The following is a 71,787-nucleotide window of genomic DNA, read 5'->3' on the forward strand; positions in this document are numbered from 1 at the left end:
GTGAATTTCATTAAGTAACATTTCTCAAAGTGACAGTGTTCAAAAAGTTTACTCTTCACTTTACATCTTGATATGCAGACACTTGATTCGTTTCAGATGAACACAGACTAAAGCACACTGACAGGACTGCGCTCACACACACACACACACACACACACACACACACACACACACACACACACACACACACACACACACACACACACAACATCATCATCCATTCCATAAAGACAGATGCACAATCTTAAAACCTTGACCATCTCTCTCACACACACACACACACACAGAGAGACAGAGGTCTTACTGTGCAGGGCCGCTGGCCCGCGTCACTCTGTGTTAGCATAAGAACAGCTTATTAAAGACCGAGAACATCACCATGGGCCAAGCCTGAAGATGAAGGGAAGTGAGTGAAGAAGACAGCGAGAGAGAGAGAGATAACTCACAACTGCCATATCCGTCTGTGTCCGTCTGATGTACATTTAAATTACTCATGTTTGCACTGCGAGAGGAACATATACGCTCTTACAGATGTATCCGCATCAACAAAACCTGTTGCTTAAGAGATGACACAAAAAAGACTAACATCCAAATTAACTGATTTTATCACTGAATCAACATAAATACACTAATTTATTTCAATAAAACTATTTTCTATAGGATAAATCAGGTAAAAATACACTATATTGCCAAAAGTGTTGGGACGTCTGCTTTTACATGCACATGAACTTCAATGCCATCCCATTCTTAATATGGAGACCCTTTACAGCTCTAACAGCTTCAACTCTTCTGGGAAGGCTTTCCACAGGTTTTGGAGTGTGTTTATGGGAATTTTTGAGCATTCTTCTAGAAGCGAGTTTGTGAGGTCAGGCACTGATGTTGGACGAGAAGGCCTGGCTCTCAGTCTCCGCTCTAATTCATCCCAAAGGTGTTCTATCGGGTTGAGGTCAGGACTCTGTGCAGGCCAGTCAAGTTCCTCCACACCAAACTCGCTCATCCATGTCTTTATGGAGCAACGCTTTGTGGAAGGGGCATCCCCAAACTATTCCCACAAAGTTGGGAACATGAAATTGTCCAAAATGTCTTGGTATGCTGAAGCATTAAGAGTTCCTTTCACTGGAACTAAGGGGACAAGTGCAAACCATGAAAAACAACCCCCCCACACCATAATCCCCCCTCCACCAAACTTTACACTTGGTACAATGCAGTCAGGCGAGTATAGTTTTCCTGGCAACCGCCAAACCCAGACTCGTCCATCGGATTGCCAGACAGAGAAGCGTGATTGGTCACTCCAGAGAACACGTCTCCACTGCTCTAGAGTCCAGTGGCGGCGTGCTTTACCCCACTGCATCCCACGCTTTGCATTGCACTTGGTGATGTAAGGCTTGCATGAGCTGCTCAACCATTCCATGAAGCTCGACACACTGTTCTTGAGCTCATCTGAAGGTCACGTGAAGTTTGGAGGTCTGTAGCAATTGACTCTGCAGAAAGTTGGGGACTTCTGTGCACTGTGACCCTTAGCATGCGCTGACCCCGCTCTGTGATATTTTGTGGCCTACCACTTCGTGCCTGAGTTGCTGTTGTTCCCAATTGCTTCCCATTTGTTATAATACCACTAACAGTTGACCGTGGAATATTTAGTAGTGAGGAAATTGTATTGCACAGGTGGCAACCTATTGAGTTCATGGAGCTCCTGAGAGCGACCCATTCTTTCACAAATGTTTGTTGAAGCGTCTGCATGCCGAGGTGCTTGATTTTATACACCTGTGGCCATGGAAGAGATTGGAACACATGAATTCAATGATTTGGAGGGGTGTCCCAATACTTTTGGCAATATAGTGGATCTCTTTAAAGTAACTGCAGGTTACCACATCCAAAACGTGCATACATTTCAATAAATATACAGAACAACACTAAGACTTTTGCTTATGTCAAAGTGTGATTCTCCTGTTGTTGCTTATATATTTACCTGTTTTACAAATGCAGATCACTGCACGGGTCATTTAGCATCACAAAGAGCACAGCAGATGATGATGTGGCAGTTCATTTAATTCAGATATAGAACAAAATAATATATGACGCTCACAAAGAGCAGCAAAAAATACTGATACATTCGGTTTATTTAGTGTATGCGTGAATTCATAATTAACAAATAAACGTGTGATGAGGTAAAAAAAAAAGTAGCATTGTTGTCACAGTTCTATTTTATAAAATATGTTACATTTAAGATTAATCACAACTATTGTTTTGATAATTACGCAGCCTGTGCTTTTGCTCTACTGTGCTATGATAGCGCTTATATCACAGGATGCTGGAGGTACAGTACAAACCACAGACATCAGATAATACAGATAATACACAGTTGTGTCTGTCAAATAACCGTCAATATGGAGATTTCACAGATGTAGCTCAGGCTGCAAATTAGCTGTCGGTGGTGAGGTCAGAATATCGAAAACAAGTGAGGTTAGCATCAAATAAAAAATTCTGTCATCATTTACTCATCACCATGTCATTCCAAAACTGTATGACTTGGGCCTGGTTTCACACACAGGGCTTAGATTAATCTTAGGTTTAATTAGGACATTTAAGTAGCTTTTATTAATTACTGGTGTGCATCTGTAAGATATGTGGAAGTTGCTTTCAATTAAAACAGCTCAAACGTGCATTTTAGTCTGGGACTAGCTTAAGCCTTGTCTGTGAATCCGGGGGTTAATTTCTTCTGTGCGACATAAACATGTTTTTTTTCCATACAGTGAAAGTTGTTTGGACCCCCGAGTTCTTCAAAACATCTTCCATAAAAGCAAGAAACGCATCCAGTGTGTAAATGATGACAGAATTTTCATTTTTGGGTGAACTTTCCCTTTAAGACGTTTTGCCATGGAGTTTTGTACGTTTGCTAAGAGACGAGCAGTCGGACTGTATACAAGAACAGACCGCCGAGCCCGGCGAAGGCTGCCACGGCGACCGCCCTGACAACCAGAAACTCCATGGAGTCCTCCAGCTTGGTGTGCAGCCGCAGCACCTGTCTGTGAGTGTCCTCGCGGGAGCCCGAGTTCTCGATCACGTGGCTGGCGAGTCCACGCTTCTCTTTGAGGGGCATCTGAGCGCCGATTCTCTGCTCCGCCTCCTCCTGACTCAAACCATCCCTCTGCATGAGTCGGGACAGCTGGGTCGCCGGATCACTGCCAATATACAGACTCGTCAGGTGGAGATCTCAGTGTTGTTACTGTTAAAGGGATAGTTCACCCAAAAATGAAAATTTGACATTTTTCTGCTTACCCCCAAGGCATCCAAGGTGTCTTTGTTTCTTCAGTAGAATACAAATGAAGAGTTTTAACTCCAAGCGTTCCCGTCTGTCAGCTGTATAATGCATGTCAATGGGGTCTAATTCTATTAAGAGTAAAAAAAACATGCACAGACAACTTCAAATTAAACCCTGCGGCTCGTGACGACACATTAAAGGTCCTGTTCTTCGTGATCCCATTTTTCAAACTTTAGTTAGCGTGTAATGTTGCTGTTAGAGCATAAATAATACCTGTAAAATTATAAAGCTCAAAGTTCAATGCCAAGCGAGATATTTTATTTAACAGAAGTTCCCTTTCAAAGCCTACAGCGAACGGCCGGTTTGGACTACATCCTGGTACTTCCTGCTTTAATGACGTCAGTAGAACAGTTTGTTGACTAACCTCCGCCCACAAGAATATGCAAAAAAGGGGGCGTGGTCTTGTTGCTCTCCCACGTGGAGAAGAGGAAGTGCTGCGTTTGTAGAGTGTGTTTGTCGCCATGTCGTCGAGACGCTGTTATTTTCATCCCGGAGTCAAATCACCTTTGATTGGCCTTCAGGGGCAGTAGTTTGAGCGCGTTCATCTCCCCGTTATGGTAAGAGGCGTGACCTTTCTGGGCAACGTGCGTTAAGCTGATGTCGAATCACAACACGGGAACCGCTGGCACAACCAGAACTCGTTACGTATTTCTGAAGGAGGGACTTCATAGAATAAGGAAATCATCAAGCCGTTTTTAGGACAGTGAAAACAGCGGTATACAGATAAGTAAATTGTGTGAAAAATACTGTTTCTTTACACGCGAAACATGAACACATGTTATATTGCACACTGTAAACACAATCAAAGCTTCAAAAAAAACAGGAAAAACGGGACCTTTAATGTCTTAAGACACGAAACGATCGGTGTCTGCGAGAAACCGAACTGTATTTATGCTATTATTTCACCTCATATCAGACGATTAGACCCCATTCACATGCATTATACAGCTGACAGATGGCAACGGTTGGAGTTAAAAATCTTCATTTGTGTTCTACTGAAGAAACAAAGACACCTTCATCTTGGATGCCTTTGGGGTAAGCAGAAAAACATAAAATTTTCATTTTTGGGTGAACTATCCCTTTAACTTTGTAGTTCAGTTCGCTTGGTTAGTTTGGTCCAGACCAAAAAAACCCAACCATTTAGTCCTGGTCCGCTTAGTGTTCAGATTGGCATTTGAACACCGAACCTAAAGGCATAGGGATACGTTCACGACCTGATTGTTCGGCTTTTATATATATATTTTGCGACAGAACTTACAGAACGTCCGAAACAATGCTGTGGGATAAATGCTCTTGTTGTGTGTGTGTAGCTACATATGATGGTATTTTGACCAGTTGAGACCTCGTGAAGAGCTTATAAAATGTGCAAAGGAGTCGAAACAGCGGCAGGAATCCCTCCGTCACACACAAACGAAGATCTGCTGAGGAGATGCGGTTCTGATGCCTGTACTGAACTGAGATGGGCAACATCGTGACTATGGCGAGAAAAAACAGGTATACATGAGCATTCTGTCCTTTTAGGGTCGCATCTTGAGACATCATGTCCTGTTTTCGGTCCATTTACATGTGTTGGGTCAGTGTTGCGTTCATATTTCATTCAAACCGCACCAGAGTTCGTTTGGAAGTGGACAGAGTCCCATCTTTTCAGCGGTCCCGTGCGCACCAGGATTCGAATGGCAGCGTTCACACTTATTCAAATGAACCGCACTAACAGAGCAATTACGCCAGTGTTCGTTTTAATCTAACCAAACCAAGTGTGAACACACCCTAAAGTGTGAACGCTGCCATCTCAACCCTGGTGCACCAAACAAGTGGACAGGACCGCTGAAAAGATGGGACTCTGTCCACTTCCAAACAAACTCTGGTGAGGTTCGAAAGAAATATGAACGCAACGCAACATAGACCAAAGACATGTAAACGAACCAAAAACAGGACATGATGTCTCAAGATGTGACCCTAAAAGGACTTTTTCTTATCATAGTCGCGAGTTTGCCCATCACAGTCCGGTACAAGCAGTTCGGTTTGTGTGTGTGACACAGAGATTAATGCCGCAGTTTTGACTCCTTTACACATTTTATAAGCTCGTCACAAGTTCTCATCAGGTCAAAATGCCATCATATGTAGCTACACACACACACAACAAGAGCATTTATCCCAGCACATAACATTGTTTTGGATATTCGGTAAGTTCCATGGCGAAATATACATAATAAAAGCTGACCAATAAGGTGAACATATTCCTATTCCTCTAGGTTCTGTATCTTAAGGTTCGGCGTTAAAATGCCAATATGAACGCCAAGCGGACCAGGACTGGACCAAACGAACCAAGCAAACCGCACTACAAGTGTGAACACGCCCTAAAACTATTAAAAAATTATTTTCATTAACTTAAGTAAAGCTGGAATAGTAATATAAATATTAGATAAAAAACATAAACCTACATGAAAATTAGAAAATCTGCCTCGGCAACTGAAAAAAGTTTGTTGAAGTAGCCTACTAAAATGACTAGAACTAAAACAAATATTACATCAATATTATAGCTAAATAAATATAAAGCTAAAAAACTAAAGGCACATTGAACTACTAAAATGAAACCTGAAAATATAAAAATACAAGCTAATTCCAAATATTAATAAATATTATATCGGTATATAAATAATACTAAAATAACATTTTTTTCTGCTTTAAAGTAACCAACCCAATCTGATTTTATCCGCTACAACGATTCACGAGAAACAGAGAAAACAAAAGAGATAAAAATGTAGATGTATATCATACCAGTATACGACAACAGTGTGGGTTAGGAACCGAGTGAGACGTCGTGTTTCGAAAAGCAGCGGCACATCCAAAATCACATACCTGTAGCCTAAAGAACAACACACACATTCATTCACGAGACTCATGCATACTCATAATCTGCTCTGTTTTATGCATGTGTGAGTGTACCTTTGAGGAAGTACAGCAGGATTTGTTTGAACATTTCTTTATGTATTTCTGGGTGTGTGATGGAGTTCAGAAGTCTTCGCTTCTGTGGGTTGGAGAAGATTATCTGCCCCAGTTTCTGTCTGTCAATCTCGCCATTGTCTAACAAAATTTCGTGTCCAAAGTGCCGCAAAATCAGTCTGTACGCTGGGCTCTGGGGCTTCACCACTGATGCACAGAGAAAAATCACACAAATAAAGCACATATTAAATAAATATAATAAATAAATAAGTATAAATTAATTAATTATATATATATTAGTACCGGTCAGAACTTTGAAAACATTACTATTTTTAATGTTTTTGAAAGATGTCTCTTCTGCTCACCAAGTCTGCATTTATTTGATCAAAAATACTGAAAAAACAATAATATTGTGAAATATTATTACAATTATACAATTACAATTAAAAATAATGGTTTTCTATTTTATTTTATTATACTTTAAAATATAATTTATATCTGTAATGCAAATCTGAATTTTCAGCATCATTACTCCAGTCTTCAGTGTCACATGATCCTTCAGAAATCATTCTAATGTGATGATTTATTATCAATGTTGGAAACAGTTGTGCTGCTCTATATATATACATATATATATATATATATATATATATATATATATACATATATACATATATATATATATATATATATATATACATATATACATATATATATATATATACATATATACATATATACATATATATATATATATATATATATATACATATATATATATATATATATATATATATATATATATATATATATATATATATATATTTTTTTTTTTTTTTTTTTTTTATAACCTGTGATAATTTCTTCAGGATTCTAGGATGAATAGAGCAGCAGTTATTTTAAATATAAATATTTTGTAACAATATCTGTTGAAAAGTTTGGGGTCAGTCATTTATTTTCTTTCTTTTTTTTGAAAGAGATTAATACTTTTATTCAACAAGGATGTGTTAAATTGATAAAAAAATAAAATTTAAATAAAAACTTTTTATTTATCAATGATTCCTGAAAAAAGTATCACAGGTTCCTAAATATATATAACATCTATATAAGTTAGTAAAATATATATCATATTTTTTACTGAAATAAATTTTATTGAAATATTTTCTTTAAATATTTCACCAATTTTTTTTATTAATTTTCGTGAATAAAAAATTCTATTAATAATAATATTATTCGTTTTAAATTGCCTATTTTTTTTTACATTTTACTAAATGAAATAAAATATGCATGCATTTGCTGAATTAATTTAATTAAATGGAAATAATTCAGTAATTGTGTGTATATTTTTTATATTTAATTTATGAAAAATATATCTACATATACAATATATAAATGTTATATATAATATACATTTTCATGATCTTAACTATCTGACTAACTGTTTTATGTTTTTATGCTTCAAATTAGTTTTGTAGATGATATAAATTGTGCCTCCATTTGAATTTCTTTACAATTTTTTTTTTATAATTGTAATAAAGACAAAAGTACAAAAGAAAAACACCTTTCCGGGCCACCACATCTGCATCGATGACGGGACAGCCCAGTTCTTTCAGTTGAGAAGACACTGTGCTTTTCCCTGAGGAGATCCCTCCGGTTAACCCCACCAGAAACATGCTGAAACACACACAAAGCATCGTTTATCATATCATTTACAGTATGTGGATTAACAATATTGATCATTGGCGCTTTCTAGCGGCCTCCACTGGAATTTCAATGAAAAATTGGGCTCATTAATATGCATTCATACGAGCAGTAGGAAACAACACAGACTCAAACGACATTTCTAATAATACTAACTAACATTATTATTGTTGACTTGTTTATATCTGGACATTGAGTGGTAAAACATAAATCAGTTGACAAACTTTGCTTGGGTTGAAACCGCTCAAACCACAACAGTGAGATTATAAATGTTAATAAACACTACTGACATTTTTAAAATGTTAAAAATATACAGAAAACGCAGTTACCCAACAGCAATGACCTACTTCATGCTGTAAACAGATTATAAAAGCGTTTCTGCTATATATATTTACACGAAATGAAGACGAACCTCAAAGAACCCCCAAAACACAACTCTCGCGCTTAATGGAAGGTATCTAAAGGGTTTGACGACTCTTTAATGATACTAGAAAAATATAATCCCATTATTTGTGTACATAACATTGACCTGTGCGCTTGAAAGCAATGTTTTTCTCTTCCTCCTCTTGGCAAATGAATTCAACACAGCACACCAGCGCCTCCGCGCGGCCTGGAGCGCAACGACAAGTCCGAGAATGTGAAGTATACAGAGCTAAAGTCTCAGCAAAGCTTCTGCGATCTCTGATTATTTTTTAAGGGAAAGGTCTGCTATTCATAATGGCTGCTTAATCAGTGCCTGAACCAACAAACTGGTTTAACGTTGGCTGTGGTATTTATGCAATGACTGGCAGTTATAGTATATTGAATCAGTATACATAGATTTCGAAGAGGCTTTATTGAACAAGTTTGCACTATTTTGACATTAGTCGTGTTCTTATCGCACTGCTGTAAGCTTAATAGATGCTTGATTAATCCTCTTTCAATCGACAACCCATTGTTGTCTTGCCCATATTTTTGACCACATAGTTGCACTCGCACCCTTGAACCTTTTAACCCTAACTGGATCTACTAGTTAGTCCTGTTCAAACACACCTGCCTCTATTTTTCAACTGAGCATGTAGACTTTGATTAGAAGGTCTGACCATATTTAATTAGAGCTAGAAATTATGAGAAAATTATTTTGTTTTCAGACCGGGGACACTTTGGTGGCCAGAGAGATAGATCAGGTTATTGCATTTTTAAGCCTGCCCTATGATAGAATGGAAATATTTTCTGACTTTTCTTTTTCATTGAAGAAATGTTATTTTTGTTTTACAATATACACCAATCAGGCATAACATTATGACACAATATTGTGTTGGTTCCCATTTTGCTGCCAAAACAGCCCTGACCCGTCGAGGCATGGCCTCCACTAGACCCCTGAAGGTGTGCTGTGGTATCTGGCACCAAGATGTTAGCAGCAGATCCTTTAAGTCCTGTGAGTTGCGAGGTGGGGCCTCCATGGATCGGACTTGTTTGTTCAGCACATCCCAATGATGCTCAATTGGATTGAGATCTGGAGAATTTGTATGCCAAGTCAACACCTCAAACTCGTGCTCCTCAAACCATTCTTGAACCATTTTTGCTTTGTGTCAGGAGCATTATCTGCTGAAAGAGCCACAGTCACCAGGGAATACCGCTTCCATGAAAGGCTGTACATGGTCTGCAACAGCTTAGGGAGGTGGTACGTGTCAAAGTAACATCCACATGGATGGCAGGACCCAAGGTTTCCCAGCAGAACATTGCCCAAAGCATCACTGCCTCCGCCGGCTTGCCTTCTTCCCATAGTGCACCTGGTGCCATGTGTTCTCCAGGTAAGCGACGCACACACACCCGGCCATCCACGTGATGTAAAAGAAAACGATATTCATCAGACCAGGCCACCTTCTTCCATTGCTCCGTGGTCCAGTTCTGATGCTCACGTGCCACTGTTGGCGCTTTCGGCGGTGGACAGGGGTCAGCATGGGCACCCTGACTGATCTGCGGCTCTGCAGCCCCATACACAACAAACTGTGATGCACTGTCTATTCTGACACCTTTCTATCAGAACCAGCATTAACTTCTTGAGTAATTTGAGCTCCAGTAGCTCGTCTGTTTGATCGGACCACACGGGCCAGCCTTCGCTCCACACGTGCATCAATGAGCCTTGTCCACCCATGACCCTGTGGCCGGTTCTCCACTGTTCCTTCCTTGGAGCACTTTTGATAGAGACTGACCACTGCAGACCGGGAACAGCCCACAAGAGCTGCAGTTTTGGAGATGCTCTGACCCAGTCGTCTAGCCATCACAATTTGTCCCTTGTCAAACTCGCTCAAATCCTTACGCTTGCCCATTTTTCCTGCTTCTGACACCGTGATGAAGAGATAATCAGTGTTATTCACTTCACCTGGTCATAATGTTATGACTGATCGGTGTGTATACTGTGTAAATAAAATGTATTTCTATCAGTATAGTCTCACAGGTCATTAATGTGAAATCACTCTATTAACAAGTTTATTTTCATTTGGAAAAAAAAATCTTTTTTTTAGAAAATATTTACATCAATGTAATTTCTACATTTTTGTAATGATCCATTACATTTCCTGTTAATATATGCGGGCAGTAAAAGTTAAAATTAAACGTCTATACTCAAAAGATAATCTGACAGGATCTGCTCTTTAGACCATCCTAAACTCTTTAACACTTACCAACCAAAAAATTGAAAAAGAAGCACAATTCCTGTATTTTCAGTTTCATATTTAATAAAAACAGAAATGACGGGAAAAACCCACAAGAAATGGAATTTCTTTATTTTATAGCACATGACTCTCGGACACGTCAGAAGTGAAACAGTCCATTTCACATGTGATTTTTCTAGGATATTATGAACAAATTATAAAATTGCAAAAGTTCAATCTGACATGATTTGAGAACAATTAAGCAAAGCTGTTGTGCACAATGGAAACAACATCATAATATCATCATAGTCTATTCATATTCAGTCAGAGAGAGAAATATTTACACAGTACAGAGGGAAAATGTGTTTTAGAGCACCACGTGTACATTGACAAAGGCATATCGAGATTTCCTGCGTAAAGGTTGTGAACAAAATCAGAACAGACGGAGGAAGTGAATGGCTTTTGATTTCAGCTCTTATAGGTTTGAGTGATACTCGTGCTAAAAAGAGTGTGCAAATATAAACTGGCTGAGTTTTTATACATTTTGAGACTATGTAAGGATTAGGGGTTTCAGCATTTAGCATATAATCCTCTGTTGAATTCCACAACCACAGCTCACGCTATAGATTTTAAGCTTCACTCTTAAACGCCAACTATGCGATGGATAATCCGGTACTTAATTCCAGTCAAATTTGTGTAATATTATTATAAGGAAGTAAGGAAGAGTTGCAAAACAAATGAAACACATATGAGACATGTTGCAACAGTGCTGTCCTTTTTTGTACATTGACAGTCATTGCGAGAGACAGCATTAATCACTGGTCTACATGTGATAGGCACCAGATCAGCATGAGCAGAGCTATTTTGGTAAAAGTCTCTTTGTATCATGTTTGATAGTCATCAAATAGCTCTCGAGTGTCTCAGCCGTCATGCTCCATTCGGTACCCTGTAAATCTGCCTTGAAAATGTTGCTTTAAAATGACACAAGTCTTGTGCTTAACACGAGTCAAATAATAATCAATTCTTTAAAAAAATGATGTAAATAGAAAAGTAACAAATTAACACTTTTAAAATCATCAACGTCAAACTTTTTCACAGTTACAGACAGCGTGAATACTAACAGCGCTGGAAAAGTTAGGGCCTGTAAACTGGTATATAATATTTCAAATTGGCATTTGAACTTTTGGCAAATTTCTTCCCATTAGACATCAATATTGGATGCATCTAGTATCCACCTTCATGCTTGAATAGTGTCTATTTTAATTTGTAGGCATAAAAAATCTGTTGTCCTATACTAGTTTTCTCATGCACATATAGGCTATCATACATATACACAAAATGCTAATGGCTCTCTTTTAAACAAACGAAAGGCCGACTGAAAATGCTAATCGTGGGGAATATACATTCATTTCTACTGTATTACAGTCAATGCTTTTTCATTGTTAGTGAGAACAGGGTCCCATTGAAAAACCTAATTTGGAATCAGCTTTTCCTATACAAATTTTGCACTTTAACACAACAAGTGCTGGGTTTAGGCATATCGCATCCTCAAAAACTAGGTGCAGAAGGAAAGAATTTCTTCATATTGCAATGAATCTAAATGCATTGTGTAATGACTATAACATCACATCACATTAATGACAACATAAAGCCTAGGACTAACGGTAAAAAATCTGGAATGTTTGGAATCTGAACTGTAAACTTCAGATGGAAGATTGAATGAGGAATTGACATCAAAATTATGAGTATTGAAGGTAGAAGAACCAGCGAGTTGGGAAGGGATACCAAGAAATATACTGCATTAGAACATAAGGAAACAGGTTTAACATGAAGTTCTGGGGACATCAAGTTCTTGATCCGACATATTAAAGACTCAAAATCCATCTATTCAAAAAGTTATTTATCACCAAATCGTTGAGCGTGAACTTGGGTACTTTTGGACGCAATAGTTTGTAAGAGTCTGATTGGTTTGGATATGACCGTAGACTGTAAGACAATAAGTCTTCTTCTTTGTGTGTTGATGTGTTGTGCTTTATTTGAATGCACTCGCCCTTCTTCTCTTTTGGAAACGTCTATCAAATGATCAAGACACAAATAGTCAGTCTGTGTGTGAAACTTTTTGGGTGACATTTGTCAATGTATCAATTTGAGCACATCTCTAGTTAGTCTAATTGGTCAAGGCAGCTGCTGGGATTGATTTTTCTCACTTTACTTCTTGGGATGAAACACCATAAGGGGGCGCTCTTCAATACGCTGCCAGGGACTTTTCTTGTTCTCGTCCTTGTCATCCAGGTCGTTGTCATCTTCTGGGCTGGTGACAGAGTCACGTTGCGTTTCGCTGTTGCTACTACGTGAGCTGTTACCTCTGCTTCGACCTCTTCTCGGAATTGAAGACCCCCTTGGTTCCTCGGGACCGTCATCCAAAAGAGGGGTCAAAGGGTTTTCCAGGGGCGAACTGGCCCCCATGCGGCTCACTCCTCCACTCAGGTCCAGAGGGTCGCGGTAGGTAGGTTTGGAGTAGTGCTTCCCGCCACCTGTACCGCTGGAGCTGCTTCCTCCGTGGCCCTTGCGCCCGCTTCCGTGGTGCTCCTCTTTGGTCTTGCGACCGGATGCGGATTTGCGCTCATGTTGGGTGAGACTTGTATCTCCATTTCGGTCCTTACTGCTCCCGGCTGGGGCGCTCAACGTGCTTTGTGCGCTGTGGTTGCCGCTGTGCGTTCCATTGTGGCCGAGATCAGCACCTACATCTATGTATGAGTGGCGTACGTGAGCGTTGGCACGGCCGTCGAGTGATATGAACCAGGCACGAGGGTGCTGCTTCACCCCCAGTTCCAGAAGCTTCTTCTCTGTGAGTGCTTGTAGCTCCCCGTTCATCTGGGAAATGGTGGAGTCATTGAACAAGACAGGGATGTGGACCGGACCTGGTGTTCCACCAGAGGGCCAAACACTCTCATCTGAGCCGGCTGGAGATGCACCTTGTTGGGCTTCTGAATGGCCTGAACCAGGGGTCTGGCCTTGGTGGCTTTGGCCTTGGATCCCGCTGCTGGTGCCCTGTGAATTCTGTCCGTCTCTGTCTGCCTGGTTCGCTCCATCCTTTCCCTGATCGTTGGCACCAAACTCTGATGAGAGCCTCATGTAGTGGGCCGGGATCACAAGAGTTGGTACCATAGAACGGTACATATTCTCCTTCATCTGATCCAATGAGCTGCAGAATATAATCTGACCTGGTTGCGTGTTGAGTGACGTTGGACGAGCAAGGTGATCTGGCCCCTGCAAAACCTGCGAGTACTCCGGTGGCTTGTCAACAAGTGGCGGAGAAGGCGGATCAGATGTGTAGCCACGGTTATCATTGACAACGTGCCTCCGGCGATACTCGTCCTTCTCGTCAGGGCTGTAGTTGCGTCCGTAATCCTCATGTAGAAGATTGCTGTCCAGATTGCTTGTGTCTGTGGATCGATGCACCTTCATGGGGAAGCTCTCTGCATTTCTTTGGGCACCTTTGGACTGCTTGGTCTTAGAGGAATGCCGAAGCTTATGGGCAGGGATGTGTCTGGTAAACTCCTCCCGAGCACTTTTGAAGGCATGGGATGGGGATCCCTCGGATTTGTTGGCGTCCAAGTTGCCGTTGGAGGCAGCGGATTCAGCATGGCCACCACAGATGAGGTTCAAGTGGGACATGGAGGTGCCTTGGTCCCGCTTGGATCCGTTCAAAGCAGATGGAGCTTGAACCTGTTTCTGCTGCCGTCTGGGCTTCAAACACCTTCGTCTGGAAAATAGATGTTGACATTTAGCAATAAGCAGTCTCAGATAGTCAGAAACAGTCATTTACTGTAATCTTGTAATGTATATCTTATAATCAACCTAGGCTCAGTGGGAAGACATGCCCGTGATGACATTTCTGCAAAAGTATTTATAGTATGGCGTTTCTAGCATACTTTCAATCCGAAACTGATGAACATGAATCTGGCAATGTTGTTTTACGTCGGTTTGTTGTACACATATTGTGGAAGTTGGCACATATTGTGGTGTTAAATTGTTAATGCTTTATTGCGTTTAAAACTAACTTACCACCTACACTAACCAAAACTGTTAAGCAAACGTAAGACGAAAATGCATTTGCCGAAGCAACCATGCCATTTTAGTTTGTAAATGTCAAAATGTATGTATTGTATGTATCATAGACTGTAAAAAAAGATTCCTTCCACTGTAGAAAACCATGCCAAAATATCCCAGGAAAGGTCATTGCCGATTACTTTGTTTGGAGCCTGAGTCTGCGCAGTAGTGATCCTGAGGTGGAGCCGCAGCATCAAGGTCCCGCCCACACTCCCGTTCCCGCAGACTCATGCTGCGTTCCAGTTCATTTTTATTATGCCCTTCACTCGTTGACTTCCCTCCGTCTCGTTCACTCGGATGTGCGTCATTGCTTACATTGCATGAGTGCCCACTACTGGAGGAACATTTGCTATGGACTGAACTGGAACATCCTAAGCCCTTGATCATTTCAAATCCACTATGATGAGTTGATTTTTTTTTTTTTTTTTTCCTTCACGAAATTGTTTAATGCAGCATTCTATATGTGTATAGGTGTATTTGGGTTGTTTTAAATGTTTTTAAAAATAATACAAAATATCATAGAGTTTTTCGTGGTGGGGTAAATTAAACGCGATATGCGGTGACAATCGTGTTGCATTGTGGTATATGAAGCTGCCTGAAGTGTACATATGAAGTAGACTCGCTCCCTCAGTCAAAATCGAGGGAGCAAGGGTCTGTCCATATAAACTTCCCTTGTCCTCTTCACGAAGTGGAACGCACTTCAAAATGGCGGCGGGGATTCCCCCGAGGGGAAGTACTTAGGGAAGTTTGCAAGTGCGTGCCTAAACCTGGAGTGGAATGCATCATCTATCGCAAGCACAGCTGTCAATCATGATGTTACACCACATTTTTTTAGCATCATAAAACTAACTAAAACCAAACTTACTGGGAAAACAAGCACATGCGTGATGATAACTACTTATAATGACAGAAAACAACTATTCGATTACATGGAGAGGGCAGGGTTTAAGACTGCAGCCAGCCACCAGGGGGCGATCGAAATGCTTTGGCTTCACTTTGCAGGACAAGTGGGGCTCACTTGGTGCGTATAGTACATGTAAGGCCCTGTCCCAAATGCCACCCTAAACCCTCACGGTCTTCCTCTGAGTCCGCACTTTTACAACATAATGCAGCTTTGACTGCCGGGAAGAAGTCCGCTGCGTAACCCGCGCCAGTGCTCGGCATAAGTGCACATCGAGGGCGCATATCGACCTCAAAGGGGACGCTCACGAGCACCCTTCTGAGACCTAAAATAACAAATGGGACACCCTGCGGTCTCATGGACTTAACGGACATGCGCACGCAGCGGCCATTGTAAGTCCACTAGACTGAAAGTGCACATGAAGTTTGCCATTTGGGAAAGGGTCCATGTGGAGGCATATTTTTCCAATGAGCCTATGTTGCTAATAATTACACATGATTCAGACAAACTAGTACACACCTGCAGTAGTAGAGTAGGACACAGAGTAAGACTAGCACCAGCAGTGCCAGAGATCCCAGGATGGACAGCAGGAAGAAGGTGTGGTAAGCTGTGATATCCCTCAGGCCTGGGTGAGATAAACCTGAGCCTAGTGTTCAAATACAAAGCGTGCTCAGCATTTGTGTGCATGTTCTTGTGTTTGAGTCAAGGTATGGATGGTCTTTTTTGGTATGAACCAATGCGGTTGCATTTGAGTAAGTTACCTGCTGAAGCACGGAAGGCTGCGATCCAGTAGCCAAGCTGGGAGGCCGTGAAATCCCACGTTAGCTGTGTTCCCTCTCGAGTGATAAATCCTGTTCCGTTTCGTACCCATAATCCTAGGGAACAAACACATAGCATTATTTCCAAAATGTTGGGGCTTAAGCAGGACAGTCTTGGCATTGTCACAGATGGGAAAATATATTACCAATTTTGATGGGTACAGTTACACACGCTACTTTTGCTAAATAAAAGCATGTCTTTAAGGTGTCTAAAGGATGATAGTACATACCTGTCTTGGTGTCGTACATCCATACGGGAATGCTGGTGGCAGATCGTATGCGAGTATCAGAAGGCAGAGGCACGGAGATGTGAACGGGCTCGGTGACCTCAACCGCTCGACCCTCGCGGTCAAACAGTTGTGCGCTGACCGCTGCTATCGTTGTCAGGTCCGTCCAGCCGTTCTCTCCTCCTTAACACAGTTACACCATCATAAATATACTGTATTGTCTACAGATCTCTTTCATACCGCAAGACTCTCTTATCTCACAATTTTAGTCTTATATAGAAAGACTGTAGTGTTTTCGGACCTGTGTTGTTTGGTTCCAGAGCGAGTGGGTAAGGGAATGAGTTGATTTCATTCTGCTCTCTGGCTGTTGTTAACACTGCGGTCAGTTCTGTGTAGGAGGAGTTAAATTGTAGGCTCCGCCTTGGAACTTGCAGCCATGGCTGGCTCCGCCCACCTGAAGGTTAAAACAGTCATTAGTGTGCATTAGTACCCTCCCACTTTTTCAGCGGCGCTGGTTCCGTAAGTATTTTTTCCATTCATTTTTCACATAGGGATTTTTAAAAAGTCTTATAAGCCATGAACCAAGGCAATCAGCTACCAGGTGAATCACAACACTACAAAGTTTGATTCAAAAATACAAAGTTGCAAGAGTGTACTTAACATCTTTAGTGGGGTAAAGAACTACAATCCCATGAAGCATTGCGAACAGCATAATCAAATTTAAAACGATGGAGAAATATAAAACTACTGACTTACAAATGTTGATTTTATATATATTTAAATATATAAACATTTTACATATTTTAGATATTTTAAATTTATCGAAAAATGTACATATACACAAACTTTTAAGTATTTTGAGAGTGCAGAGAGATTGCATCGATTATGCTGTTTGCAGTGCTTCATGGGAGTGGGAGAAGCAAACAAGATCTTTTGGCGTTTGATGCTTGTTTCGCCTCTCTGATTGGTGGAATTTTCTGTACAGCATCATGGGTAATGTAGTTTTCACCACAAATTCTGCTGTTAAACATGATTGTTTTGAAACTTAAAAAGTTAAAATAATGCGGGCTGACGACATCAACAGAAGCAAATACTATCGATTAACAACTGGTAGCTCACAGTAGGTCTGTGCTAAAGGTTTATAAGTTATCGTGCAAAATCAGTTTCCCGATGGAGAAAATTCAACCTCCCGCAGTTTCTCTTGAAGCCAATACGGAAGTGAGTTAAACGGCAATTCATCGACTGACTGCAAGGGACAGGCTCAAAAAGGGAGCAGAATCTCATTGAGCCCCATGTTAAAATGCCCAACTTTAAAGGTCCCATGGCATGAAATTTTCATTTTATGAGGTTTTTCAACATTAATATGAGTTCCCCTAGCCTGAATATTGTCCCCAAGTGGATAGAAATGTTGATCGGTGTAAAACCGAGTTGTGGCTGTCTTTCTCTGCCTTTGAGAAAATGACAGGCCAGACGAGCCAATCCTGAAGTCTCCTGGTTTGACGTCCAAGCAGGCACGGTTTCCTCCCTTTCCTCCGCCCAGAGAATCTGGCACGCCCATGCAAACGCTCGTTGAGAGATCATTGCATCATTGCTTGTGAACGAGTGAACGCTGGCAGTTTCTCAGTGTTTGGATGTACAAATGAAAACAGAAGTCTTTTTTCAGTTCCTTCTGATCTGTGATCAGTGATTTCTGATGTGTAGCTAATTATTTATTATTCGTGCACACAATGCGGCTTCTCTCTCTCCAGACAGAACGGTGTTTTCGTGTTTTATATCTTGTGAGTCAGTGTTTTTGTACGTCCTCGTCGCGTCTATCGGTTCTAAAATGTGCATACAGTCATGAGTTTCTGCTCAACATCAGCAGAGATAAACCTCACACACGCCGAAGCTCGGCCTTCAACATCCCCGACCCACAGTACTGCATCTGGCCCACAGCGGAGGCACCAAACGCGGCGTGAGATTAAGCAGAAGGGGGGTAAGCTTGAGCATATCCGGGCTAGCCAGCCTAGCCCCACAATAAACTGGATTACATCCGATTACTGCTGTTGTGTCTTTGTTTGCGCTGTGTACTCAACGCGCGTCACTGACGCTTTTATTTTATTTTAAAAATAATGCTATTATCAACACTTACTTTTAACTCGTTCATCTCGACAGCTGTAATGGTACTTTGCATGTGTTACAAAGTTGGTAGAATAATGATGAAGAGACGGACTCGGTGTGACTGTTTATTCAGAACTCTCAGATACAAACACAATAAACTCGCGCTGACTGACAGCGCTCTCATAACTCAGTAGTTACTATAAATAACTTTGTTAGCAATCGCTGAGCTCAGTCTCTGATACATTAGTGATGTCCGGTTCGCGAACGATCTTTCTTTTGAACCAGTTCTTTTTAGTGAACCGAATCAGTTCACCAAATCGGACTGAATCGTTCTAAACGGTTCGCGTCTCCAGTCAGCGCTGATCCATAATTTACTAAAGTTACTAACTTTCTGACATGAGTGACAGTCCCTCCGACTAGAAATAGACTAATAACCTAAAGTATATGCTGTAACTAAAACAGTTCAGACATGCTGAGAACTGATGTGAAGTGAACTCAGGTCCATCCGTCTCCCTGGCAGACTCGTGCCTGCTCGTGCCTCGATAAACCACGCCCCCTCCGCTCATATAAAATGCAAAGATGTCAGCCAATCACAACAGTGGGTGTTTTTACTGAAGTCTCACAGCAGACACGCCTCTTGAAGCAGGGCATTCAGCCACAGGGCAAACAGCAGTATAGAAAAAATGCCTTTTATTTCTAAATTATGACATTTTATGATGTAAAAGTCATACTAACAATATAAGTACAGCTCAGGAAACATTATAAAATAATAGAAAAATGCCATGCCATGGGACCTTTAAAGCAGAAAAAAAACATGTTTACAGTCTGGTACAAATTGTGGTTTTGGTCTATACGGCTACTTTTGCCCTTCATGACGACTGTGAGGGGGTGAATTTTTTTTTATAACTCAATCGTTAACATTATATAAAGCCTTAAAGTTCTGCATAATTAAGGGCGTGGCCATTTTGAGTGACAGGTGGATTGCCGTTTGTCTGCTGTCTGTTAGTCATTGCGTCACTTCAGCTCCGCCCACATCCCGCCTTTTAGCCCATTGTCAGTTATCTGGGAGTGACACGCTGCCAAGATGGCAACGCCCGACTTTACGCTTCAAAAACTCTCCACAGAAACCTATGCGTGACGTCACGGACACTACGTCCATATTTTTTTTTACAGTCTATGAGAAAATCAAATGAATGGAGTATTTATTTATTCCAAACCCCAACTGTTGCACTCTTGAGAAATGAAATGCAATGAAACATATACTACTTGTATTAGAGAGATTAATATGCCACATAAATAAAAAGTCTGGGCTAAATGTGTTTCTTGACAAATCAATGGTATTTTTGGTGAATTTCACATTATTTTGAGACTTGGAGAATTGTTCATTAATGGCCAAAAATGAAATGGACCAGATTAGAATTTTTTATTTTTTTTGTGATGTGTTGTATGGATGTACAACATTTTTATACAAGAGTTTGTGTAAACCAACGTTATTCTATTCAATTCAATTCACATTTATTTGTATAGCGCGTTTCACAATACATATCATTTCAAAGCAGCTTCACAGAAAATGCATGCGTCTACATTACAATTTAAAGTGATTTGTCCATGTTATGTATTTCAGAAATGCACATATACAAAGCACACAGATTAGCTAACAATGTATTATATGTATTATATGATTATATAGTAGACTGAATTCTTGAGTTTGGAAACCAAGTGTGGATAAAAGCATCTGCTAAATCACTAAATGTAATGTGGACTATATAGCTGGGTTGCCACTTAGGCAATTCACTTCCTTTGTTCTAATATTTTGTGAAATGTAAGCCTCTCCAAAGCACGTCTCTGATAACCTTACAATGGCTGTCTTTACTCCACAATAAATGCCCTATCATTATATTGGAATTAGAGCAATTAGATTCAGATGCCAAAAGATTCTGTAATGGCAATAGAATATATCTGCTGTTGCTATGGTGACAGCTGCAGGAAACCGAAGTGTCAGGTTGACATAAGCCGAACGCTTCAAGGAGAAGAAAATATTGATTATATGGACACATGCCATGCATGTGCCAACTTCATGTCACTTATCCTCAATAATAATCGTATGTTTTGTGATAAGAATTGTGTTCTTACTTGGGGAGCCATGAAAGACCTGGATGACGTCATCATATAGGATCAGTGTGCCAGGCTTCTGGGCCATCAGGTAAAGACTGACAGAGGCATATACTAACAGAGAGAGAGAGAGATCTGTTAAAAAGGTAGTAAAATAAAATGGGCACAGATGTCTGTAATGCATGGTAATGGACATCAATATAAACTTCACTTACAGTAGCCTATATCAGAATTGGAGTTTTTACAGATTCTGCATAAGATGTATAATGTATTCAGTTTAGGTTAGTGTTTACTCACAGGGTAAACGGCTGGCGTGCCATGGCACTGAGCTGGTGAGGTAATCTCTCTGAGATGCTGTAATGATTACCCATGTTCCTGTGCGGTACAGGAAGCTGACAACCTGCACGCCGTCACTGCCAGCTTTGCTTTGCGCCAGCACACTCTGGTTCCCATGAACGGTAATAGCAGCATTGGGCAGGGGTGAAAGATCACCGCCGTCAAACACCTGGACCCTCACCTGCACCTCTGAGAGGGATAAAACGAGTTCAGATGACCAGATGCATGGCAATAGCACTTCCAGGCATGTTTACGCTCACAAATAAGAAGTCACTAAACCTCTAATATAATACATGGTCCTTTTACCGTAGTATTTGATGCACTAAAGACCCAATGCATATAGAAACCTCTTAGATTTGAACATGGACAGCTGCATGGTTCTCATAAAAATAATATGAGGCAGCTCTCATACAGTATTCACAGCTCACTCTGGAACAATAGCATGCAATCCTATAGACAGCTGAAGTAATAAATAAGCACACTTATAATGCGCCTGTAATGAGCTGCCAGAGGGCCTCAGTAAATCTCAGATTTGCATAATTGACAAGCACACCAAAAGCTGTTTGGATTCAATATGCTTTTTCGTGCAGCCTATAGCTTGGGAATTTCAAACAGGGAAAGGCCAATATTTCAATATTATACACTTATGCGATGCATTTAGTGTAAAATCCCTCACAATCCGCATTTGAGAATTTGCATTCAGCAATCAAAGGCTGATGCATACAAATAATATCGGTTTTTGCATTAGTATTTTACCTCATTTGCTCGATGTTTTACGAATAAAATAGCCCACCACTCCCTCATCCAGACCCGCTATGCGCCCCTTTATTCTCTACTCACCGAGAGCTTCCCTTTCAGGGATCGATTTGCCCGTTGTCCCTTTAAAACTGGACAAAAATAGAAAGAAGATAAAACGATAGACCAAAAAGGATGGCATCTTGAAAGCTACATCGCTGTTTCCACCTCGTCAGCCATATGTGTATTTGTTTTTTCAGACATGGTCGCCAGCATCCTTCTGTGTGATGCGGGATGCTGCGTTGCTGCCGCCTCTCATTGTCAGTGGAAGAGGAAAAACAGCGGCCTCGCGCGGTCAAATTGAGCGGTGCTTTAAAACAAGCATCAATACTGTTTGTTTTGGGAATCTGTTTTGATTACATAAAGGATTGACTGAGGTAGGTTGCCGTAGCCAGCTATGAGGTCAACGCGGTTCGGGCCTCGGTGTTTTCCGGTGAATATAATAAAGGTTGTGAAATAATTGCCTAATATAGTATTAGCTCTGTCTCATTGGTCTGTTACCGCTCGTCAATGTCAAAATATTGTAGACGACCAATCAAATTAAAGTAGGCGGGCTTTAATGTCACAGTGCTTAGCGCGAGTTCAATTCAGGTCCAGCGTGACGGTTTGTTTAGTTCATAAAGTGCGAGATAACATAAGTACACAACATAACGTAAGACAAGTACTGGAGCTAAACTAATCATTTCATATGTGACAACTGTTTTAGGATAGAAATGTTAAAAAAATATTAAACATTTGTGTAATTTCGCCATTTTGAAATAGGCCTATACAATTTATGTAGCGAAGTAACTGTCAATGTGAGGGGACAAGAAACATTAACGAAGCCGTTTTCAACAATATCAAGCATAAGATTAATAATGAATGTATACATATTGTGAATGATTTTATTAAACTTGAGTATAGCTTTCCTGGTAACGTTAGCCTTCAGTAACTTGTATAAGAAAGGGATTCATAAAATGTCAGTTGACCCTATGTTTACTTTCTTCACTGACAGACGAAAATGAAAAGACTATCATCTCAGCTTCAGGAGGGGAAGTGACAGGGCAAGACAAGAAGACTGAGAGAGAAAGAAAAAGTGATGGAGATGAGGAGAGAGCAGGTATTATTGACAAATAATCTACTGCCCACTGCCATGTTTTTAAAGCTATTGTTATCAATTTGGCCTTCAAACGTCTTAAATGGCAGATATGTTAGGTCAGAGAAATCAAGATTTTCCCTGGACCTATCTCTATCATCCATCCATCCATCCATCCATCCATCCATCATTTGAAACTGTGATATCTAATATTACACTAGTATTTAAGTAATGTATTCTGATCCGTCTATCTATCTATCCATCCATCATTCATCCATCCATCCATCCATCCAATCATTTGAAACTGTGATATCTGATATTACACTAGTATTTAAGTAATGTATTCTGATCCATCTATCTATCTATCTATCTATCTATCTATCTATCTATCTATCTATCTATCTATCTATCTATCTATCTATCTATCTATCTATCTATCTATCTATCTATCTATCCATCCATCCATCCATCCATCCATCCATCCATTTTGAAACTGTTATCTGATATTACACTAGTATTTAAGTAATGTATTCTGATCCATCTATCTATCTATCTATCTATCTATCTATCTATCTATCTATCTATCTATCTATCTATCTATCTATCTATCTATCTATCTATCTATCTATCTATCTATCTATCTATCCATCCATCCATCCATCCATCCATCCATCCATCCATCCATCCATCCATCCATCCATTTTGAAACTGTTATCTGATATTACACTAGTATTTAAGTAATGTATTCTGATCCATCTATCTATCTATCTATCTATCTATCTATCTATCTATCTATCTATCTATCTATCTATCTATCTATCTATCTATCTATCTATCTATCTATCTATCCATCCATCCATCCATCCATCCATCCATCGAAACTGTAATCTCTGATATTACACTATAAGTAATGTATTCTGATCAATCTATCTTCCATCCATCCATCATTTGAAACTGTAAATAAATAATGTATTCTGATCTAACTTCAGTGAGAGTAAATGAAATGAACTTAGGTCCAGATTCATACGACAGTTCACATTGTGAGCATGTTGACTTCAGTAATCAATAATTGTGGGAAAGGTGAAAGATACGAATCAAACAGTGGGGTAAAGCCTGTTCTGTGCCGGACCACAGGTATTCCTGCTGTGAAATAGGTCAGTTGAACAGCTTATGTAAGTCAAGGGGAAGGGGGGTCGAGGGGCTGGTGGTCTTTTCCCACTTCTGAATCCTGGAAAATCCTTAAAGGCATAGTTCACCCAATAATGAAAATTCTGTCATCATTTTCTCAACCTAACATGGTTCCAAACCTGTATGAATTTCTTTCTCGTGCTGAACACAAAAGAAGATATTTTGAAGAATACGGGTAACCAAACAGTTGATGGTCCCCATTGACTTCCATAGTATTTTTTTCATACTATGGAAGTCAATGGGGTCCATCAACTGTTTGGTTACCCATATTTTTTTACATTTTTTTTTAAATGTGTGTATCTTTTTATATGTTGTACAAGCAACTGACATTAATACTTTAACATTATATGAAATTTCCTTGGCCATGGCTCTATTATCTCTTATTATCTAAGAGATAATAGAGAAATTAAATCTTCAATGAAAGAATGAGAAACACTTAGGCTAAGTAAATAAGATAATATATGAACTAAATTGACCACATACTTATAGTAGAGGTTGTGTATGACGTAGAGGAAATGATTTTGCTTGATAGTAACTAAAATGTTTATTTTATACTCCCCGCTCCGAGTCCGCACCCATGCTCAAACGGTAAGCCATGTCACTGTTGCCGGACTGTCCCTAATCTTTGATTGACAGCCGTGACGTCCAATCACAGCGAAGTTTCTCGCGCGTTACGCGCCATTCTATCCGTTCATTTGCCAGTGGGCGCGTCAAATTGTTCTACGGAGACGTCATCGTCTCCTGACCAATCGCGGCTCACTTCCGAGCCGCTTGTTTCCCGCCCTCTCCGCTGTATCTTTTACATTCTTTCGCACTTAGTATCAAAGCTACTTTGTATCCAGTTACGCTTCATACCAGTGAGCCATCAGCGTCTATATTGGGGTTATTGCGATATCATCAGTACATATTTTTTTTTATGTTTATGTTCCTCAAAAGCAGAAGGGAGGAAAGGAGCCCGTCACTTTGTTCCCGTGATCAGTAACATCAGTAAACAGCAGGTAGGGATGATGCTTTCTGCCAGGATAATGCACATCGGAGGCATTATGGTCTGTAGTGTGGCGGAGACGATGGATGGTTGAGATGTGTGGGGTGTTTGTGCTGATTTCAGGTTTTTATAGCTGGTGTGCTAACTAACCCTCATCCGTTATTGGCCTTGGTCATAATTACTGTGCATTCCCTTCCCAACGCTGTTTAATGACAGCAGACTCTCCCGGTTCAGCTGCACGCTGTCATTTCCATCCCATAAACCTCCTCACCCGCTGACCGAGCGTCTAACTGGAGTTTATAATAGATGAGTGTTTGCTTTCTGCCTCTGTTTGATTAACCCGCTAGGTTTTTTTATTCTATTTTTTAGATTACTATGGTTAGTTACTGATTAACTGCTTCTCTTATGCAATAAACCTGTTTTATAATTCAGAGAGTTGGTGTCTTGTGGGAGGATTACATTGTCATTTAATTGATCAGCCCCTGATGAAGTCTGGCACCTGTTCATCGCGGTCTTCATCGTTTATTTTTGACTCATTTGTATATTATTTAGTTTCCTTATTCCAAAAAGATCAAACTCCGGTGTTTTGGTACAACACATGTGAAATAATTCAGGACGTTATTTTTAATTGGGTTAAAGTTCATTCAATTCATCTCTGTGCAGTGTCCTCTTCTGGTCGCTTGTGGCAGTGCAGTTGAAAACGCCTCATTTGCATGTTTTCTGCAGTGTACTCCAAACACCGCCCCATGCGATGACGTGGATTGTGTATTTGCATACTTAAATAGTTTTTTTTTTTCAACCAGTTCTTTGATTTAAGCTTATTTTTATCCTGATTTTGATTAAATTTATGTACACACAAAAATATTTTTAAAATAGAAATTTCTTAAACTAGCCTGGTTGTTGGGAAAAATAAACATTGGAGCATATTTTATTACAAAAAATAATAATATCTGAATTTATAGGGGAAAAACTTTTAATGAAATTTCCTTCAGGTCACACGGCTCAGAAATAAAATAACAAAATGCATTTATATTGTAATATGTAATATGTGTTCCTTTTATCACCTTTCTGTGTTAATTACTTCTATTATTTATATATTGGTCTAGTATTATTGTAGGGGTGTCACAATATATCGCAATACAAAAAATGCATGTATCGTGGATATTGACAATCTGTATAGTTCACCCAAAATAAGAAGTTTTAGTGTCAATGCTACATTAAACTACTATATATAATGCAATGGGGGAATATTTGTGGGTCCTGATAATGCCAAATGTCTTATGTTACCAGTAAAAAAGTGGCCTGAATTATTTTAAATGTATCTAGTTAGTGACAGAGTGCAAACATATCCGTCTAAAATAATTCTGCATTTTCAGTTTCAGAATCATGAGTATTTTTATTCTGGTGTCACCATTGTCCTGTGCTTTAGGTTTGCAACACCAGGTCCAAAACTATTCATTTCCACCCCCAATGTAATACCAAATTTAGCATTTTAATAAAAATGTTTCTTGGAATATCACAATAATAATGTATCGAATCGTGACATGAGGGTATCGTTACACCCCTATATTATAGTATTTATTCATATTTTAACACTAAACAATGCTTATTTTTCATTTGTATAAATGAATTATATATATGCATGGGCAAATGTATAGGCATGTAAGTGATTTGAATAATGCTTAGACAGTGTAAAGCCTGTGTAAGTCACTGTGCATAGTCATACATATGAAGATTTAATGGCGCACACAGTGAATCTTGATGAATACTGTAACAGTGTTTTGGTTGAGCAACAGACTGGTAGTCACGAGGGAACCCTTTGCTCTTGGTTGCCATAACAACACTGTTGCCATAGATACATCTTGTCTGGATGTAGATGTGGGAGTGATTTTATTTATTTATACATTTGATTTATATATAAAGTGTAAGTGTCTTGTCTGTCTGAAAGAGAAATGGAAAGAATGCGAGTTTTAAAGGAAGTTTCCCTTCGTTACACAGACTGGAAACTCGTGTGTTTCATGAGCATAAACCGAACCCTTAAGTGAAACGTCTGTATCAGCACTCGCTACTCTTGCCTTAATGGATCATAACTCGAATGTCAAACTTGTTGATTCGTAATGGATGTTGATCGAGTATAAGTGAGATAACGGAATGGATACGTGGTGCCGCCACGTCGAGAGCTCAATCATGCACTCGCATGCATAAAGTAAAGTAGCTTTGCTGCAGTGAAATTTGAGCTGCCGTTTTAAAAGCCTCTGTCTTTGTCTCACACTCTCTTCAGAAATGGCAGAAGCCCATCAGGCCGTGGCGTTTCAGTTCACTATTACTCCAGAGGGGATTGACCTGCAGCTGTCCCATCAGGCCCTGAGACAGGTCTATCTGTCAGGCCTCCGCTCCTGGAAGAAACGCGTCACACGGCTGAAGGTAAACGTTGCATCTCTCTATAGGTGATGCATTTTATGTGATGAAGCTGCGATGTATATTATGAGAAAATGAAAGTGTTTTTTGATCTTGAATGCATGTAAACCTATTGTAGTAGGTTAAAATAATATTAGGAATCTTTAAAATTGCATAATTAGGGCACTTTAATAGTACTTTCCCTTTAAATATTGCTTTTGTTTTGTTGATTTGAAAACAAATGTTTATTGTTAATTTATTCACAAAAGAACAATAAAATGCACAATTAAATAAAAAAGCAATTAGCTCGTTTTCATTTTATTTAGTCTTCTACTAAATCTGGTTTATTTTTGTGCATGTTTAACATCGCATTCCCCAGCTGGATTTCGTAGTGTGTCTTGTGTTCATTCTGGCTGTCTTTCCTCATGTTTGTTGTGTTTGTTCATTGCTTCTCTCGTACAGAACAGCGTGATCACTGGCGTGTATCCCGCTAGCCCGTCCTCATGGCTGTTTGTTGTCATTGCGATCCTGGCCACCATGTACACGCGCTCGGACCCTTCCATGGGCCTCATCGCTAAAATCCAAGAACATCTGCCTGTCAGGTAAAAGAGGTCACATTGTTGACTCACAGAAACAAATGAATTATCTGCAGTGTGAACTCAAAGATAAACATGAAACATTTGTCATCCTCTTATGTAACGCACTTTGCAAGCTTTTTCCAAGAATATGGGTTCCCACCCATGAAAACATGAGCATGCCTGAAGTGGGTGTGTACTGTACCTTCACACACCTTGAGTTGTTTTCAGAGAAAAGCAAAAGAGTTAGTTTACACGGATGCTACTTTGTGGCCCTCATGAATGTGTAACAATGACTTTAACATTGAATAGCTGGTGCCAACTTTATGCAATTATTATTCAAACTAAACACATTAACAAAATGTCTGTCATTTTAATCCAGTCTTATGTTTTCTTTACTTTTTTCAAGGACCCCTGTGTTTCCAAGTTTTTTAGCATTTCTGAAAACATATTTGGGAATAGTATTTAAATGTTATTATTTAATACACTACCGTCCAAAAAAAAAGGAATGAACAATTTAATTCAACAAGAATGCATTATATTGATCTAAAGTGACAGTAAAGACATTAATAATGTTACAAAATATTGATATTTTAAATGCTGTTGTTTTGCACTTTCTACTCATCAAAGAGTCCTGAAAAAATGTATAACATTTCCCACAAAAATATTAAGCAAAGTTTTCAACATTGATAATAACAATACATTTCTTGAGCAGCAAATCATCATATTAGAATGATTTCTGAAGGATCATGTGACACTGAAGACTGGAGTAATGATGCTGAAAATTCAGCTTTGATCACAGGAATAAATAAAAATTAAATAAAAATTGTACAATATTCTTAATATTGAAAGTTTGATCAAATAAATGCAGCCTTGATGAGCAGGAAAGACATTCAAAAACATCTAATTTGAATGGTAGTGTATGTTTTTAAAGATTTTAGTAAATATAAGTTATTTAAAATATTTGAAGTTGTGTCCTCAGGTTATGCATCAACCCTATCATATTTTCTCTTTTTAAGGTAATTATTTATTTCATGTTTCAAAAAATGCTTATTTCTTAAGTAGTGGATAATCTTGGATGTCAGCCATGGCTGTTACGGAGTGTTTAAGTGTTAAATAAGTAATAATTGAAAAGTTCCTTAACATTTAAACACATTTATTATTTATTTATTTATAAATATCAATATCTTTCTACCAAGGAGTCCTGGTCAAGATGGGCAGCAGAAGAAAGAAAATTCACATAAAAATACAAAGAAGAATATGAAAACCACACAGTAAACTAAGTAAACCAAAGACTAAATAATGGTCTGATAGGATATCTACAATCCTTAAAAAATGACATGCATTCACCTTATCAAACTGTGCCTGTTTCATAGAGTCCCAAAAACTAAACAAGTACTGAAGGACTGCATACAGTAGTGTAATATTGTCTGTCTTTGTCTGCAGTGATTCGCTGAGCATTCAGTGTCGGACGGTGGTTTCTGCCGTGTTGTTCAGCACGCTGCTCTGGTTCTCCCTGATCTTCACCATGAGGCTTTGTCTGAAGCAGTTACTGTCCTATCACGGCTGGATGTTTGAACAGCACGGGAAGGTGTCCAACACCACCAAAATCTGGGCGGTGAGTACAGTCATGCTATCAGACACACCTAACCTACAACCACCCGACCTGCAACTGTAAATAAAGGTGTCCTGTGACCCCAGTATCACCAAACAGAATAGCAAAAATAGTGGCTTCTAGAACACACATCCCATCTGCCATAGGTTGGAAAACAGATAGTCCTGCCCCAAATCAGTCAACACAATTTTATTTGTATAGCACTTTTCACATTATACACTGTTCCAAAGCAGCTTAACAGAACATCATGATATCAATGTTTATAATATCTTCATGTCTTGTACACTGAAAAAAATTATAAATGGAACACTTTTGTTTTTGCCCGCATTTTTCATGAGCTTAACTCATTTTACAGTGGCCTTTTATTGTGGCCAGCCTAAGGCACACCTGTGCAATAATCGTGCCGTCTAATCAGCATCTTTAAATGCCACACCTTTGAGGTGGATTATCTCGGCAAAGGAGAAGTGCTCACTGACACAGATTTAGATAGATTTGTGAACAATATTTGAGAGAAATGGGCCTTTTGTGTAGATAGCAAAAGTCTTGAGTCCAGAAAAATGGGGGCAAAAACAAAAGTGTTGCATTTATAATTTTGTTCAGTGTATTTAGCAGAATAACAGTTGAGATATGCTATAGTATATATCGCCCTGTACATGAGTATAATGTGTGTATGTGGATAAAGTTGGACAGGTATCTTACTTTATACAAAAATATGAATGACAATATATTACATTTAGCAATTAAATAAATCAGTCAAGATTTTCAATATAGTGTTTATAGCTTGACGTGAGTGTACTGTGTATATGTGGAGGGAGTTGGATATATAGATAGATAGATAGATAGATAGATAGATAGATAGATAGATAGATAGATAGATAGATAGATAGATAGATAGATAGATAGATAGATAGATAGATAGATAGATAGATAGATAGATAGATAGATAGATAGATAGATAGATAGATAGATAGATAGATACATCTTTATATAGAGAGATGTGCGATAATACAGTTTAGGTTTGTGACAATAAACAATCACACACCTGAGATTTGCTATAAAGTAGATGTTGCTTTATGTGTGTCTGGCTTTGAGTGAATCAACTAGTGTTACTGACTAATCTATTATATTTTATATTTAGAATCAGTTTTTATTTTTATATTATACATTTTCATTTTAGTTGAGTTGTAGTCATTTTGTTGTGCGTTTTTTTTTATTACTTTTTATTTTAGTTTTAGTTGTTTTAGTTTATTGTTAAACTAAATCATAATGAACAATTTTGTCTTGGCAACTAGCTGAAATAAAATAAGTTAATTTTTTTTATATATTTTATTTCAGTTAACGTTTATTTTAATTCAAGTAATGAAAATAGTTTTTTTAATGGTTTTAGTTTTACTTAAAGGATTAGTTCACTTCAAAATGAAAATGTCCTGATAATTTACTCACCCCCATCTCATCCAAGATGTTCATGTGGAAAAGAAATTAAGTTTTTTGAGGAAAACATTCCAGGATTTTTCTCCCTATCATAGACTTCCATGGAAACCAAGATGTTGAAGGTCCAAATCAATGCAGTCTCAAAGGAAGGGCTTCAGAGACTCTGCACGATCCCAGACGAGGAATAGGGTCTTATCTAGCAAAACCATCTGTCATTTTCTAAAAATATAAAAAATAACCTAAATTGCTCATCTTGCGCTGCTCTGTGCACGCCACAGATTACGTAATCACATTGGAAAGGTCACGCTAGATGTAGGCGGAAGTTCAAAAAGTATATACATTATTTTTTTTTTTTTTTGAAAATGACAGATGGTTTTGCTAGATAAGACCCTATTCCTCGTCTGGGATCGTGCAGAGTTCTCTGAAGCCCTTCCTTTGAGACTGCATTGATTTGGACCTTCAACATTTTGGTTGCCATTGAAGTCTATGATGTGGAGGAAAATCCTGGAATGTTTTCCTCAAAAAACTAAATTTCTTTTCCACTGAAGAAAGAAAAACATGAACATCTTGGATGAGATGGGGGGTGAGTAAAATATCAGGAAATTTTCATTTTAAAGTGAACTAATCCTTTAACTGTAACAACCCTGGAATCAACCTACAAATATTTGATTTATGCATAGTATAAATATTGCATATAAAACTGCATAGGAGACAGTATTTTAAAATCACAAGTACAAACGCTTTACCTTTTAAATGTGCTTGTTTTCAGGCCATGGTCCGGATCTTCTCAGGCAGGCAGCCTCTGTTGTACAGCTACCAGGGCTCTCTGCCCAACCTACCTGTTCCAGCAGTCAAGGACACCGTTAATAGGGTGAGATCATCATTATGTCATCAGCAACAGCAAAATGCATCACTAAATACACTTTATATGGCAAAAATGATGATTTATTTGATCTGCTCTAGTACCTGGAGTCTGCACGTCCGCTGATGAGCGATACAGAATACGAGAGGATCACGACTCTGGCCAAGGAGTTCGAGAGCAGTCTGGGGAACCGCCTGCAGTGGTACCTCAAACTGAAAGCCATGTGGGCCTCCAACTATGTGAGAACAACCAGCAAAACATCCACGTGAACTTCAGACTGTACCTGTCAGTCTTAAAATGCAACCCTAAAAAATGCTGTTTGAAACCGGTTTTACTTCCTCGGTCTGACATATTTCAGTGCGAAACTGAAAATGTAGGACGAAATTGAATTGTAGTTATCGGGAATTGATTGGATCTTAAAAAGCGGGCATCACACACCAAATAATTTGATTTGATTTGTGACATTAAGTTGTTCAGAGTAGAAACAACTTCATTTTTGTTATGTTTTGATGAAAGATGAAAACACAAATGTATTTTCTATTTAGAATGAATTAGTGTTTTAATAAGCAGAGACGAGGGGTTCAGTTTAATTTTAAAAATTAAGTTTAAAAAAAATCATCTTGTGCTAGTGGGATTGTGCCGTAGAATTCCCTGACCTGTTTTACTTTGAGATTGAATTAGAGTTGGGCGGTTAGCTTAAAATTTACATCTCAATATTTGTCCAAATATAGAAGATATTCAAAATATGTATCGTTATTTCTGCATTCGCTCTTGAAAAATGTTGGGTACGTTTACATCATTTTGAAACACGTGCACTTTGAAACTCGTTTTGAAAACCCAAAAGTAAATGAATGACCAAAACGCATTATGGCCTGGTTTCACAGACAGGGCTTAGATTAAGCCAGGATTAGGCCTTAGTTCAATTTGGACCTTTAAGTAGCTTTTATAAACATTATGTTCTGAGATGCGCACTTATAACTCCACATGAGCATTGGCTGGTCCAGCCTGAAAAAATCAATTTTTGTCATGATTTGAGTGTTTAGAAACAAAATGAATGAGACAGTTGTTGTCCCATTTCATTGCTGATTTCAAATATGAAGTGTATTATCGCGATATACACAATATTCCCTAATTTTGTATTGTCAGACTCAGCAAAGATATCGCAATAATGTCAATAATATTTGGTGTATCGCCCAGCCCTATACACTGAATTATTTTTTCTTGTGTCTCCATCTTTAAGGTCAGCGATTGGTGGGAGGAGTATATCTACCTGAGGGGGCGTGGCCCAATCATGGTCAATAGCAACTACTATGGAATGGTACGGCTCACAGTGAAAACACTTGCATAAACTAGCAGGAAGTTGTAGTGGTAAAGTGATTTTTATTTTTGAGCCCTTCACTTTAATTCTCAGGACTTCCTGTACGTGACACCTACACCGATTCAAGCAGCGAGAGCAGGAAACACGCTGCATGCATGCCTCTTGTACCGCAGGAAACTCAACAGAGAGGAAATCAAGCCTGTGAGTCCACATTGCAGCACTGACAGATGGTATTAGGTGGAGGGTGAAATCTCTTGTCGCCCCGAGTGATGACAGCGATTGATCGCTGAGCTGTTTTTAGCTGTGTATTGAACTTTGTTAGGCTATGTATGGGTAATAGAGGCTGTGTGTGTGACTAGGGTAGAGCCACAATCCTTGTGGTTGACTGTGTACATTTTTTCCATACTTAAAGAGAACATATAACAGAAAAACAGTTGTGCTTTTGAAAGTTCTGTGTACCAATGTACACTGCAAAACTTCTTAATTAGTTCACCCTGCTCATTTATAGCAGCTAAACTCCACTCCAATTTAGATACAGCATTAAGCAGAAGAGCGTATAACCACCCACATTTCTATTTTAACATACTGCATTAGCAACTTTAGGTGAAAGAGCAACTATGCCAGTATGCAGAGATTAGATAATCATAACAAGTTATTTACATATATTTACAGTAGCAGTAAAAACATTATTAAAGGGATACTCCACTAATTATAATAATAATTGCCCACCCTCTTATTGACAATTTCTCAAGTTAACTTGACTAACATTATAACTCTGTCTTTTAGGGTCGTGTTCCAGGTTTAAATATTCCATTGTGTGCCGCTCAGTGTGAGAGGATTTTCAACACCACACGCATTCCAGGAGAAGAGACGGGTAACGTTAAAGGATTTTAATGTTTTTGAAAGAAGTCTCTTCTGCTCACCAAGGCTGCATTTATTTGATCAAAAATATAGCAAAAACTAGGGATGCACCGAAATGAAAATTCTTGGCCGAAACCGAAAACCGAAAAAGAGGAAACCAAGGCCGAAAACCGAAACACCGAAATAAATTATGCCAATTATTAGTACCATTGCATTTATGGCTATGACTGTTTACTAACTTTACTAAAATCAAGGCATTGTAATTGCATAAATTAATATTAAAGTTTCAAAGAATAAATCAATTACAAATTATGCCAATATTTATTTAGCACATTGCAACAATGCACAGTATAAAATAAAATTCAAACTAAAATGTTTAACTTGACCCCACTCATTTGTGCATTAAATAATAATGTACAGGCCTACAGAAAGGTTTTAAAATTAAAAGTTCTCTCATAAAAACAAAGTACATTTAGGTCTAGTGCATTTAAAATTTTTCTCTGTAGGACTACTACAAGAAAGTGCATTCTGAACAAGTGAAACTGCTTAAAGATAAAACAATTTTCTCTGTAGGCCTTTAACATAATAGTGTATCAAAGCAAAGACTGCCATAGCCCATATGTTAACTGTAGAATAGGGGTGTAGCGACACACAAAACTGACGGTTCAGGACAACAGTTTTACAAAATGACTTTTTATTTATTTTTATTGGTTTACTGAAAAAAAAAAGTATCTGTCCTTAAATGAATTAAATTATAACTAAAAGTGTATTGAAGATATTGCTGTAAACTATATGGGGAGCCCTTACTTGCACATTAATATTAAAGGTTAACAACAGAGCCCAAACTATTAGCCTAAATTCAGTTGCTATTTATTTTTAGGTCTAATAATCAACACTCAAATAACATAGTACGCAAACATGTAAACTTCACATAAGGCAGTTTTTGCAATAACTAATAATCTAATAATAAAATAGTTTTTTCTCCAATTCGTTGTTGAAATATAATCATTTATACACAGTGTCTGTCATTTTCATGATAGGTTTATTTAAACATACAGGAGATAATCAAGATCTCATTAACAGGTTAAGTAGAATATAATGAATATAACGGCTAATATAGGTCATATATTTAGTGAAAGAGTTGATTTACTCTAGTGAATAAAATTCTGTGGACACTGAATGACTGCCTGAGGTAAATGTGATGCTAAAGTTACATGACATTGTTTAGGCTAGTTTACAAGCAGTTATATTGACGTCTTTTCGCTGCTGAAACACTGACTGAGCGATTACACCACATATGATACGTGACAGTGAGTGATAATGTATCCTCAACATACCTTAGATGTTCATTCATGTTTATTCTTAAGGAAGAGATGATCGATCGCGCTCACAGATATTCGCGTTCACGCGCGCGCGCCGCGGCTTGAACTGTGATGTGATCAGTGATGCCACATTAAAGAGCGTCAAAACGCCATTTATCGTTTGAATTTCGTGATACATGTGGATCGATTTTTGTGTGGGAACTCACAGTGAAGTCTGGTCATCTTCTCATCGAGAACATGAGCTCTGGCTGTCAGTGCTTGTACATGGAGCTGACGTGGGTGTTTCTCAAATATACTGCTTCAGACAAGCACGTGCAGGTCGCGGTTTCTGTTTGCGTCATCACAACATTTCGGCCGTGTTGTTTCGGTGATAAAAGTCTTTCGGCCGAAAACCGAAAATGCACTTTTGGGCCATTTTCGGCCGAAAATTTTCGGTGGCCGAATATTCGGTGCATCCCTAGCAAAAACAGTAATATTGTGAAATATTATTGCAATTTAAAATGACTGTTTTCTATGTGAAGATATTTTAAAATGTAATTTATTCCTGTGATCAAAGCTGAATTTTCAGCATCATTACTCCAGTCTTCAGTGTCACATGATCTTTCAGAAATCATTCAGATATGATGATTTACTGCTCAAGAAACTTGAAAATATATAATGAATGGGAATGGGAATGGGAAGAACAGCATTTGAAGCATGAAATTAAAAAATATGAATGTGTTTGTATAATTATGAATGCATTCACTATTACTTTTGATCAATTTAATACACCTTTGCTGAATAAAAGTATTTTAAAAACTTTCACAGACCACCAGAATTTTAATTCTAAAGTCATTAACTTATTGAAATAGAGAGACTGATTCTGTTTCTGCTGCTCTTCAATAACCTCTTACTGTGCGTTCACACCGCCGCCGGCGAGAGCGTCAAACTTCGCTCTGGCCGCTCTGACGTAGATCGAATGCTTGGTCTTTTTTTGAAACGGCATTTAAAGGGGCTGCAAAGCAAACATTCATGTTGATCGGCATTTGTGCTGACTGACCACAAGTAGGGTATAACTGTATAATATAACCTCATGAAATAATTTAAATGTGAAAGTTAAAAAAAGCAGATCGATGGAAAGAACTTAACAATTATAGTTACATGTTTGCTAACGAAAAATAAACCAATTAAAAGCCATTTGTGTGGTGTATAAATAATGTTGCGCAACTTCTTATCAAACCCGCCGCACCAGCAGTGATCAACCTCTCCTCTATTTTGCTTGGGAACTAATGTGGTCGGAACCAAAGTTTACAGCACTGCGTTCTCTAGAATCATCTCAAGCGGAGCACTGCTACATTCCCATTGGTTGCCGCCGGCTGCCGCCGAAGCGCGTCATAGCTCATTACCATAAAGTTGACCTGATTTCAAATCTTCTCGACGTCCAAATCGTCCAAGACGCGCCGCGCCGCTCTCGCCGGAGCTCGCCGCCGGGCTCCCATTGAGAATGAATGACTTCCGGCCACTTTGACGCTCTCGCCGGCGGCGGTGTGAACGCACAGTTAGAGCTGTCTCTTCAAATAGTTCATTTTTCAACCTTTCCTCTATTTCCCCATATTCTCTATGATGTTTGACATTAGTCTGTTTCCTGGAAAGGTCACAAGTACAAACACATTTTACTAAATAAACTTTTACTCACACACACACGCACGCACAACCTGTACTGGCCTGGTTTGTTTTGTACACACTGACTGACTGATAACACAAACACACTCCGATTTGTCCTCTTCAGCGTCATCAGCGTCTGATAATTTTTTGCCACCATTTTCAGATGCTTCAAAAGCTCATAATGCACAAAGCATGAGTGAGACTTTGCTTGAAATGTTTTTCTGTGTGCATTTAGATTCTCTGACCCACTGGCAGGACAGTGAGTATGTTGCGGTCTTCCACCGAGGCCGTTATTTCCGGCTGTGGCTGTATCATGCTGGCCGTATGCTGTCTCCCAGAGAGATAGAGCACCAGGTTCAGCGTATCCTTGATGACCCGTCACCTCCCGCGCCCGGAGAGGCCAAACTGGCAGCCCTGACGGCAGGGGACAGGTACTGCTACACACACAAACACACACACTGACGCACTATAAAGGGTTCAATTGACACAAAACAAACATGCACGTGCTCAGATTTCTGTTTGTAAATAAATGTAAAAAGCTACATTTTAATGAAAGTAGGCCAAAGCACAGTGAATGTATATTAAACGATTGGTTAGAAATGTGATTTTTTTTTTAATTTTTTACTTTTTTTAATTTAAAATTTTTACATTTTTAGCAAATTTTATTTTAGTATAAGTGTGATATCTTTTTATATATATATATATATATTTTGAATTCGATTTTATTTGTGTATTTGCTGTTTATTTTCATTCTAAAGTTTTATTAAGTTTGTTGTGTTTTTTTATAATGTTTTAATTATAGTTTTTAATACAATTTATTTCCATTTTAGTTCTTTAAGTACCTAAAGTTAAATGAAAAGGATACATTTTGCTTTGGCAACTTGAAATAAATAAATAAACGTATTTTATTTCATTTCAAGCAACACTTTTTTTATGTTTTTAGTTCACTATAATAATCCAGATTTTAGTTTTTTTTTATGCACTTATATTTTTAAGAATTTTTCCGTCTCACTGATATAAAAATGTCACATTATACAATGGATGTTTATTTAAATGTAAACCATCCCTTGATTCTTTTTTCTTTTTAAGGCTTTTCTATGAATGTTTCAATGTTTTACACTTTCTTTCCCAGAATCCCTTGGGCCCAGGCCAGGAAGGAGTTCTTCAGCTCAGGGGTGAATAAAAGATCTCTGGACTGCATTGAGAAAGCGGCGTTCTTCGTTGCCCTGGACGACGATGAGCAAGGCATGATGGGAGATGATCCTGCTGGCAATTTGGATCGGTACGCCAAGTCCCTGCTGCACGGCAAGTGCTACGACAGGTGAGGCATTCATCCATCCAAAACTGTCCGTCAGTTACGCTACAAATACACTAAACGCTAAACTTATGGACAACACTAAAAGTATTTGAATATATTTGCTCTTTTGCTGCCAATCGTGTATAAATAGTGCATGTCTTTTATTAATAAAATGTTTTGCTCTTTTTGTCTTAAGGTGGTTTGATAAGTCGTTCACTGTGGTGGTGTATAAAAACGGAAAGAACGGACTCAACGCTGAACACTCCTGGGCGGATGCACCTATAATGGCTCATGTGTGGGAGGTGAGAGAGAGAATGAGTGAAAAAGAAACCGTTTAGACAACGAATAAATGAATAAGTAAGAGATCAGATAAACTAAATAGTGTTTACTAAGAATGAGTTGATATGGTTTATAGAAAGATTTCTTGTCTTAGGGAGCAATAGGTTGCTTAACTAAAAACATAAATAATAATAATAGGGACAATAACATTCTAGTAGATATTTATTTACATCTAATGGCTGCTAAAATTCTACACATTTTGTGAGTAAATAAGAAATAAAACACAAATTCAAATAAATCTTTTTAGATGCTGCAAGTTAATTTAGGTTTCAGTGTAGATTAGGAAAAATGCATATTTCGAGATTCTTTCTGACTGTCAGTGATGATGTCATTGTAATATTTGCATATGGAGTTATATAGAGTGCATATTTGACATGCTGATCTGTGGTTTGGTCTGCATTTTTTTTAAAGAAATCATTGACTCGAGAATTTAAATTTATCCTCCTGTTGTTTCAAACATGAATGTGAAATATAGCTGCAAGCAGCAATACCGGGGCCAAGCGCAAACAAGGAATAGTGAAGACAATTTTAAGCCGACGGCCAAAAGGGCCGATATGGTAAAATTGGACATCAGACGACTCGAATCTAAGGAGACCACTTGTATGATTTTTGGACAAACAGTTCATAAGTTCTAAGCAAAAATAGCAATATTTCGTATCTCCGGACCAGTAGGTGGCGCTGTGCCAAAACGTTGCATGTTTCCTCAGGTCATGCTCGTGAGGACATATTCCAAGTTTGGTTTGAATACGATAAAGCGTTGCAGAGATATAGCCTTAAGTGTATTTTCGCAACCGCTACGTAAAATTTGTTAGCGCGTTCATCAAAAACGATTTGACGATTAAACTTGAATTCCATTACTTTTTGTCAACATGGTCTGAAGATGATCTGGCAAAATTTTTGGAGCAACGGCCTAGGACGAGTTCGCAAAAGGAGGTTTTTCAGAAAATTCAAATTAGCGGGAAAATTTGTTTCCAGCTCTTATGGTTCAAAAGTTATTAGCATAAACATGAGTGAAACTTTGGACAGGTGGTAGCGCTAGAGGGATTGAGTTAAAGACTCCAAATTTGGTTTGGTTGCTATTGGTACTGACTGCTATCAGTGCACCAAATTTCACAACTTTCCCGCGAGCGGTTCTATGGGCTGCCATAGACTCCAATGGCGGAATAATAATAATAGTAAGAAATCTAACGATTTCAATAAGTGCCTCCGCACCTTAGGTGCTTGGCCCCTAAAAATAAAGAGAATTATTCCTTTAAACTTACTTTATTCCTTATGTAATTTTTGCAAGCGTTTTTTATTTTTCTTCCAGTAAATGCAAATCTATTTGTTATTAATACAATGTCAGCTGTTTTCAAATACAATTGTCTCTTTCTCTCTCAGTATGTGATGAATAAAAGTTGCTTTTCTTGCATATTTTTACATAATGATCTTCTTTTTGAATTGGTCTTTGCATTCTTGCCATTTAAAAAAAAAAGAAATAATTAACTCAAAAATTAAAATTCACCCTCATGTCGTTTCAAACAAGAATGTGACCAAATAGAGCAAATTATTCCTTAGTTTGAACGTATCAGTACTTAATTTTTGCAAGCATTATTTCTTCTTCCAGTAAATGCAAATCTGTTTTTTTTTATTGTCATGTTAGCAGTTTTTGTGTGTGTTATTAATACTGTTAGCTGTTTTCTAATACCATTGTCTCTCTCTCTCTCTCTCTCAGTACGTGATGACTACTGATTGTTTCCAGTTGGGTTATAATGAAGAAGGTCACTGTAAAGGAGACGTCGCATCCTCCCTGCCTCAACCAACTAGACTAACTTGGGACATACCTGCTCCGGTACAAACACACCGCCACACCCTCTCATGTTACAGTCATGCATAACATGCATGTTACGGATACAGTGACAGTGAATAATTGATCTTCCTCCTGTGTGTGTTTTCAGTGTCAGGAGCGTGTGCAACAGTCTCTCGCTGTGGCGCAGGCCCTCGCCGACGACATCGACTTCCATGTGTTCCCAATACAAGAGTTTGGCAAGGGCGCCATCAAAAAGTGTAAAATCAGTCCAGATGCCTTCATTCAGATTGCGCTACAGTTGGCCTATTATCGGGTAAGACACAAAACCCAGCGTCGTGTGCTGAAGTCAGTTCTCAAGTTCACACTAGCAGAGGAGCCACAGGTGTCAAGAATCACATTAACAATGAATATGTTCCATTAACACAAACACATAGTGGCACAATACGATGGTTTTCATTTCAACACTAAATCTATTGGTTTAATTATTTAAAACAAACTTTTTTGTGAAATGTTTTGATCGGTTTTATACATATTTTATCTAATGCAGTGACATTCAAGTATTTTTAAGTGTGACTTGCTGTATATAAATTATATTATATACACTAATAAAGTATAAATATTTCACAAATCTCCTTGTCTATCTTAAAGTGCCCCTATTATGCTATTTCAAAGGATCTTGCAATATATTTACCTGCATACAAGGTCAAAAAACACTTACATTTGCTCATAATAGACATTGCAGCATCAGTTGTTTTCTCACTGTGTCTAAAATACTTTGATAAAGTATTCGGTCTCTCTACACCCCACCTTTCTGAGAGCCTGATTGGTCAAATGGTTCTGTTGTGATTGGTTATAGCGCGTGTCAGAAACAAAACGGCCATTACCATTTCTGAATTTCAGCTCCGGAGGCCTCCTTGTTTGTTGTTTGAGGGCGGATCAAAGTAGACGTTGTTCGCGGGCAGCCAATCAAGGACATAGGCGGGCATTATGCAAATGTATTACAAATCTACATTAGGGTCTCCCAGGAACTAAGACTCGTTTCAGGCAGTTCAGAACTACATTAATCATGCACTTTGATCTTTGCAGACGTTTTATATTCACAAACGGCCATATCACACACTACATGAAAGATAATATCTGAAAAAGCATAATAGGGGCACTTTAAGTAACTTTAATGAACACTGAAATTGCTTTGTACATGTACAACTATGTAGGAAATGTTATGACCAGGAACAGGTTGCATTGATGCAACTACCAAGGTAGTTATCTTGACATATTACTCTACATTTATGATTTATATTAATTTATTTTAAAATATATTATATTATATACTTATTTAGTGTGTATATATCATGTTCACTGAAATTGTTTAAGAAACATTAAACAATTGATGTAACTATCAAGGTGTAAATAATGACATTGTTCCTTTCTCGTTCCTTCCCCAAATCCAGAATCGAGGTACGTTCTCTCTGACCTATGAAGCGTCTATGACCCGTTTATTCCGCGAGGGCCGCACTGAGACGGTGCGCTCCTGCACCAGTGAGAGCTGCGCTTTCGTCAAAGCACTGGAGGGTGGAGAGGTAATAAACATATACACGAACATGTAAACATATTTATGAAGAACAGTACACACACTAAACGATGTGCGTAAAAGGATTATTAGGAACACCTGTTCAATTTCTCATTAATGCAATTATCTAATCAACCAATCACATGGCAGTTGCTTCAATGCATTTAGGGGTGTGGTCCTGGTCAAGACAATCTCCTGAACTCCAAACTGAATGTCAGAATGGGAAAGAAAGATGATTTAAGCAATTTTGAGCGTGGCATGATTGTTGGTGCCAGACGGGCCAGTCTGAGTATTTCACAATCTGCTCAGTTACTGGGATTTTCACGCACAACCATTACTAGGGTTTACAAAGAATGGTGTAAAAAGGGAAAAACATCCAGTATGCGGCAGTCCTGTGGGCGAAAATGCCTTGTTGATGCTAGAGGTCAGAGGAGAATGGGCCGACTGATTCAAGCTGATAGAAGAGCAACTTTGACGGAAATAAGTAATCTCTTCTCTTGAGCACTTAACCTCTTAAACAAAACAAAAAAACTTTCCTTTCCTCTTTCCCTCCCTACTCTAGCCTGTGCTACACTGAGAAATGTACACGGACTAAGTATTTCAGGCACTTGTTGCGCTCACTTGACTCTTCACGACCAATCGCTTATTGTACCCCCAAGTTGTAAGTCGCTTTGGATAAAAGCGTCTGCTAAATGCATAAATGTAAATGTAAATAACCACTCGTTACAACTGAGGTATGCAGCAAAGAATTTGTGAAGCCACAACACGCACAACCTTGAGGCGGATGGGCTACAACAGCAGAAGACCCCACCGGGTACCACTCATCTCCACTACAAATAGGAAAAAGAGGCTACAATTTGCACGAGCTCACCAAAATTGGACAGTTGAAGACTGGAAAAAAGTTTCCTAGTCTGATGAGTCTCGATTTCTGTTGAGACATTCAGATGGTAGAGTCAGAATTTGGCGTAAACAGAATGAGAACATGGATCCATCATGCCTTGTTACCACTGTGCAGGCTGGTGGTGGTGGTGTAATGGTGTGGGGGATGTTTTCTTGGCACACTTTAGGCCCCTTAGTGCCAATTGGGCATCGTTTAAATGCCACGGCCTACCTGAGCATTGTTTCTGACCATGTCCATCACTTTATGACCACCATGTACTCATCCTCTGATGGCTACTTCCAGCAGGATAATGCACCATGTCACAAAGCTCCAATCATTTCAAATTGGTTTCTTGAACATGACAATGAGTTCACTGTACTAAAATGGCCCCCACAGTCACCAGATCTCAACCCAATAGAGCATCTTTGGGATGTGGTGGAACGGGAGCTTCGTGCCCTGGATGTGCATCCCACAAATCTCCATCAACTGCAAGATGCTCTCCTATCAATATGGGCCAACATTTCTAAAGAATGCTTTCAGCACCTTGTTGAATCAATACCACGTAGAATTAAGGCAGTTCTGAAGGCGAAAGGGGGTCAAACACAGTATTAGTATGGTGTTCCTAATAATCCTTTAGGTGAGTGTATATTTGTAGTGAGAGATCGTAGTTTTTGTAGTTTGTAATTACAAAAACGTACTCTCTCTCTTTGTCTCTGTAGAGCAAGGAGGTGTGCCGACGTCTCTTCCGCACAGCATCTGAGAAACACCAGCATCTGTACAGGATGGCAATGACGGGAGGAGGAATTGACCGACACCTGTTCTGCCTCTACATTGTGTCCAAATACCTGGGAGAGGAGTCACCCTTTCTCAAAGAGGTGTGTGTGACTGTGGGAATGTCCCTGCAGTAATTGTTTGTCCTTGTTATATCTGCTTATCAAGGCGGTTGAAACTAATTTTGTTTCCTTGTAAATGCCATTAATTGTTTTTTTAAGAATTTAAAAAACAAAGCTCATTTTAGGACTTTTTTTTTATTGTGTCATTACATTCATGATGATTCTCATTATCATAGTGCGAACAAACTTTACACTTTTCATTTGTTAACATTAGTTAACTTCACAGTGATAAATACTTCCAAATCATTTATTAATCTTAGTTTTCAACATTTACTAATACATTATTAAAATCAGAAGTTAATATTGTTTAATGGACCTAATATGAATTATCACTGATCTATTGTTAACAAAGTTTAATACATACTGTAACAAATGTGTTGCTCATCGTTAGTACATTTTAGGTACCGCATTAACTAATGTTAACTAATAGGACCTTATTGTAAAGTGTTACCAAAAAACCAAAAAAGATTAAAAAGGTATTATTTAAATTGTGAAGTATTAATACATCATGGTAACATGTACAGCCTTTAATTTATGATGATTTAATAAATGTTATTTAACACGGTTAAATAACGTGACTGACTATTGAGGATAATGAGAATTACCAAAAAATTAATAATAGTAATTATTTATATATATTTTGTTTAAATATACATTTATGTATTTTATATGTATTCATTTTATTTATTTATTTTTCATTTATTTTATATTTATTTATTACTTGTATTTATTTATTTCTTATTTTTTTATTTTTTTATTTATTTTTTTTATTTTTTATTTTTTATTTTATAATTTTTTTTATTTTATATATATATATTTTTTTTAAATTAATTATTTAATTTTAAATTTTTTCCGTGAACTGAACTATCTTTTAATTTTTGAATTTGGGGTGAGATGTGACCTGGACATGTTTGTGAGATTCACCAATCTAACTATTTATATTTTTTTAAATATAATATTATATTATAAAATATATAGTACTTTCATTGTTTTGAATAATATTATTATTTAAAAAATATTTGTATTATTATATGATTATTTCATTTGTGTGTGTGTGTGTGTTTTCTCCAGGTACTTTCAGAAACGTGGCGTCTGTCCACCAGTCAGACTCCACTGCAGCAGGTGGAGCTGTTTGATTTCGTTAACCACCCAGACTACACCACCTGCGGTGGAGGATTTGGCCCGGTCAGAAATATTCATGCATATTCACTTTTAACCATCAACATTCTCTTTTTTTTTTTTTTTACTTTATTGCGTGTGCATTTTTCTAAATGTTCGTCTGTGTGCTCTTGACAGGTTGCAGATGATGGTTATGGCGTGTCTTACATCATCATCGGAGAAAATATGATCAACTTCCATATTTCCAGCAAACACTCCTGCCCTCAGACTGTTAGTACACTAATATATGCTTCCTTTACCAATTTCCTGAAACCAAAGCAAAAGAAACAAATTGAGACTAGAAAACAATTTGACAAAATGGCTGTTTCCACCCATCTATTTTAATGCACATTTTATCACATTAAAAAAAAAACTAGATGGAAACGGCAAGATGCACAAATTCTAAAAAATGTATGCGCTCAATTGAGGTGCATACACTTTTTCATCTGATTAGAAGACATTCCAAAAAACTATGATGGAAACACATTTACCAAATAAATCTCTCGATGTGCAACAAAACTAACGTGGCTTTACCTCAACAGAGGATGTGATTGGATAACTGACTAATTTCATCGCACAGCATCTCAAATGTTAGTTTGGTTGTTCTCAAATGCCTGAGCCAAAGTCTGTCATCAGAATAATTTGGTATAATCCCCTTCCAGAAGCGTCTCTCATGATTGCGTTCTCAAACACCAGCATCCGAACGCAAGACAACATGACAGCATTTACTGCATTTCACCTGTACGTTCTGAGATGCAAGTCTTTTATGATGTAGGAAAAAAGAGACACAGTGGCTTCCCCGATTAGCCTGGTCCTACCAGACTCTCGTACATTTCATTTGTACAGAGAGTCTGGCCACTCTCCATTGACAAGCGTTTACTTCCTTGAAGGCGGGAACTCTGCTGAAGTTTAAAACTATTGGATCTGCCCAGAGCCACTCTGGATCTGCCATAACCAATCGCTAACGTTTGGTCGTGACGTATGTCATATCGTTCTCAGCCACTCCCTCTGTTCGCTGATTGGACCAGTTATAATTTGACCGGAGAAAACCAGAGAATATACCGCAATCCCATACGGAGTACTGAAGGAAAATTCAAATTGAGCAGAAGTACGTAGGAGGGTGGAGCCAGGCTATTCCCCAATTGCAGTAACTTCCATTTTTATTAGTTATGTTTTGCCAATTTCTCAGGAAGTGACGCTTTTGTTCTCTTGAACACATGGGATGGAAACGGTTCTTTATTCGCAAATCTTTTATGCGATATTCTAGCCTGACGTTGTCATACTCAATTCTAGTCAGAATATGAGTCTGATACTGCTTCGTTGGGCTGTGATTATGGGGTGTGTTTCAACCGAACCAGGAAAGACCTCAATTGGATAGACCTACAACCAATCAGAGCAACGGAGCGACGCATAACGTTAGTTGTCAAATGTCAACAGAACTCAACTGCACTGTGTTGCCAAGTCCGCGGGTTGAAGCGACCCCAATTATGTGATATACAGAACCAGGAATGCTAATTTTAGCAGGCAGCCCTACCAAAAAAACACATATTTTACTCCCCAATTGCCGGAAAGCTATTGGGCTTGTTTTGAGTAGCAATTGGGCGGGGTTTGTTGTGAAAACTTGGCAACCCTGTCTGCAGGCACGCTGGAAGAAGAAGAAGAAGATGAGTGTAAACGATCTTTACTGTTGTAAAATGAATTGAAGGATACACAGAGTGCTTACCAACACCATCATCATTTCTGAGAGAAATAATAAAGGTGAAGGCATATACGAACAAGTTCTCCGTTTAGTAAAAGAGTTCAACCCAAGCGCTCTTTGGTGAGGTGGATGATTACGTTACTGTTGATCATCTGTCCATCATTGTATAAAACCCGCCCTGACAATTTGATTGGTCCGAACAGCTTTGGTTCGAGCATAGTTGCTCCACAACGGATCAAGTCCAGACCGAACTGCTCGACCTCAAATGTTGTGGGCGGGGCTAAGTTCGGCTGGCATCCAGACTAGCGATATTCTAATTTTGCATATAAGTTACATTTGCAACTTTGAATGGAAACATAGATAATATCATGCTAAAGTTGGTAGGACAAAAACTCAGATTAACATACCAAATAACGTTCATGGCTTTCTTTATGGTGCTAAGCCTGATTATGACAGTCCCATGTAATGCTAATTTGGATGTAATTTTCTTGCATGTTTACAGGATTCTCACAAGTTTGGAGCTTATATCAAGAAGGCCTTGGTGGATCTCCTGGAGTTGATGTCACCGGAGAAGCCCGACTCATCCAAAGCGGAGCAGAACCACTCGAAGAAGCCTCAGAACAAAAAAGACCTGTAGAGGTAGAACAGATTGCCCATGACGGTCTAAAGAAGACATGAGGCCACGTAGAACTAGGAAATAGCGTGTGTGAGTGTGTGCGTGTTCGTTTGAATGTACGTTTGTTATTGCCAACAAATATGCATTCATACATTCCATGCTTGTTGTGATCGATGCCATGAAGCCATGAATAACATAATAATGTAAAAATGGTGGAAGCTGCTTCTTCAGAAATCGTATTAGTACTAAATAAAATGTATGAAAGAGGACTAAAAGCGAAAGGTAGAGTGGTAGCGGAAAACCTTCGTGTTTTCCCAGTAGAGCGGTTTCCAACATTTAGATTTAAATGAGGTCCTCGCTTTTAATTGTAATGAAGAATCCAAAATGATTAGTGTACATTATCACCAGATGATGGGAATCTAATGGTTAATGATCTGACCAGTTAGTGTTATGGTTGTAGGTTCATAACAAGTAAAGGATGACGTATATAATGACAGGTCACCTCTGTACCGTCTGATGAAGGCACTACAGTAAATCACATCTAGACAGAAACTCTCCGTCTGAACAGGTTATATGAAGGTGTAAGACTTGAGCGTGGGCTAAAATCCAGTGACGTTTTACTTGATATTTACGATTTCAGTGACTAATGACTCAGAATATTACACGTGACTGCATTTTTAATATGATTGTCCGGATACATTGATATGTTGATCTCACTATTAAGTCTATTAATTTTAACTGTTTTTTTATTTAAAAGTACTGTTGTTTTTTTCTACACACGGTCAGTTTATGATTAAACAATAACTTAATAAATATTCACAATGTATTAAGCAAGTTTGAGAATGTCTAATAGGTATAAAAAAGCGATGCCAGAGGAGAAAACATTTACGCCACAACATATTTCTGTTAATATCTCAGGTGTTTCGAACGCACAATTAAACTTAAATGATTAATCACGGCCAGTTAATTATGTTTACTTCTACCTAAAGAGACTTCTCCTTAAAGGGATAGTTCACCCAAAAATGAAAATTGTCATCATTTACTCACCCTCATGTCCAAACCTATAAGACTTTCGTTCATTTTCAGAACACAAATAAAGATATTTTAATTGAAATCTGAGAGATTTCTGTCCCTCCATTGACGCTGTACACAATATGCTTTAAAATATGAATTGAGCGGTTTAGTCCAAATTTTCTGAAGAGACATGATCGCTTTATATGATGAACCGATTTAATTTAGCCTTTTATTCACATATTAAAAGATTAGTTCACTTTTAAATAAACTTTTGCTGATAATTTACTCCCCCCCATGTCATCCAAGATGTCCATGTCTTTCGTTCTGCAGTCGAAAAGAAATTAAGGTTTTTGATGAAAACATTCCAGGATTTTTCTCCATATAATGGACTTCAATGGGCTCCAAACAGTTTCAGTGCAGCTTCAAAGTGCTTTAAACGATACCAGACGATGAATAAGGGTCTTATCTAGCGAAACGATCAGTTTCTGTGAGAAACCGAGCAGTATTTATGCTATTATTTTACCTCTTATCAGACGAACGTGATCATCTCTGAGCTCCGCCATAACTTCCGCTAAGTGAGGTCAAAATACGAGCGTGGTCACAAATATATCGATCGTAGATGCCTCATTCTATTGATCCGTGCAGGTGCTAATGAGGCATCTACGTATACATCTATGACCACGCTCGTATTTTGACCTCACTTAGCAGAAGTTATGGCGGAGCTCAGAGATGATCACGTTTGTCTGATAAGAGGTAAAATAATAGCATAAAAACTGCTCGGTTTCTCGCAGAAATGGATCGTTTCGCTAGATAAGACCCTTATTCATCGTCTGGTATCGTTTAAAGCCCTTTGAAGCTGCACTGAAACTGTCCTTTGGACCTTGAACCGTTTGGAGCCCATTGAAGTCCATTATGTGGAGAAAAATCCTGGAATGTTTTCATCAAAAAGCTTAATTTCTTTTCGACTGCAGAACGAAAGACATGGACATCTTGGATGACATGGGGGTGAGTAAATTATCAGCAAACGTTTATTTAAAAGTGAACTAATCCTTTAACATTGATGAGCGAACATAAATAGAAGCTCAACTGTACTTGAGAACGAACCTCATTGGTTCTTGCAGAAGCTCAAAAGTGATGTGTAACACAAGAATGAACCTCATTGGTTCTCGCTGATGTGTGAGTTGATGAGTGTTTATATGTGGATAAAAGCCTAAAATCAATCTGTTCATCATAGAAAGCGATCGGGTCTCTTCAGAACATTTGGACTAAACCGCTCAATTCATATGGATTCGTTTTAAGTGGTAGTTTCGTAGCTGTCAATAGAGGGCAGAAAGCTCTCAGAATTCATCAAAAACATCTTCATTTGTGTTCAGAAGATGAACACAAGTCTTGCGGGTTTGGAACGACATGAGGGTGAGTAAATGATGACAGAATTTTTATTTTTGGGTGAACTATCCCTTTAACTCTTAAGAGATACAGTGCAAAATCTGATATGATTTTAATTTTAAATGATGCGCTTGGAATCCATTTCTATGGTTAACCATATTCTAATGAACTAATTAAACCGCAAGAGTGCTTTCAAAGCTAATATGTATTTAATAATAATAAACTCTTTAATAAAAACATTCCAATGTAACTTATATTTGCAAAAAAGTGATGAAAACTCTTACCATAATATGCATAAATAGACAGACTAGAGTTCGAATGAGATGCAGGACATACTTCTATAATTGTACTACTATAACTCGTATGATTAATCGATTGTTGCATTAGAATATACAACACCAAAAACTGTTTTTGCGAAGGACATGAAGGTGGTGACTGGTTTCACAGGGAAAGCAATGAGATGCGCTCATCAATATCAAACAATCAATATACAGGCTGCATTAATGCTGTGTTTCACTGTGTTGTTGCTGTGGTTCAGGCCCTTCGCTTCACTTAGCCGGACTGAGAGCAAGGGCCTGTAAACCTCCTCTTAGTTTTCAGTTTTCTCTTGGCAATCTGTTGGCAGCTGTACTTTTTATTATCACTGTTACACCTTCACATTTGGCAGATATAAAGTTGCCTTTTGAGTGCACGAGATCTCGTTTGCACAACTCTTAGATATTGTCATTTTGCAAATATTGATATATTTCCAAAAGGTCTGTTCTCTTTTTCCTGTTCTCTCTCACACTGCTTACACTGTATATCTCACTAGAGTTTAAACCTTACTGAAGAATTTTATAATTGTTGTTATATTGTTGTCACTATTCTAATAATTAACTTGAAACTGAAAACAGTAGCAATGCAAGTGTTTGTGTAGTGCTGATGTTAGTGTGGAGCGGCAGTGTTTTACCTCATCCGTCTTCTGAATGTTGAATCATCAGCGATCGATCTCTCCTCTGTCCCGGGCCAGTTCTGTATTCTCTGCTTGACTTCTTCTCTGACTATCTGTACACCGCAGAGCTTTACACTTTCTCTTACTCTGGCAATCTGTCATTCCTTTACATTTTGTATGTGAATGAAAAGGAAGAGACAACAGGTCACTTTTTTAATTAAAATTGTTCAAGCACACGCGTGTTTGTGGATTTATTATAATGGCATGATGTTTGTGTTTTCCTCCTCTCAATGGATGGACATGAAGAGCAAACGTTCTCTCAGGGTTGATTTAGTTTGTTTTGTATCATTCTCACATTGGATTTGTTGTATTATTTGTTTAGCATTACTTTAGTACTCTCAAGTGTTCCCATTTTTGTAGTTTCTGTTGTCTTGACCGAAGTAATGTCATTTTATTTGTTTCTTGAATCACCCATCCACACTTATTTGTGCATTTGTTGGTCATTTATTAGTTTTAAAGCTTATTTAGGTAACAATTCATAATAACATTCATTAAAAAAGTTAACAAACATGAATACAATTATATAATGCTTAAAATTATTAGTTCATCATGTACATTCAAGTAACTAGAAACTTTATAATTGTGTGTGTGTGTGATGACAGACTCACTTTGCTAACTCTATTATCAGAGCAGCATCAGGTGCTGTGATCTCTCTCAGAGAAGAATCGAGCTGATGAACCATACTGAGAAAACACACAGATTGTGTTATCATCAGATTTATGTTTATGCTGGTCACTCACACACAAACTCAAACCTCCTGTTTGTGAACGGGCTTCACCTGGCTGAACAGAAGATGCTGTTGAACAAGCTCCTGTATATTAACTGTTTAAAGGACGTTACCAAGCGCTCGCGTCTGTTGCTCAGCTTCTGTGTGAGTTTGGGAGGAGGCTGGATTATTCTGTGTCTGCTCTTCTGTTGTGAGACTGTCTGTGGATTGACAACAGGAACTTGAAGGGTTTGGTGCATCTTCATTGAGTGAAGAGCTCCCTCTAGTGGCAAGACATTCAAACAACGCCAGGATGTTCACTTCTGAAATATCCTGAGCCGCATGAGAGAGAAAGAAAAGGTAAAACATTATTATTTACAGGTTATAGCAATAGAATATACACCGTTCAGGCATAACATTATGAACATGATTTCTAATATTGTGTTGGTCCCACTTTTGCTGCCAAAACAGCCCTGACCCGTCGAGGCATGGGCTCCACTAGACCCCTGAAGGTGTGCTGTGGTATCTGACACCAAGATGTTAGCAGCAGATCCTTTAAGTACTGTGAGTTGAGAGGTGGGGCCTCCATAGATCGGACTTGTTTGTTCTGCACATCCCACAGATGCTCGATTGAATTGAAATCTGGAGAATTTGGAGGCCAAGTCAACACCTCAAACACGTGCTCCTCAAACCATTCCTGAACCATTTTTGCTTTGTGGCGGCGCATTATCTGCTGAAAGAGCCACAGTCACCAGGGAATACCGTTTCCATGAAAGGTGTACATGGTCTGCAACAATGCTTAGGTAGGTGGTACGTGTCAAAGTAACATCCACATGGATGGAGGACCCAAGGTTTCCCAGCAGAACATTGCCCAAAGCATCACTGCCTCCGCCGGCTTGCCTTCTTCCCATAGTGCACCTGGTGCCATGTGTTCCCCAGGTAAGCCACGCACACACACCCGGCCATCCACGTGATGTAAAAGAAAACGTGATTCATCAGACCAGGCCACCTTCGTCCATTGCTCCGTGGTCCAGTTCTGATGCTCATGTGCCACTGTTGGTGCTTTCGGCGGTGGACAGGGATCGGCATGGGCACCCTGACTGCAGTTTGAGCTCCAGTAGCTCGTCTGTTTGATCGGTCCACACGGGCCAGCCTTCGCTCCCCACGTGCATCAATGAGCCTTGGCCGCCCATGACCCTGTGGCCGGTTCTCCACTGTTCCTTCCTTGGAGCACTTTTGATAGAGACTGACCACTGCAGACCGGGAACAGCCCACAAGAGCTGCAGTTTTGGAGATGCTCTGACCCAGTCGTCTAGACATCACAATTTGGCCCTTGTCAAACTCGCTCTAATCCTTACGCTTGCCCATTTTTCCTGCTTCTAACTCATCAACTTGAGGACAAAATGTTCACTTGCTGCCTAATTTATCCCACCCACTAACAGGTGCCTTGATGATACGCCATATCATGTAGTGTATAAATGACAAGCTATAAAGATAAGTTATAAATGTGTTCTTGGACAGAGGAAAGGCATGTAATGCAATATAATGATGCACACATTTTCCCATGAGGTTTTCGTTTGTAACTTTGGTTTGGGAGGTAATTAACTAGTTTCTATCACCTTGATATGTTGATTGTACTGTTTGTTCAGCAGGTCTTTGTTCTCTGTCTCTATGCCGAAGGACAGATACGGACTGGAGACGATGTCGCCCCAATATTCTCTGGGGGGGATCCCCAACACAGACACACAGACAGACACACACACAGACAGACAGACACACACACACACACACACACACACACACAGACAGACAGACAGACAGACAGACAGACAGACACACACACACACACACACACACACACACACACACACACACACACACACACACACACACACACACACACACACACACACACACACACACACACACACACACACACACACACACACACACACACACACACACACACACACACACACACACACACACACACACACACACACACACACACACACACACAGACAGACAGACAGACAGACAGACAGACAGACAGACAGACAGACAGACAGACAAACACACACACACAGACAGGCAAACACACACACACACACACACACACACACACACACACACACACACACACACAGACACAGACAGACAAACACACACACAGACACAGACAGACAAACACACACACACACACACACACACACACACACACACACAGACACAGACAGACAAACACACACACAGACACAGACAGACAAACACACACACACAGACACAGACAGGCAAACACACACACACACACAGACAAACACAGACAAACACACAGACACAGACAGACAAACACACAGACAGACAGACAAACACACAGACAGACAGACAAACACACAGACAGACAGACAAACACACACACACACACACACACACACACACACACAGAGACACAGACAAACAGACAGACAAACACACACACACACACACACACACACAGACAGACAGATAAATACACAGACACACAGTTGCATGATGTGTATCATGGGCTGCAACTATTATAGTAGACAGTCAATCTACTCACATGATTGAACAACTGATTGGCCGTTTGATAAAGCCCCCCCCTCATTTCAAAGGCCACACCGCTTTCCCTCCATTTCACATACTGATGTTTGCTAATGACGCCACACTAGAGACAAATCACAGGATTTTGATGAGCAGCAATGAGAACCAAACCTAAAACCATTATTACTTGAAATAAATGTTAACTGAAATGAAATAAAATGTTCAAAAAACTGAAACTGAAATATAAATTAATTAAAAAAAATACAAAAAACTCACATTTGTAACAAAATATGGGCTGAAATAAGTTACATATCTGTAACATACAGTAAAGAGAGTTTTATTGCACTGCTCTGATTGGCTGTCAGGAGTGCAGGTGTATAATAATGTCATGTGATCTGGTACATACGCCTCTCTGGTGCAGTTTCATGGAGAGATCCCAGTCGAAACCCCCCTGTCGTGAGTCGTAGCGAGTCCCCAGGTGCTGCCGAACACGGGCGTCCCACACCTTACACACACTCGCTGGCACTGACGGCGGCCGTTCCCACAGTTTAAAGATCCGGAGCAGCTCATCTCTCTCCTTAAACTGAGAGGAAACAGCAGAGGAGAGGAAAGCGCTGAGCTGAGTGAGTTTGATTATGAAATAGCCTACAGTATAAAAACACACATTTATTAATGTCTGCTGGACCTTCTCGTATCAAGACGTGTGTGTGTGTGTGTGAGAGAGAGATGGAGAGAGAGAGTTGAGCCTTCCATCTTTTTCCAAACATATCTAGAAACACAATTCTGTCTTTGAAAAATACAACACACCTCAACTTGATTTGAGCTGAGTACACAAACATGATTAATGCAATGTGTGACATTTATAGTGTAAAAACACGTCTAGAAAAAAGACATTTGTATTTTCTGGAGTTAAAAAATAAATAAATAAATTGCATTATTTATTTACACATTTCCCTATAACTTGAAACAGAGCCAGAGAACCGCATTCCAAGGCTTAGCAAAGAGTAAATAGAATTACGTAGTTCATGACAGATGCAAACCCCGAAAAACTGGTTTCAGTCTTGGGTGAAAATAACCTGTTTTTAACTTTCGACTAGGATTCAACACTGCAGCTCCAACTAGACTCAAAGTTGCCTATTCTGGGTGACAAGACCATACAAGCCAAGGTGAGATACCGTCTAAGATATATCTACTTCTCTCTCTCTCTTTACTGTCTTCAGGTCTGCCAGAAATCTCTTCTTTCTGTGAGTTTTAATGCTGGGTGACGGTGACACTTCCCGACTCTTCTAATTTAACGCTACTAGACTACATTGAAATTGAAAATTTGGTGTAATAAATGAACCAAATTCATATTCACGGAGGAGTTTTAAGTTATGTAGCATTAATGAGGTTATTTCTATTTAAGTCGCTGGAAGTGAAAGTAAAACAAGATCACTTAATGCTTATCAATAGTACGAGGGTGCAATCTCGTGGAATGTACGCCAAAATGAGTTTTGGCGTGCATATGATACGCATTTTATGGCGTGTATATGATACGCATTTTATGGCGTGTATATGACAAGCTCTTGGGTAAGTGGGGACTGATTGAGCGTTTTGGCGCTTCATAAGTCGATATTAATATGCCAGAGCGTTTGCCTGCTGTCTATCTTTCTCCCAGCAGGGGGCAGAAACATGCTCAGTTAACCTAATTTGGTTAATGCGTTTTTTTTGCGAAATATGCGACTTTTACTTTTATTATTAAAAAAAGTTCCTTCTTCCATAGGCTATGTAAAGCGCTTTCTAAATGTAACGTATTATTATTATTATTATTATTGTTGTTGTTGTTGTTTTTTATGATTTTGCTGCTTGTGTTCAGTATCTTGATAGCATTCATTTATATTTTATTTCTAAGAGTGTGAAAATGAAATGCATTTTCACACTCTTAGAAATAAAATGTAAATGAAGAGAAATCAACAGGATCAGAAGCATCTGGGTATTGAGAATATGTAATGCTTTGGGATGTATTAAACTAAGGTGACAGCAACCGTTAAAATGTATTGTTTGATATTGCAGGCTAATCTGTAATTTAAAATACAAGAATGGCAATTTATGATTCATATATTTTTTTTTTACATGCGTTCAGATCAAGGAAAACAGCAAGGGGAGTGTCATTGTCCATATTGTAATGGATATTAAATAGTTTAAACTATATCTATATTCTCTGAAGTTTATTGAGGTCCTTGGTATTTATACAAAGGTATATTACATGTGTTGTTACAATTGCCCCCCATGGTGTTACAATCGCCCCCGCATGTGGGGACAGATGTAACATTTGACTTTTAATGTTTCAATCAATATTGTGACTGTAACATTGCCTGTAAAACATTTGGTGATCGTTAACAAGTAGATCAAAGATACAAGTTACCAACATAGACATTTTAGCCAAATATTTCAAAAGGTTTTTGAGCAATGACAACATGACCAACATTTGTTAACTGAGTTTTCAAACTGAACTCACAATGTTTTGTTTGTTACAAAAGATATTCATGGAAACATTCATTGTCGTTGTTTTCTAGGCTTACGGTGGATTTCCTGTCTCAGAGTTCCAGAAATATAAGAAATGGCGGAAGAAGTTCCAGAAACTAATCAAAGTAAGTAAAAAAGATGTGGAGTGACTAAATATTATTTACATTACAAAAATGACACAGATATGATATTTAATTGTTGTCTCTTGCCAGTCTGACATTGTATATTCTGAACCTTGTTTTTTTACACTAAAGATATATCACATTCAAACAAAAATGTCTGCCATTAGAATAAATGCAAAGTGTGGTCATACTTTAATAGTTTGTTTGCTTTTGACACCAAGTTCCAATAAATTGTTTGTTTAATAAATTGAAAAGGATAATGTGATGGACCATTCATGCCTTTGATAATACATTTCTCTGTCCAGCTGCAGACTTTAGTTTTGTGGTTTCTGTGTCTGCTGACCCTGGAGAAGACGTCATCTTACCTGTTCATCTCTCACCTGAAACCAGTGCTGTGTCCATGAACATAAGCTGGTGTAGAGAGTCAGTGATCATTTATCAGTATATGAAAGAGCTGGAGAATATAAATAATGAATATGAGAATCGAGCGAGTCTGTCCATCCAGGAGCTGGAGAGAGGAAATCTGTCTCTGACTCTGAGAAATGTTCAACCATCAGATTCAGGAAAATACACATGCAAAGTTATTCATGATGGATGTCTGAAGACAGTAATGGTTCACCTACAAATGAGAGGTAAAGTCATAAAACTGCATCTGCAGCTTCTCTAGCTCATTTCTGTAGTGCACTGAGTGATCAGTTGCCTCATGAGTAATCATATATTTTGATTAATGGGTTTTACATATATATTTCATGTCACTCTGTTTTCATACCAGCTTGGCATATCAAACATATTGTGCACATTTAGAAAATATCAGATTTTATTTTATTTGCTTTTCAAGTATGGCTGTAATTAAGTGGTAATGGGTTCACTTTGATAATTGGTTCATTTTAGAGCTTCAGAAAAGAATGCACATGAAATGTACATATAGAAATGTTGGTATTGCCTGATGCTCTAAGATTGATGACTTTTTATAACCACAAAGAAACCTAATATAGCCGCAACTGATTTTTTTTGTATTCTAGTGTTATTTATGTACATTTGTACTGCAAATACATTCAGTCATGGCTGACAAATTGAACTTTTATTATGATTTGTAAAAATAAAGGTGATTCAGAGATCACTGATTTCTTTGCAGACTGATTATACTTAGATTATATAAGGCATTACATTTTATGAATCTATAATGAATTTTAAAGCAGTCAATCTTACACAGATTTTAACCTGCTATCTATTTCGGGGAGCTGCCATCAGTCAACAAAGAAGAAAACGGCATAATACTATATAATGTCTTGATGGAAATCTAAAAATTCTGAAAGATTTGTGTATGGGTTAACTTTAGAGAAAATATCACAATATTAGTATAAAAACAATAGTTAGGTCTGAGTCAAGTCCTTCGGATGAGACGTAAAACCGAAGTCCTGACTCTTTGTGGTCATTAAAAATCCCATGGCACTTCTCGTAAAGAGCATTTTTTAATTAAAAATAAAATCATAAAATTAAAATAAATCATAATAATTATTATTCTATGATAAGAAGAATTATTTCAAAATTTGATTTAGTTTCTTTGTTATTAACAAGTTAAATGACACAATTCTCTTGATATCTTGTGATTTCCTGCAGGGGAAAGAAAGCTACAGAGACAGATCACGGAACAGCAGAGAAAGAGAAAGAAAGTTGAACTGGATGGACAGATAAAGGAACTGGAACTGGAGAAACGGATAATGAAACTGGAAATGGAGAGACAGATAAAGGAGCTGGAACAAAAGATAATGAAACTGGAAATGGAGAGACAGAAAATGGAAATGGAGGGAGAGATAGAGGATCTGGAGAAACAGATACAGGAACTTCCCTTACCTACTCATGCATTACATGGTAATGATGGATCAGCAAAAAATGTTTTGAAAGCATCTTCCAGATTATAAAACTAGGCCATAAATAAAAAAGTAAACTCTACATGTGAAAGTTTAGAGCAGAATTTTGCTCCAGCCCTAATCAAACACACCTGAAGAAGATAATCTAGGTCTTCAGAATAACCAGACAGTTTTATGCAGGTCAGTTCATGGTCAGATCATGGTTGGAGCTAAACTTAAAGGGTTAGTTCACCCAAAAATGAAAATTCTGTCATTAATTACTTACCCTCATGTCGTTCGACACCTGTCAGACCTCCGTTCATCTTCGGAACAGAAATTAAGATATTTTAGTTGAAATCTGATGCCTCTGAAAGTCCTCCATTGGCTCAATGGTACTCTACACTCTCAAGACCCTTAAAAGGTACTAAAGACGTCGTTACAAAGTCCATCTCACTACAGTGGTTCTACAATTACCTTAATTAATCGGTGACTAGTTTTTGTGCGCAAAAAAACCCTAAATAACGACTTACATAGTGATGACGATTTCAAAACAAAGCATCATGAAGCTTCGAAGCGTTATGAATCATTGAGTCGATTCAGCGGTTTGAATCGCCAAATTTCAGCAGTTTGGCGGTTTGACACGCGATCCGAATCATCATTCGGCTCAGTGATTCATAATGCTTCGAAGCTTCATGATGCTTTGTTTTTAAATTTATGGTGGAAAATAAGTATTTGGTCAATAACAAAAGTTAATCTCAATACTTTGTTATATACCCTTTGTTGGCAATGACAGAGGTCAAACATTTTCTGTAAGTCTCCACAAGGTTTTTACACACTGTTGCTGGTAGTTTGGCCCATTCCTCCATGCAGATCTCCTCTAGAGCAGTGATGTTTTGGGGCTGTCGCTGGGCAACACAGATTTTCAACTCCCTCCAAAGATCTTCTATGGGGTTGAGATCTGGAGACTGGCTAGGCCACTCCAGGACCTTGAAATGCTTCTTACGAAGCCATTCCTTCGTTGCCCGGGCGGTGTGTTTGGGATCATTGTCATGCTGAAAGACCCAGCCACGTTTCATCTTCAATGCCCTTGCTGATGGAAGGAGGTTTTTACTCAAAATCTCACGATACATGGCACGTTCATTCTTTCCTTTACACAAATCAGTCGTCCTGGTCCCATTGCAGAAAAACAGCGCCAAAGCATGATGTTTCCACCCCCATGCTTCACAGTAGGTATGGTGTTCTTTGGATGCAACTCAACATTCTTTCTCCTCCAAACATGACAAGTTGAGTTTTTACCAAAAAGTTTGGTTTCATCTGACCATATGACATTCTCCCAATCCTCTTCTGGATCATCCAAATGCTCTCTAGCAAACTTCAGACGGGCCCGGACATGTCCTGGCTTAAGCAGGGAGACACGTCTGGCACTGCAGGATTTAGAAGAGGTAGCCTTTGTTACTTTGGTCCCAGCTCTCTGCAGGTCATTCACTAGGTCCCCCTGTGTGGTTCTGGGATTTTTGCTCACCGTTCTTGTGATCATTTTGACCCCACGGGGTGAGATCTTGCGTGAAGCCCCAGATCGAGGGAGATTATCAGTGGTCTTGTATGTCTTCCATTTTCTAATAATTGCTCCCACAGTTGATTTCTTCACACCAAGCTGCTTGCCTATCGCAGATTCAGTCTTCCCAGCCTGGTGCAGGTCTACAATTTAGTTTCTGGTGTCCTTTGACAGCTCTTTGGTCTTGGCCATAGTGGAGTTTGGAGTCTGACTGTTTGAGGTTGTGGACAGGTGTCTTTTATACTGATAACGAGTTCAAACAGGTGCCATTAATACAGGTAACGGGTGGAGGACAGAGGAGCCTTTTAAAGAAGAAGTTACAGGTCTGTGAGAGGCAGAAATCTTGCTTTTTTTGTAGGGGACCAAATACTTATTTTCCACCATAATTTGCAAATAAATTATTTAAAAATCAGACAATGTGATTTTCTGGATTTTTGTTTTGTTTTGCATTCTGTCTCATAGTTGAAGTGTACCTGTGATAGACTCTCTCATCTTTTTAAGTGGGAGAACTTGCACAATTGGTGGCTGACTGAATACTTTTTTGCCCCACTGTATGTAGTGGCCTTTTCAGACTTATGATAATTAATTTTGTTTACTTATTTTAAATTTTAGATCCTAGACCTAGAAATATTATTGATGGAATTTCCCCACACAGTAAGATATCACTTCACATGCTCATACGATTCTGGATGGTTTTACTGTAACAGTTAGGAAATGGGAATTATGTACATGTTGTATGCAGATTTGCAAGATAATGACAAGCTAAATAAAAAATGTGAATGTCTTGTGATTGTCTTCAGTGAGTGATGACACACCGGAGAAACCCGAAACGGAAGAGGAGAGAGAGACCTGTGACACAAGTGGGTGTATAAGATGCATAAAGTTGCTGTCATGAACACTGTAAAAAAAGATGCTTTGTTTTTTTTTAGTTCAAGTTAGGTGATGCATGTCCTGTTTCTTTGTTTGTGTCAATATTGCAGTGGAAAGAGGGAGTGGTGATTTAAAACAACACTAACAGGAGAAGAGAGTACTGTCACTGACCAAGAGACCCCAGGAACATCATCTCAGGCTCTACAAAGCACATCAGAATCAGTGATTTCATCAACAAGAGCTACACAAACACAAGAGAACCCTGGAGAAACAGTGCAAAGCACTCAAGAAAAGAGACCAGAGAGTGATGCCACAGAGCAAGAGAGATCCTGCACAGATATATAATCACAGGAACAAGAAGAAACACCATCACAATCAGGAGACACAACACAAACACCAGAGAGACCAGCAAGACCGAACACAAGTACAGCAAAATATGTCATTAAACATCAAGTAGGAGATTTACTACGAATTATTACTACAGATTTTTATCCTGATAGATTCTAGTTTAGATTCTAGCCAGAATATGAGTGTGACACTGCTGCATCGGGCTGTGATTATGGGGCGTGTTTCAATCGAACCAGGAAAGAAAATGCCTCTGCATTCAACTGGATAGACCTACAACCAATCAGAGCAACGGAGTAAGTGACGTATGTTGAGCGATGCATAGCATAGTCAACAGAACTCAACTGCACGCAGGCTGGAAGAAGTAGAAGAAGAAGATGAGTGTAAACGATCTTTGCCGGTGTTGTAAAAAGAATTTAAGGATACACGGAGTACTTACCAACACCATCATCATTTCTGAGAGAAATAGTAAAGGTGAATGCATATACAAACAAGTTCTCCGTTTAGTAAACAAATTCAACCCAAGCGCTCTTTGGTGACGTGGATGGTTATGTTACTGTTGATCATCTGTCCATCATTGTATAAAACCCGCCCAATAAATTTGATTGGTCTGAACAGCTCTGGTTCGAGCATAGTTGCTCCACAACGGATCAAGTCCAGACCGAACTTCCCAACTTCAAATGTTGTGGGCGGGGCTAAATTCGGCTGGCATCCAGGCTAACAGATTTACTGAGGCGAAATGTTACAGGAAAAATCGCATAGTCTTTGGTTCAAGCTGCAGTCTGTAAGTTTTGCCTCTGTGTCGCCATCTCTGTTTGAAGCCTGCAATTGCAGTTATTTGCAGAGTTATCATCTTTACATGAGTTGTACATCGGCATCGGCTCCTCAGCGCGGATTAATCTAATGTTTTGAGGAGTGTGTCTGGCTGTCAATCACCGATTCTACATCTTGGAGTATAACCTAAATAAGAATTTTCACAAGAAAATGTAATCTGAACAAGTAACATGTCTGCCACTTTTGGGAACAAAACATTACAATAAATTGCACTACAAACGCTGATTAAATCTACCGATCGCTTCTATATCACATCTGACTACGGGTGAATCTCCAGTTGTCACTGATGTCATTTGGGCCTTTCTGGATTACAATCCGCCATCAAAATTATAAATTTAATTATTCCAGCTGCTGTGAGAAAAGGCTATAAATGATCCACTGAAGAACATGTGGCTCGCTCCTCACAGGCGATACTACTACTAGCCGGACTCTTTCTTTATGTGTACAGACGTGACGTAATGACGCAAAGACGGAAATCCACCAGTACCACTCAAATTATAACACATTATTACAAGCTTACCGTTGTGAATCAGGCTAGGGTAAGGAGATCGTTTCGAACACTGGCTTGTTGTATACTTGCTCAAATTTATTTTGGATAATTTTTCATCAGTTTTTCCTAGCATTTAGACGCGTCATGTTGGACACATCTAGAATCTTTCTCAATTTTGTAATGTTTGGTTTGGAGATGTTTCTAATTGGATTAAAAGATGGGATGCCTACAGTGATTTCTCATGAAACTGATTTTAATGATTTCTGTCTGAGATCTTTTTTTCTGAAGAATTGGTTTCCATTGAATGCAACATACAATTCAATTGTATAACTTAATTTATCATTTAACATCTAATCCCTACGTGTTTTAAGTAGTTTTTTTTTTTTTTTTTTTACACTGTCAAATTATGATAAAACAACTTTATACCCATTCATAATGTACCTTGTATTTTGCACGTGTGTTCTCTTTTTTCTGTACTGCTTATACTCTTCATCTCAAGTTTAAACCTCACTGTTATTATATAATAATAAATGAAAGTGAAATCAGTGCAAGTGTTTGTGTAGTGCTGATGTTAGTGTGGAGCAGCAGTGTTTCACCTCATCCGTCTTCTGAATGTTGAATCATCAGCGATCGATCTCTCCTCTGTCCTGGGCCAGTTCTGTATTCTCTGCTTGATTTCTTCTCTGATATCTGTACACCGCAGTGTATTTTTTTTTTTTTGCTGCAATCATTCCCACGTTAAAGTTATTGTATTTGTTTAGCGTTTTTATTTATTTTTTTGTAGTTTTTTCCTATATTACTTTAGTAGGCTACTTTCTGTTTTCTTGACCTAAAAAATGTATCTGTAAAAAGTTCACAAACATGAATGCATTTATGTAATGCTTCAAATTATTACTCAATGTACATTCAAGTAACTAGAAGCTATATTGTGGATATTTAAATGTTTGTTAAAGTTATGAAGTGTTAGTGTTTAATCAAATCCCCCATTAAGAAAAATTACAGTTTCTAATCTGAAAGGGTCAGGGTTTTTTTTGGATTTCATCAAATGTATATGATTGATGTAGTGTACGTTTGTAAACTGTGTGTGTGTGTGTGTGTGTGTGTGTGTGTGTGTGTGTGTGTGTGTGTGTGTGTGTGTGTGTGTGTGTGTGTGTGTGTGTGTGTGTGAAACTGTGTGAGTCCTTCAGTCTTTTTTCCGTGTGAATTCTGCATATGCGTCGCTGCTCTGGTCGTGTGTTGCAGTGAATCCTGATTCTTCAGCGATCTCCTTCACTCTGTCAGCAAAACCTGACACTTGCTCTTTTGAAAGGTCCAACAGGAATCTGAACAAGAAAAACACAATGATCATGAGCTTTCAATTGAGATTTGCTTACAAGACGTGTATCAAAATGTAAGTTAATCAGTGATTGTGTGTGTGTGTGTGTGTGTGTGTGTGTGTGTGTGTGTGTGTGTGTGTGTGTGTGTGTGTGTGTGTGTGTGTGTGTGTGTGTGTGTGTGTGTGTGTGTGTGTGTGTGTGTGTGTGTGTGATGACAGACTCACTTTACTAACTCTATCACCAGAGCAGCATCAGGCGCTGCGATCTCTCTCAGAGAAGAATCGAGCTGATGAACCATACTGAGAAAACACACACAGATTGTGTTATCATCAGATTTATGTTTATGCTGGTCACTCACACACAAACTCAAACCCCCTGTTTGTGAACGGGCTTCACCTGGCTGAACAGAAGATGCTGTTGAACAAGCTCCTGTATTTGTTTTTGAGAGGAAGTTTGTTGAGCGAGTCTGGAGACAGAAATGACACTTTCACTCCACTCACGTTCAGCAAATCTGGAAAACACAGGAATAGAAAGCAAATGTGTGGGAAACTCAAAGCTATCTGTCTGCTTTAATGCAGCACTGTTTGATTTGTTTGCAGCATTTCACTGTTTATTGAAGTACATTAACTATGTTTTGTCGTAATAGGACGTAGGGCTGTGCAATTAATCGAATTTCGATTTCGATTTCGATTTTGCCTCCCAACGATCACCAAAATAGTACAATCGAGAAAAAACGATTCTTTTTCCTTGCGTTCTGAATGAAACGCGCACGCGCACATCCGCCCCTCCTGAACCCACAAATCTCTCTCAGGTCGTGACTCGTGTGCATATCATCCGCTGGAGTTTAAAAACTCGGCGCGAGTAAAGATGGCAGAAGGAGGGCAGTTACAGCAGCGTTTGGTGAGCAAAAAAGGCAAAACCAACTCCGTTGTCTGGGAACAGTTTGGCTTCGAGGAATCAGACGACGAGCAGAAACATGCTAAGATTTGCTACATGGCAGTGGCTGTGACGCAAGGCAACACCACGAATCTGTTCGACCACTTGAAAATTAAACAGAGTGACCTATGACAATCTAATAAAGAAACAAAAACTGACGAGAGCAGGGGAGCCGTGTAAACGTCCTTTTTTTCCTTCATATTTTTCAAATAATTCTCTCTTTGTAAACTTTGTTCAATGCATGCGAGATTGCGAGTGCTGCCATATTTTCGAATATGACCAGTCGTTTTCACCGTCATCACCCGGGTTTAGTGCCAGAAGACGCGAATGAGAAGCCGCGCGCGCTGTGAGAAAATGTGTCTCATCCGAGAGCGCGCACACGTCTCTCAGCGCGCAAATATTGAGTTCTCTTTCAAGTCTTGCTCTTAAACGGACAAACTCACACAAAACGTATGTCAACATGTCCATCTTGATGAGTATCTTAGCAGACATAGTCTGTATATGCCTTAAGTGAACTTTATACAGTCGATAAAGAAGACGCGAGGTCTTAAAGGGGCAGTAGCCTTTACTGCTGTGTTTAATGTCAAACAACAAAAGACAAGGACATCACTCACCGCTCTTGATTGAATAGCTTTTGTAAGTTTAATAGGATTAATCTTTAATTTATGCACTCAAATATGCAATGTTATTTTACATTTGATACATTTCTGTACCTGAAAACTAATGTTAGACGTACCTGAAAAGCATAGCCGAACCATATTGTTGATCTTATTTATTTGTGGTTATCATTTTTACGTGAATACTTTTATACTTTGATTCGAATATATGTTATATTATTTATTTTAATAGTTCAAAAAGTACAACAAATGTTACAATTTCAATTGAATTGTTGAAAGGTGTATTTTTAATAAATACAACACATTCCCAAAGTCATGTGAAATAATCGTGTTACATAATCGTGATTTCAATATTGACCAAAATAATCGTGATTATGATTTTTTCCATAATCGAGCAGCCCTAATAGGACGTTACCAAGCGCTCGTGTCTGTTGCTCAGCTTCTGTGTGAGTTTGGGAGGAGGCTGGATTATTCTGTGTCTGCTCTTCTGTTGTGAGACTGTCTGTGGATTGACAACAGGAACTTGAAGGGTTTGGTGCATCTTCATTGAGTGAAGAGCTTCCTCTAGTGGCAAGACATTCAAACAACGCCAGGATGTTCACTTCTGAAATATCCTGAGCCGTCTGAGAGAGAAAGAAAAGGTAAATCATGATTATTTACATGTTGTATGTAACATGTGGTCATTGACCGAGAAAAGACTTGTAATGCAATATAATGATGCACATGAGGAGTTTCTTCATGAGGTTTTCGTTTGTAACTTTGGTTTGGGAGGTAATAAACTAGTTTCTGTCACCTTGACATGTTGATTGTTCTGTTTGTTCAGCAGGTCTTTGTTCTCTGTCTCTATGCCGAAGGACAGATACGGACTGGAGACGATGTCGCCCCAATATCCTCTAACAGCGACCCGTTCTCCTCTCTGGTACACACATACGCACACACAGTTGCATGATGTGTATCATGGGCCGTAACTTTTATAGTAGACAGTCAATATACTCACATGATTGAACAATCGTGTGGAAAGCAGACTCTGATTGGCCGTTTGATAAAGCCCCTCCCTCATTTCAAAGGCCACACCGCTTTCCCTCCATTTCACATACTGATGTTTGCTAATGACGCCACACTAGAGACAAATCACAGGATTTTGATGAGCAGCAATGAGAACCAAAACTAAAACCATTATTACTTGAAATAAATGTTAAAAAACTAAAACTGAAATATAAATTAATAAAAAGTATATAGACTAAAAACACACATTTGTAACAAAATATGGGCTGAAATAAGTTAAATGTCTGTAACATCCAGTAAAGCGAGATTTATTGCACTGCTCTGATTGGCTGTCAGGAGTGCAGGTGTATAATAATGTCATGTGATCTGGTACATACGCCTCTCTGGTGCAGTTTCATGGAGAGATCCCAGTCGAAACCCCCCTGTCGTGAGTCGTAGCGAGTCCCCAGGTGCTGCCGAACACGGGCGTCCCACACCTTACACACACTCGCTGGCACTGACGGCGGCCGTTCCCACAGTTTAAAGATCCGGAGCAGCTCATCTCTCTCCTTAAACTGAGAGGAAACAGCAGAGGAGAGGATAGCGCTGAGCTGAGTGAGTTTGATTATGACATGCAGCATAAACTCACACATATATGAATGTCTGCTGCACCTTCAGAAGGCTCGTATCAAGGCAAGGATGTGTGTGTGAGTCAGAGGACTCTAGAGTGTGTGTGATGGAGAGCGAGAGTTGAGCCGCGGCGTGTTTTAAAGTCTCTTCCGTCTCTTTGCGAATCTCAGAGTTCCCAAACACCTCCAGAAACACTTCGGTCTTCTCTGAAATATACAACAATTAGATCCAACATGAATGCAATATGTGACATCATCAGTGTACAAGAACTTATTTGTACATTTGTATTTTCCGGAGATTTAATTGCATTATTTCCTACATCTATCTACACATTTCCCTAACAACAGGAATTGTCAAAATGTAATATAAAATATTAGTTTATTAAATGTAATGTGTATATAATGTTTACTATATTCTTTAAAATTATAAAGAGCAGAAGCGATGTCATATATGAAGGTACGTACTGTGTAGGCTGATGTTCTCAGGGGTCAGAAGTGATAAATATAGAAGTAATAATTGTCTGGCAACAACCTCCATACTGTTCTCAATCACCCAAACCTGCAACATGCCACACATCTCATCATTAACACATTAACACATTAACTGTTGATTTAGGATGTGGTCATATGTCACAAAGGCTATAATGCTGTGTGTAACAGACTCTGAGGTCAGAGATAGAGATGGTCAGAGAATCACTCACATGTAGCGTGTCTGAGTGTGTCAGTCCAGTGATGGTCTTCAGGATGTGTCTGGGATCTCCACTGCCCACCAGCAAAACATTCAGCTCTCCATCTGACCTCACCGTCTTGTCTGTATAGATAATACATATAATTAATGAGAATTCAAATATAAAACAAATGTATGTGAACATTGATCCATGTTTAATGTAAAGCCGTTTTGACTGTTTGTAATCATTTGCAGGATATGAATTTGTGATATCAACAATTCAATTTTTACTGGTTAAAATGCTAATTCTTGATATCAGAATTGGATTTTTACTAGTGACAATGGCTATTTTTGATATCAGGAATTACATTTCCACTAGTAAAAATGTGAGAAACAAAGCCATTTTAGATTTTAGATGAAATTACTCCTAATTATCGATATCAGAAATACATTTTCAGATATCAGAAATAACACATGTAACATGTTGAAATTAATTAACGATATTAAGAATTAACATTTCAACTAGTGAACATTTAATTCTTGATATCAACAATTGAATTTGAATGGCAGCCTATGGTGACATTTAACTAGTGAAAATACAACTACAGACATCAAGAATTATAGTTCTCTTACGAGAGGTTCTCTCGTATTGCGTAAGTTCCTTACGCTACGGGAAAGTATTCTTTCTTCGAGATTTCTGAAAAACCCAAAATTATCCTTAATTTTGTAACATTGTCAGCGCAGTGCGGCAGCCTGGCAGACCATAGCAGGCTATTCCAGCGTGCTATTGGCTGCTCTGCTGGCAACTGCAGCAGCCTATCGGTGAGCCCGCGTGACGTGGCGACCAATGAGGGCGCTTCGCGCCCACCTGGCTTCATTTGCCTACAGGTGGGGCGTGGCCACGTGTATATAAGCAGGGCTCACGGGCTGCATATTCGATTTTCTTTTCTTCAGCGAAGCCCTTCGCATCGCTGGATCTGGAACCCGCCGCCGTTGAACGTGCAGACGAGCAAGCAGAGGACAGCGCCTGAAGAAGCCGGCAGCATCGCGCCACCTTCAGCCATCCGTGCCTGCTCTGCTATCCGGCAGCATTATATCCTTTTATTGCTCAGTGTTGTCGCCGCTGCGTCACACTTTCACAAAAAGAGCCGAGCGTTTTTCTAAAAATGTCTCGTTCCACCTGCGGCTCGTGTCACGCGCAGCTCAGTTCCGGGGACCGGCATGTGATCTGCGCTCTCTGCCTGGGCCGTGATCACGCCGCCGCCGCACTTCTCGCCGGCGGATGCCCGGAGTGCGAAGAACTAACGATGTCGACCCTGCGGGCTCGACTCGATCAGTTCGAAGATGACATCCCTCCAGTCTCTGCTAAGCCGCGCAGGAAAAAGCGCCGCTCGCAGCGGACTCCGGAGTTGGCCGAGAGAAGCTCGCCGGAACCCTTCCCGCCCGCTTCACTCTCGCCTTCCCCGCCCCCACCCCAGGCCGCCATTTCTGTTGCCGCCTCTGGGGATGAGGCGGATGCGGCCGCGGAACGCGCCGACAGCTGCTCCATCATGGCTTCCGACAGCGAGGAATGGTCTTCCGCGACCTCTTCAGTCCGAGCCTCCGGACGCTCTCGAGCGGGTGAGGACGCCAAACTATTGCGCCTTCTCACCCGGGCTGTCGAGCAGCTAGGCCTCGAATGGGCCCCGCCTAAGGTGGCAGCGCCGAATCGGCTCGACGGATTGCTTCCTGAACAGTCGCCGCCGTGCGCCCACCGCCAGGACTGCACCCTTTCTGCCAGAGCTTCACGAGGAGCTCGCGAAGTCCTGGAACGCGCCATTCTCCGCGAGGGTCTCGTCTCAGGCTTCTTCGACGCTCTCACAAGTTGACGGCGCGGCTGAGAAAGGCTACAACGCTATCCCTCCGGTGGAAGAGGCGGTCGCAGCGCACCTTTGCCCGCCTTCTGGTTGGCGCTCAAAGGCTGCCCTCCCGTCTAAGGCCTGCAGAGTGACGTCATCGCTGATCGGCCGCGCTTTCGCTGCCTCCGGTCAAGCTGCGTCTGCTCTGCACTCTATGGCCGTGCTGCAAATCCTCCAAGCCAATCTCCTCCGTGATCTGGACGAGAGGAGCTGTGACGCTGAGCTGATCACGGATTTGCGAAGCGCGACGGATCTCTCCCTCCGCGCTACCAAGACCGCAGCACAGGCCCTCGGACGCTCTATGGCCTCCCTCACGGTAGCTGAGCGCCACCTCTGGCTCACGCTCGCGGACATGCGAGAAACAGAGCGCGCGGCCTTCTTAAACGCCCCGCTCTCTCCATCTGGGCTCTTCGGACCAGCGGTCAAGGGGATCGTCGACCGTTTCTCCGAAGTACAGAAGACGACGCAGGCCATGAACCTCTTCCTGCCTCGACGCCCAGGCGCCAGCGGTAGCTCCGTTGCTCGCCGTCCTCGCGACCAGCCAGCACCGAGCTCCACGCAGCGCGGCCCCCTTCGTCTCAGCGAAGACCGAGCGGCCGCCCCAGATCGCGCTCTTCCAGCCACGGTAAGCCGCCTCCCCCTCGGGGGCCCCGGCCTAGGATCGTGCTGAAGTCCGAGCCTCCAAAGCCCTCCTAGCCAGAGGCAAGAAACGACGGTTAAGTCCCGCTGCGGCCGGACCACCGTCAAAACTCTTTTTCCTGTCAGCCCCCACCACTGTGGCTGCTGCAGAGGAATTTCACGCAGCCAACGAGCCGGCAAAAACGCCCTCTCGCCTGTCAACCACCGCCGTTTTTACGGCGAACCAGAGAAATCACAAAAGTTGCATTATTTCTGGTTGCACGGCTCACGCCGTATGTGTTTCAAATGCAGTAAATGTGCCCACTTTTCTGTGTTCACCCCTGCACATAAGCACTATAAACCCCGTGTCCCCCACTCACATAAAGCGGCCTCCGGCCGCTCGAGTGCTAGAGTTAGGTCACGTGTCCGCTTGTCTGCGTCCACGCCTAGCCACCACACGCGCTGTCACACAGCCACTCTTAACCGGTCATGTTCCACGCGTAAGAGTTGTGCCCGCTCAAACGCGCTCACACATTTTCGCGAACATTATGCCCCAGGCGCTACGCGCCGCGCCACACACCATTTGTTTTCCGCCCAAGGTGGCCGAAGCGATGAGTGTAGGGCCACACACAAGACATTCCCCGCTCAAAGCGGTAGAGACACAGTGTGTAAGGCGGCCAGCCACCGAAAGCGAGCGGCTGGCCCACAGCACAGAGAGCGCGCGCACCGCGCCCGCCCCTCTTATACGGGCCGTCAAACCCGCGAAACGCGGCGTTTCGAGCCCAGAGGCCGTTCTGTCCCGTTTGGCACACGCGAAAGCGTGGGAAGCCATTCCAGGTGTATCAGAATGGGTGCTGAGAACAGTGAAGCACGGCTACACTCTGCAGTTCGCTCGCCGCCCTCCGCGCTTCTGTGCGCGTATAGAGACGAGAGTGAGCGAAGAAGTAGCACATCTACTTCGAGCGGAGATAGCCACGCTGCTGTGCAAAGGGGCTATAGAACCGGTTCCCCATTCTATGAGCGAGTCAGGCTTTTACAGCCGATATTTTCTCGTGCCAAAAAGGGACGGGTCGCTCAGACCGATTCTGGATCTGAGGCGTCTGAACAAAGCTCTTTTGAGGAGATCGTTCAAGATGCTTACGACCAAGCAGATCCTCGAGCATATTCGCCCGAGAGACTGGCTAATTTCCCTAGATTTGAAAGACGCATATTTTCAAATCAAGATAACGCCGCGTCACAGGCCATTCTTACGATTCGCCTTCGACGGCCAGGCTTATCAATACACCGTCCTTCCGTTCGGCCTGTCACTAGCACCCCGTACATTTACGAAGTGCATGGACGCGGCCCTCGCTCCCCTGAGAAACCGGGGGATGCGAA

The 71,787-nt window shown here is 39.6% G+C and overlaps 5 protein-coding genes across 7 annotated transcripts in view; 2 read left to right on the forward strand and 3 right to left on the reverse strand.

Moving 5' to 3' along the window:
- Nucleotides 1–2,026: 2,026 nt before the first annotated feature.
- On the reverse strand, nt 2,027–8,552 carry dcakd (dephospho-CoA kinase domain containing). Of its 3 annotated transcripts, none has more exons than XM_079806301.1 (5): nt 8,493–8,552; nt 7,824–7,936; nt 6,266–6,469; nt 6,098–6,185; nt 2,027–3,179 (listed from the first exon to the last, which is right to left on the reverse strand). In XM_079806301.1, the coding sequence occupies exons 2-5, from the start codon at nt 7,933–7,935 to the stop codon at nt 2,894–2,896; spliced, it is 690 nt and encodes a 229-aa protein (XP_079662427.1). In that variant the 5' UTR covers nt 7,936; nt 8,493–8,552; the 3' UTR covers nt 2,027–2,893. The 3 variants fall into 3 exon arrangements, with proteins under 3 accessions (XP_079662427.1, XP_079662426.1, XP_079662428.1); XM_079806300.1 differs by having other exon boundaries at nt 8,376–8,539; XM_079806302.1 differs by having other exon boundaries at nt 8,359–8,538.
- Nucleotides 8,553–10,669: 2,117 nt separating this feature from the next.
- fam171a2b (family with sequence similarity 171 member A2b) lies at nt 10,670–22,261 on the reverse strand. Its single transcript, XM_079806273.1, has 8 exons — nt 22,047–22,261; nt 21,168–21,395; nt 20,892–20,984; nt 16,960–17,112; nt 16,662–16,841; nt 16,375–16,488; nt 16,133–16,259; nt 10,670–14,365 (listed from the first exon to the last, which is right to left on the reverse strand). The coding sequence occupies exons 1-8, from the start codon at nt 22,141–22,143 to the stop codon at nt 12,808–12,810; spliced, it is 2,550 nt and encodes an 849-aa protein (XP_079662399.1). The 5' UTR covers nt 22,144–22,261; the 3' UTR covers nt 10,670–12,807.
- A 2,761-nt stretch (nt 22,262–25,022) lies between these two features.
- Nucleotides 25,023–48,347, forward strand: LOC307119761 (carnitine O-palmitoyltransferase 1, liver isoform). Its single transcript, XM_079806274.1, has 19 exons — nt 25,023–25,262; nt 27,531–27,673; nt 28,109–28,248; nt 29,668–29,839; nt 32,037–32,138; nt 32,231–32,368; nt 33,370–33,447; nt 33,541–33,648; nt 34,234–34,321; nt 37,510–37,705; nt 38,407–38,595; nt 38,768–38,873; nt 40,625–40,741; nt 40,848–41,012; nt 42,151–42,279; nt 43,869–44,024; nt 45,114–45,227; nt 45,339–45,431; nt 47,402–48,347. Exons 2-19 carry the CDS (start codon nt 27,533–27,535, stop codon nt 47,534–47,536), a joined length of 2,367 nt encoding a protein of 788 aa, XP_079662400.1. The 5' UTR covers nt 25,023–25,262; nt 27,531–27,532; the 3' UTR covers nt 47,537–48,347.
- Nucleotides 48,348–54,580: 6,233 nt separating this feature from the next.
- Nucleotides 54,581–63,293, forward strand: LOC307119772 (uncharacterized protein). The gene is made up of 7 exons (XM_079806299.1): nt 54,581–54,797; nt 55,272–55,340; nt 56,730–56,804; nt 57,107–57,433; nt 58,422–58,673; nt 61,007–61,066; nt 61,187–63,293. Exons 3-7 carry the CDS (start codon nt 56,774–56,776, stop codon nt 61,219–61,221), a joined length of 705 nt encoding a protein of 234 aa, XP_079662425.1. The 5' UTR covers nt 54,581–54,797; nt 55,272–55,340; nt 56,730–56,773; the 3' UTR covers nt 61,222–63,293.
- Nucleotides 63,294–63,928: 635 nt separating this feature from the next.
- dnaaf3l (dynein axonemal assembly factor 3 like) overlaps nt 63,929–71,787 on the reverse strand; it is a gene marked incomplete at both ends in the record, with an annotated part of 11,818 nt that continues 3,959 nt past the window's right edge. Inside the window, 10 exons of the mRNA XM_079806839.1 lie at nt 63,929–64,067; nt 64,286–64,360; nt 64,458–64,572; nt 66,030–66,237; nt 66,408–66,530; nt 66,612–66,734; nt 66,997–67,173; nt 67,271–67,434; nt 67,693–67,786; nt 67,929–68,038. Of these exons, the coding sequence (XP_079662965.1) occupies nt 63,929–64,067; nt 64,286–64,360; nt 64,458–64,572; nt 66,030–66,237; nt 66,408–66,530; nt 66,612–66,734; nt 66,997–67,173; nt 67,271–67,434; nt 67,693–67,786; nt 67,929–68,038 (1,328 nt within the window). The remainder of the gene's footprint in view (nt 64,068–64,285; nt 64,361–64,457; nt 64,573–66,029; nt 66,238–66,407; nt 66,531–66,611; nt 66,735–66,996; nt 67,174–67,270; nt 67,435–67,692; nt 67,787–67,928; nt 68,039–71,787) is intronic.

The sequence above is a fragment of the Gobio gobio genome, assembly GCF_949357685.1.
Source record: "Gobio gobio genome assembly, chromosome: 23".
NCBI lineage: Eukaryota > Metazoa > Chordata > Actinopteri > Cypriniformes > Gobionidae > Gobio > Gobio gobio.

Excerpts from the sequence above, each read along its gene's own strand:
- LOC307119772 (XM_079806299.1), top strand. The coding sequence starts at position 56,774 with ATGGCGGAAGAAGTTCCAGAAACTAATCAAA. Across the intron at positions 56,805-57,106 it reads AGTTCCAGAAACTAATCAAA|CTGCAGACTTTAGTTTTGTG; the intron begins GTAAGTAAAAAA and ends TTCTCTGTCCAG. Across the intron at positions 61,067-61,186 it reads GAGAGAGACCTGTGACACAA|TGGAAAGAGGGAGTGGTGAT; the intron begins GTGGGTGTATAA and ends TCAATATTGCAG.
- dcakd (XM_079806301.1), bottom strand. The coding sequence starts at position 7,935 with ATGTTTCTGGTGGGGTTAACCGGAGGGATCTCCTCAGGGAAAAGCACA. Across the intron at positions 6,470-7,823 it reads AGATGTGGTGGCCCGGAAAG|TGGTGAAGCCCCAGAGCCCA; the intron begins GTGTTTTTCTTT and ends TCTGTGCATCAG. Across the intron at positions 6,186-6,265 it reads CCTGCTGTACTTCCTCAAAG|GCTACAGGTATGTGATTTTG; the intron begins GTACACTCACAC and ends GTTGTTCTTTAG.
- fam171a2b (XM_079806273.1), bottom strand. The coding sequence starts at position 22,143 with ATGCCATCCTTTTTGGTCTATCGTTTTATCTTCTTTCTATTTTTGTCC. Across the intron at positions 20,985-21,167 it reads GCACGCCAGCCGTTTACCCT|TATATGCCTCTGTCAGTCTT; the intron begins GTGAGTAAACAC and ends TCTCTCTGTTAG. Across the intron at positions 16,842-16,959 it reads TCTGGAACCAAACAACACAG|GAGGAGAGAACGGCTGGACG; the intron begins GTCCGAAAACAC and ends AACTGTGTTAAG.
- LOC307119761 (XM_079806274.1), top strand. The coding sequence starts at position 27,533 with ATGGCAGAAGCCCATCAGGCCGTGGCGTTTCAGTTCACTATTACTCCA. Across the intron at positions 32,369-33,369 it reads CCATGTGGGCCTCCAACTAT|GTCAGCGATTGGTGGGAGGA; the intron begins GTGAGAACAACC and ends TCCATCTTTAAG. Across the intron at positions 38,596-38,767 it reads CACGGCAAGTGCTACGACAG|GTGGTTTGATAAGTCGTTCA; the intron begins GTGAGGCATTCA and ends TTTTGTCTTAAG.